Genomic DNA, 72,089 nt, shown 5'->3' with positions numbered 1-72,089 from the left:
TCCCAACATAATTACTTTCTTAAAAGCTGAAGCGGCACCACTTTCCGAATCTCGAGAGCCAGATCCCCGACGGGATTGCTTTTTTAAAAACCGAAGAGGCACAGCTCTCAGAACTTCGAGAGCCAGATTTCCTTAGATAAAGCTTGTCTGTAATCTTCACACGCAACATCAGCTTTCCAGATACCACATACCACTTTTTCAAAGTGCTCTGACAAAGTTAAAACACGTGAAGCTGGCAGCTCCCACTACATTACTGTGACCAAGAAGGGTAAAGGAATAGCATTACTACTTGCTATTGGGAAATTCCTATATATGTCGACATCCCTCCTCCACGGACAGGCAAACCTGCAAAAATGCTTAACCCTTTCTCGCATTCGAGAAGGCACCCTCAACATAACCTCTCGAAATACTCAGCTTTATTCCCCCCCCCCCCCCGATAATACCTCAGCAAATAAGCCACACCAAGAACAAGAGTATCTCATATCATCAAGGTCAAAAGCAAGAGTATCCCATATCATGCTTTCTCCCTATTCTTGTCTTTGTCCTTGTCCACACCTGCAGGACAAGGAGAAAGAGAGCAGTCAGTCGGAACCTGAAATCAAACATCCAATCTGGAACTGACTGTCTGGGACCTTTGCCTGGTTGCTTACTTAGCATTGCTCTCGAGTACTCATCCTCAATTGCTGTCAAGGTCATGAATTCTTCCGGTAAATACCTCATGACAGTTGATCAGATATTGGCTCTTTACACTGAAGCTGCCAAGCGTAGATGAGTCACTATGAAGGAATGTTCTGAAGGACCATTTAAATGCAAAGGTTGCACACCACTTCTGCCATGCAAAAGATTGAAGCAGAAGGTTCAACGATGAGCTGAAACAGATCACTACACCACGACACCTTTCCATACCACATTTACTATTCTGTCAACAGCAAGAGTATCCCATATCATCAGGGTTAATCATACTCTAGATTTGATGGACTTGTTTTGACCCTCAAATTCTTGAGTCGACTCACTAAGGCGTCGTGAACTGCACGTGTCGATTCACCACTCTTGAATCAAATCCTTAAAGATCAAGCCACCAACGGTCCTTGAAGATATCACAAACCCGATTAAAGATCAAGTGTCCACCACCCTGAATCAAATCCAGCCTAGTTCAAGAATAAGCCTGTGAAAAGTTACTTCTCCATTTGCTTCTCCTTATCCTTGGTGCTATTTACGACACAAGGAGAAGGAGAATAATCAACAGGAAGCCGAAATCGAACCTCTGATCTAGGTTACTTGCTTGGAAGTCTGATCGCTTACCTTGTCTGTTAACTCCTTCGACAAATCTCCTAGCACGGTGACTTGGGGGACTCCTACTATAGGGTTTGTATCGCACTTGACCAAGCCCGAAACTACAAGTAAGCTTCAAGTGAAATTGATACATTACCTTGTGCATCTTCATCGGTTAAAGATACCACCCCTGGATGGAGGAAAAGTACTTCCAGAGAAGATGCCACATCTACATATGAGACAAATAAGGCACGTGAAAATGATACCACACTTCGGTACTTAGAAGTTTCGTGATTACGCAGTGGCTTGGCTCTTGCAAGTCCCCAACCGAGGAGCTTCCCTCATTCGGGAACTTAAGGGAGCACTGTTTGTACCATACTTGACCAATCCCGAAACTACTGAGCACCGGTCAACGTTATACCGTCAAGGACCCAGAAGAGCTTCCCTTCAACCAGGAGGCCAATCACAATGCAACACGTGTCGACATCAGAAACCGATCACAGCGCGACATGTGTCAACATCAGTAGCCAATCACAACACGACACGTGTCAATGTCAGAACAAAACTAGAAACTCTCTTCTATAAATAGGGATCATTCTCCCACAATAATCTCTAATGTCATTTTGTACTAAACTATTCACTAGAACTCACAAAAGGAGAGCTTGAACCTATGTATTTGTGTAAACCCTTCACAATTAATGAGAACTCCTCTACTCCGTGGACGTAGCCAATCTGGGTGAACCACGTATATCTTGTGTTTGCTTCTCTGTCTCTATTCATTTACATACTTATCCTCACTAGTGACCGAAGTAACCAAGCAAAGGTCAGAAAACCTGACACTTTCTGTTGTACCAAAGTCCTCACTGATTTTGTGCATCAACAAAACTGAACATTGACTATTTCTTAAACTAAACAATGGTACTACCACTATTTCATAAACTAAACACATACTATTTCTATAACGATTTAGGTTCATGATACAAACAATAAATTCTAAAGTACAACGAAAAGGTGTCTTTAGTTTGCCTGTAAGCAATGTAGTTCGCCACTTCAATCAAAAGAGCAATTTTTGCTTACACGTATAAAGAGCATGGAAGATGCTTCGGGAATTAACATATTTGTCACTCATAATGCACCCTCAGCTAAATAATTAGGTATTATTTATGTACAAATATGAATAGTATTTAGAACAACACATATGCAATGAAATGTATAGTTTTATTTGCAATTTGAATGTTGGTTTAGTGTAATCAAAGAATCAATACCAGCATTTTATTTACTGGGATTTCAATTTTGTTCCATCTGCTCATAGTGCAATTGTTAATTCATAAAATGTGTTCAAATCTTCTGACTTTTATTTTCTAAAAATAATAGAGGAGATAGTATGCAACACTACATTACTATTAAGTTGGGTAGATACTATAGTTTAACTTATGCACTTTTTTTGTTTCCATTCAATGCTCCATTTGCGTTATTTATTACATACGGAAAACAGCAAGCTAAAGATGATTTTAGTCATGCAATTAAATTTGCCTCTTCTTTCCTAGAATTGGATTCTTCCCTTTCCCTTCGATCCACCCAAAGGAACAACTGAGAAATTGAATCGCATGCAAATTTGGAATATAATACAGATGAACTCTAAGCCAAACGAAAGAATTAAACTGTTTGAATATTTCAAGTCGAAACTCCAATGGATCGATGAACAATGACGATCAGTTTCGACGAAAATCGCCTCTCAAGGGCTTGATCTTAGCCATTCATCATCAATAGTCAATGTTTCGTTTAAGAAATAGTCAGTGTTTAGTTTACGAAACAGTGATAACACTAGTGTTCGTTTGATAAATAGTCAGTGTTTAGTTTACAAAACAGTGATAATATTAGTGTTCGTTTGATAAATAGTCAGTGTTTAGTTTACGAAACAGTGATAGTACTAGTGTTCCGTTTCAGAAATAGTCAGTGTTTAGTTTACGAAACAGTGATAGTACTAGTGTTCTGTTTAAGAAATAGTCAGTGCTTAGTTTACAAAACAGTGTTCCGTTTCAGAAATAGTCAGTGTTTAGTTTACGAAACAGTGATAGTACTAGTGTTCGTTTGATAAATAGTCAGTGCTTAGTTTACGAAACAGTGATAGTACTAGTGTTCCGTTTCAGAAATAGTCAGTGTTTAGTTTACGAAATAGTGATATTACTTGTGTTCGTTTGATAAATAGTCAGTGTTTAGTTTACGAAACAGTGATAGTACTAGTGTACGAAACAGTGATAATACTAGTGTTCCGTTTAAGAAATAGTCAGTGTTTAGTTTACAAAACAGTGATATTACTTGTATTCGTTTGATAAATAGTCAGTGTTTAGTTTACAAAACAATGATAGTACTAGTGTTCCGTTTAAGAAATAGTCAATGCTTAGTTTACGAAACAGTGATAGTACTAGTGTTCGTTTGATAAATAGTCAGTGTTTAGTTTACGAAACAGTGATAGTACTAGTGTTCCGTTTCAGAAATAGTCAGTGTTTAGTTTACGAAACAGTGATAGTACTTGTGTTCGTTTGATAAATAGTCAGTGTCTAGTTTACGAAACAGTGATAGTACTAGTGTTCTATTTAAGAAATAGTCAGTGCTTAGTTTACAAAACAGTGATAGTATTATTGTTCGTTTGATAAATAGTTAGTGTTTAGTTTACGAAACAGTGATAGTACTAGTGTTCCTTTTAAACAGCGACTTAGCACCCTCGTTTTTTATAATTTGCTTAAATGCATCCAGAGAGCTACTATATTTAACTACTGCTCCTTAGGTCATCATCATCTGTGGCGCACTGTGTCAATGGGGTAAGAAGCTAATCTAGCACCAATAGTAACTTCCCATCCCAACAAGAAAACAAGAAGCTAGCAAAGAAGCTATCATGCAAGTCACCAGTTAAAACCACAGGTTTTAGAGAATCGTACATTCCAAAGTAAAGTCCACGATACACGAAAATTCCAACACAACTAAACCATTAAATTGCCTTTCAACCACCCTTCTTGGCAGCCTTGGCATCACTTGCCAAACATGTTCTTGCATAGTCCCAAGAATATACAAAAAGAAGAGATGAAGCACTAGCAGCACCGCCTGATGCCAGGTTCCCGGCGAACCACTTCCAGTAGCCATTTTTATCCTTCTTGAAGTTATTATACACTACCTAACACACAAAAACAGTACCTGTGTCCAAACAACAAATGCTAATACCAAACTAAAAACCATAAGTCATCATTCCTAGAAAACAACTTTTATCTTATGCGGCAGGCCATGTTTCGGCTCGAGGACGAGTTCAAATCCTTGATCGAACGCGGCGGCGAGTCACGAAAACTCAATCGCGTGTTTCGTGGCGAGTCGAATGGCGTGTTGTCGTTTGACTTGGGAGATGATGAAGAAGAAGAAGAAGAGGATGAGGAGGTAATCGGGGATGGTGAGGAACAACAGATCCTTACTGCTCAGCCGATCGGCGACTATAACATCGTGATCAATGCGTTTCCTTCTGGAACCATCAACAACCTCCATGAGATTGCTAAGCGGATGGTGGCGGCGGGGTTCGGAAAGGAGTGCTCGCACGTGTACAGAAGATACCGGAGAGAGTTCCTAGAAGAGAGCATGTCGAGGCTAGGCTTGCAGCAGCTGAGCATCGAAGAGGTTTAGAAGACGCCATGGCAGGACCTCGAGGACGAAATCGAGCTTGCAGATATTAGACGAAGAGATCGAAATAGGGAGGGAGAGATAAAGCTTGCCGTCAGGGGCAAAATCGGAATGTTATTGCTTGGGCCATTCTTATTGGGCTGATTTAAAATGAAACTTTGTACTAACCATTAAATAAACTTGTAACATGGTTTTTGGTTAAAACTTAATGTTTTTAAGCCATTTTGGTTAGTTTTCCTTTTATTTAAACCCATTTAACCTCTCTCTACACCCAACTTAAACTTTAAATATGAAATGTTTTTATTATCCTATTGCGTAACTACCATCATGTACAAGATGAAATTAATTATAAAAGTAAAATTTATCAATAAGCCCCCTCCCACCCCCAAAATAATCAAACACTAATCATCACTAATCTTTCTTTGACATTCTATTGTGGAAAAAATCTTAAGACACATTCATAGAAATAAAAACCGATTTTTTTTAATGTATGAATGTGATTTTGAAGCTATGGATCCTCCAACTTTTTTATCATTATCATGACTACCACCACCACCACCCACTAACCCCACCACGACCATATCTCCAACACTACTCATCACCTGTAGGAAACCTACTTCTACTACTGCTGCCAAAACAGCAAGCAACAACTTATCAAGGTCAACCACAAGAAAAGGTGGAGCAGGAGGAGAAGAGAGTTGGCATATGCTTTCACTAGTACTGCTACCTCTTATATATGAGATCGAAACCCTACTTATTGTAAGAGTAGGGTTTCTCTGACAAAAGGGTGGCTCAAGGGGAATCAAGTGTGTCGGTCCGATAATTCGGTATTATTCCCAGTACTACAAGCCGGCCTGCAAAATATGCTTGCATTTGTTAAGCTAGTTAGGGTTTAGTTAATTTAGTTTGACTCTTAGAGTCTCATGGCACTGTGTTTAATTAGATTAATAGAGTTAATTAACATGGATCTTCATGAGACTAATTCAGGTAGCTTCTAATGTAAAAATAATAGGTGTAAAGATAAATTTGCATATTGAATTGGGTTTGCGATGGTAGTTTAGGTAGTAAATTTGGGTTTAAAGAGATACTTATAGTTTAATTAAAAATGATATGGATGTAGAGAGTAAGTTGGGTATAGAAATAGGTTATAGGGGTTCAAATAAAATTTCCCAAATAATTTTTAAGAAAATTAAATTACGCTAGGTGCTAGAAAATAATTTGCGGGAATTGAAAACTAATTTGAAATAGAAAACTAAGTAGGGCTTCATTTTGAATAGAAAAATAGGGTAAAAGTACACGCAGGGTGCAGAGAAATTAAAAATATAAGCAAATTTATTGATCGGGGAACTCTAACAATGACCAAGAGGGTCCTATTCATACTAGTTGAGAGCATTCATTCTCAATGAATGCCTTTTGATTGCCTCATGAGCCTTGATTCTTTTCCATTAAAAATTTGGAATATATTCCTCCCAATGACAATTATGATGTATTTGTCTTCAATTTTGAAAATCCGTAATCAACTTCATCATTGAATGTTATTTTGGGACCACGAATCCCTAGGCTACATGGCACTCAGGGTGGTTAGAATGACCGGAAAGTCCTTTGAGAGAGACCGGAGCTACGTGGGTATTCTAGATCGGATTACCATAGGCGAAGGTAAGAGAAGAGAGGAGAGAAAGAGAGGATTTGGCATAACAGTAGAGAGCAAGGAGAGAGAGAAGAGATCAGAAGAGAAGAGAGAGAAAAGAGAAGTGATAAGAGAAAGTAGAGAGAGAAGAGAGATAAGGTGCGGAAAAAGAGAGAAAGAGTGGAGGGCAGGTTAAGTTTGAAAACTCTAAAATTGACTTTTTTTTTGTTAATGTATAATTTATTTTTCAAGTTAGTTTTGAGTTTACTTTTTTGAAAATTGTCCTACCAAAACAAAGGTTCTTGACTTGAACTCAAAAAATGTATTTGAATTTAAAAAATAAATAAAAAATTGAATTCAAGTTGATTACCAAACATACCTTAAAAAGCTCAAGAATTTTTGAAATTCTTCTTGCTTCTTGTTTGTGCCATTGCCTACCAGTGAACGCCTATTCCCTTTGTACATAAACGGCATGGTCATGGCCTTGTTTGTGCCATTGCCTCCCAGGTTAGTATTTAATAGGCATCTGCCATGTTGATCATCATCTCTCTTGCATAAAGTGGATATTGAGATCATCTCTAGATCTCACATTCCGGACAATACAGACTAGGCAATTCGGAGATATTATTGAATTGAGCACCGAGAACAAATAATGTGTCTACTCCCTAGAATAGACAAAGGAGGAGGAGAGTGGGATTGTAGTGATAGTCGAAAAATGCAAGCAAAGATTTTTCAATTTGTAGTGTCTTTTCTTTTAAAATTTAATTTTTTAGATTTACGATATTTTTTATTGCCCAAACTTTCTTTTATGATTTTAAACTTTTTAGTGGGTGAAACACTTGTCACGTCATTGTTTAAGAGTGACTTAAAGGCTAGACTAACAGAAGTATGTATTTAAGCACAAATTGTAACTTTAGGTATGAAATTGAGACGAAAAAAAACTAAGGATAGCAAAGTGCAAATATCACAATACTTGAGGGTAACAAGTAAGAATTAATCTTTTTAATTATATTAGTATATAGAAGGCCTTTTAGTGAGCACCTATATAATGTTAAATACACCCCATACTAAATTCTAATATTAAATGACTTATATACTCTAAAATGCAATGACAATTTCGACATCATAAAATTTACAAAAGAATTCTAAATCACTTTTAACGTGTATATCTCAAGATTATTTATCTTCTTCAAGTCTCAAAACCACTATCACCCTCCATTATAGAACAAAACTCTAACTAATGAAACTACACATTTTGATTGAAAAAAATATATCTTTGTCCAATTAACATATCTGATTGGCTTCACATGTTGAGTCTTGAAAACTATTTTAGTAAACCCCTACTATAAACGGGGCGTTTGATACAAAATTTTGGTGTACTTAAACATGATCGCATACAAGTTGATGCCTCTACAGGGGACACTAATATTGCAACAAAGAGTGTGGTTGACTACAAAAGCGCATTTACAATTGATGAGGTAATTATTTTTAGTATATTGTTAAAAACCTTATAAATGGCCAAACTTTATTTGTTGTATGTACAAGTGTTCAAAAGTAAAAATGATTTTCTTGATTGGACTCCCACACAAGGAAAAAAGGATAACATAGTAATTGTCATCAAGAGGTCTGATGCAGGAGAGGTTGACTGAAGGAAGAAGAGATCTCAAATAGCATTTGCTTGTGAAAGACATGGAGAGTATCGATTCGTATTGGAGAAGTCTGATACGGATGACTAAAAGTCTGATGCAAATAATAAGTAGGAAAAAGAACCTAGGAATACTGGTATCAAAATGTGCAGATGCCCATTCCTATTGAAGGGATCCATTATTGGAGAAGGAGATGAATGAAAATTGGAGGTTGGGTGTGGGGTGCATAGCCATACTCATTTAATTAGAGTATTTCGACTTTTGTCGAACGATTAAGTAAAGAGAAATTGATCTTCTAGTTAACATGTCTACAAGTTTAGTGAAACTCAAAGTTATTTTGAACACTAGAAAGAAAATTGATCCACTTAATGCAACAACAATGAGGCCAATATACAATGCAAGGCACTATCATCGAACAAAAAAGAGAGCTAGGTGATCAGAAATATTGTTTTCCACTCCCAGAGATTGTAGAGATAACTTCAACTAATATTACATTTTTTTTGTTGCATTTGCTTTCATTGACCATGAGAAAGAAGACAATTACACACGGACATTGACAAGATTGAAGACTCTAATGAATGATTGAAACTTAGCACTTATGAATATCATTTGTAATGTTTTCTCTAGTACTCGACATTTATTATGTTGGTGGCACCTAAATTAAGCAATTGCATCCAATAGCAAGAAACACTTCACATTAGTGGAGGTTTGGAATATGTTTTTTAAAGATTGGCAACCTTGGTGAATTCATCAACATAAGAGAGTACTTAAATAATTGGTATGCCTTTGAATTTAAATTTAGTTCGTTTGATGAAGATATTGACTATTTGAAAACTACATGGCTGAAAGAGTACAAAAGTTTGTGGTTGCATGTACTGACACTTGTATGTATTTTGGTACAAAAACAAGTAACAAGTAAGTTTCTATCCTTGTTTTACTTAATATATAGCCCCACTTTTATTTTGTCTACTAACTTGTACTAATGAATAGGGCGGAAAGTGCACGTTCAAGGCTTTGACTGATGATTTGCTCTAGCCAGCTTAGTTTTGAAACTTTGTGAAATTATATTCACTCTGTTTGGGTTAAAAACTGAACTTTAGGCCCAAAGTTGGAGTCGGCCCAAAAGGAGGCCTAGAGGAAGAGAAGATCAAAGCCCAGCCGATACTTGGGAAGGGCCTTTTCTGACTTGATACAATTCACAAAGGCCACTTGCCTACCTACCCAAGGACCAAGTGGTATAGACTGATCAGACTGCACAGCCCATAAAGTACTTTATGGTGGCATTACATCTAATAAAACTGATGAATCATCACCCTCAGACCGCATTCGGGCAAAGCTGTTGCTACAGGAGCCGAACCGAGTAGTCTATAAAAAGAGGAAGAGAAGACAGGAATAAAGACACTCAATCAAACAAACAAAAGCACAAACTCTGCTCAAAAATCCAGATTTGCCTTCAAACGAAGCTGTAGTCAGCCCAAGCTTTCATCCCCCTCGGGATAATCTTTTCTCCTAAACTTTGTAATAGCTCTGCTACTTTGTTCAAACTTGTTGTAGTATCGATTCACCCTTTTGTATTCTCCTTTCCCCTCCCCACTTAAGCTTTCAGACCTTTGACAGAACCACAAAGATAGGGACCTGCAAGACGATCAGCCTTAATTGATAAGGTTTAATCTAGCCCGACCTGCTTTGTTCTGTCTTTGTCTTTTCTTTCTTTAAAGACTAGCGATATGTTGTATGTTTTTAGTTATATGCAAGTTGTTCCTAGCAAAATCACGATGACAAAGCTTTCTCAACACTTGGATCTGATTTAAATATATCTTCAATGCTTAAATTAGATCCAAGTCCTAAGCCCGCAGGCATGTAAATCTGATTAGTTTAAAAGTCTTTGGCCTCAAGGCATAAAAAAGAACTTTATGTGGACTTAACCCATCCACGACAATCCTTGATAAACGAGAAGTCCGAAGTTACTTGGGGCGCAAGTAATCGACCTACCTTCTAGTTTTCTTTCTATTATATCATGATTATCATAGAACGCTTAAGCATGGGATGGACTCTAATGGAAAGCCTCAAGGCCTACACCTAAGGCCCCACAAAGGCATCCATTTGGATTCATCCTGTTCAGCGATCTTAGGAGTCTAAGCATAAGAATGAACTCTGATGGGAAGCCTCAAGGCCTACACCTAAGGCCCCACAAAGGCACCCATTTGGGTTCGTTCTATTCCTTGGATTCGGGTAATCAGAAATATAATAGTTAGAAGACTCCGACAATCACAAGAATACATATGATGCGTTCGAGTACTGGTTTAGTTATGTATGGGAAGCCTCAAGGCCTACATTTAAGGCCCCACAAAGGCACCTGTTATAACTAAACACGGTTTTTTGGATACATATATATATATATACAATGAAAGAACGACAACCATTTTACATCTGCCATGCTAAAGATGGCAGTGGCACGCCTGAGCACCTAAATGTTAACCTTGATTGTGAGCCTCAAGGCCTATACCTAAGGCCCCACAAAGGCACCTCTCAAAGTTAACTCTATCCTTCTCTTTCAGCCTTGCCCGAAGAGCCTTGCCCGAAGAGTCTTGCCCGACGAGACTTGCCCGACAACGCCCAGAAACGAAGCAGAAGTCCGACAGCAGCCCTCAACCGGCGCCAACCTCCAGGGGAGCTGTGTGCTCGTCGGCCAGGAAACATCCCCAGCGGAAATTCCTGCCACGAACACACTCATTGTTAGAGTTGCAGCACACTCAAATACAGACCTCCTTTGAGAAGGGTCAGTGTTTTTGTCTACCATATGGTCTGAAGCATGAAGAGTTGAGAGAGTTACGAGGTTTTGTATCGATCAAAGTGTTAAACACAATTGTGTGTGAAGCAAAAAGGTAATTTGATGGATTTTCAAAAAAAAATTCCGTCAATGATAGATTCTCAAATCTCAATCTTCATTCTTTGAAAGGGAGAAGAAACAACATAGAAACCACCTTATAATTTGAAGATGTAAAGTGTGTGGGGTGTTAAAAATAAAAACATAAAATATTTATTTGAACTTAAGAAGTGAAGAGTGTGGGGTGTATTTAGAAAATGAAGGGCGTATCTATGTCAAGAGTGTGAAATGTGAGGTGTGAGGGTATTATGGAAAAGTATATGGGATGTAGTCAAACAAATTTGAATTGAAAAAGTAAATATGGGTGTATATTCAACAATAAGTGGAGTGTTATTTGTTTTGGTTGACCTTTCCATTAGTATCTAAACTAAAAATGTGATATTTTAGCTAGTTTTTTTTCTCGTAATTGGTAATTAAACTAAACTAAAGGATCCCTTTTTAAAATGTCATTGTTCTATACACACATTTTTCTCCCTTGAAGGACAAAGACACCGCCACCGCCTACCACTACCTAACACTACCACCACAATCACCACCACTCTTGTTGCCACCGCCACCACAACCGCCATTGTCGTTGCCACCACAACCACAACCACCACACCCCAGTATTCACACCACCACTATATGCTCCACCACTGTTGTTGCCACCGTCGTCGTCATTGCCCCCACCTGCACCATCTTGTCCATTGTTTTTATTATACACAGCTATAGAACTTTTTCATTAAAATTTATCAAAAGAATTTACACTATTTTTTCATACTCGTATCTTTTTAAAAAATACAGTTTATCAAATGTGCAATTACTTTACTTTTACAACTATTTAATCTTAAAGCACGACAGAAGGATTTTTTTTAAAAAGCATAGCAATCAATAACATTGAAACAGACAATGGAGATTACAAGAAATCATCACATATGCATTCAAGGGCAGCATCTCTCATTTAAGTATATTGATACACCAAGCACAAAATGTCCACATTAATTTCAAGGGGACAAACTTCTAATTGTATTTCCTTTTCTAAAGTTTGTATTAAAAGAAAATTGCATTCATGATATATTTAGTCACAACAGATGAACATGAAGAAATCAAACTCCTTCACTTCCCCCAAGCGAAAGAAGTTCGTAACTAAGAGTGAATACAAAATCAACCAGCTATTGCCTCTGCTAGGATAGCACAAAGTTTGCTACTTATCTCCATGTGATTTCAATGAAGGGGCAGCATATCTGGCCGAGAAACCACGTTTAGTAGAGTCCTCATCATTCATTTCGTCCCAACCTTCATCGAAGTTCTGTGCATAGCTCAAAGGATCGTACCGGAAACCGCCACCGGGATTTCCAACACTTCTCTGCCTTGTGGTTGTATGTCGTCTTAATCCTCTTATACATGGAAGCTTCAACGTTAGACGTCCCCAGCAAGAAAATACACCTTCGTTTTTGTCTCTAGGAGATGGAATATTCTCCATGACTTGGGGCTTTTGCAGTACGTGCAATTTCCCAGCTGCTTAATTTTAAGTGGTAAAAGCTTCCAACATCTCTCTCTCTCTCTCTCTCTCTCTCTCTCTCTTATATTTTAAGGATTGTTATTGTGTGGTAGGTAGAGAAGATGGTGAGAGATCAAATGGAATGAGGTCTTTGCGTTTTCAAGGGAAAAAGAAAGTGGTAGCAAAAATTAAATATTGAAGAGGAAATAAAAGTGGTGGGACGTGGGAAATCTGGCACTGACTCTCAGAATTTGTTCTCGCACATACAGTCTCTGTTGGCACGGTGACGGTTTGGCAATGTGGGCCTGTGATTCATATGCTTCAACCAAACAAACAAGAAGCAATTTGTCTTGCGGAAAGTAGATAGAAAAACAAAAATTATCTTGAAGTATGAGAGTTCTATTTATTTAGTTATCCCTAATCATAAAAAATAAAAAATAAAAAAATAAAAAATTGCTTACATCATTTTTCTTCTCCTACACACATCCATTTATTTATAGCTTTTGATTGAAGCAATCAAAGGAGAAATAGAAAATCAAGAATCATAAATAAATAGGGATGTGCAGAAGTAGAAAATGGTGTGGAAAAGTCATTTCTCAAAATTAAACATTCGTAACCATCGATATTTGAAGTCGATAGGTGGTCAAGTTTGTGAATAGAAAATTGATTGTTCTACTGACTCTTAAGTGTTGAACTAACTAATCTCAGAAGAATGATGGGTCTATAGAGGTGACATGTAATAGAATCGATCAATTTGACAATCAATGTTTAATTTTTTTCATCATTTTAACCAATGACCCTTGTTTTCATTAAATTTTTACCAATAATGGTTTCAAGAATTGATTCCTAAATGCTTATTATGCTAAATATTTCAGAGATTCTCTTATAAATCTCAAAGTTGGCATGCACAAGCATTGATGCTTGGAGTAATCCCGGCAAATCTCATAATTTTTATTTACAAAATAACCAATATAATGAGACCATAATTTTATTTAAATACTTACCAATAAAAAGAGTCAAAGCTTCGATGCTCATGCATGCTTTCTTTGAAGTCGTTGGATTGTCAAATACCATTGATTTTGTTTAAATCTCACCAATCTAACGGCTCCAAGCATCAAACCGCATAATGTCTAAATTTGCTCCTGCTTATAATAGTTGCCAATCTAAGAAGACTCATGATTTTTCGTCATTTATGAGATTCAAGCGTAAATCCTCTCACGAAAACCACTAAACTATAGTACTCATTGGCCACCATAGAGGACTTTAAAATTTTGAAAAATAAAAGAAAAAACGTTCAAAGCGGTGGATTATGTGTAATTATTTGATGGCGACCAAATGATGCAAGAGTTTTGGAAGTTTATTGAAAGAATATCCTATGGATATTATTAATTCCATTTAAATTAGTTCCGTGGATAAGCTAGTTAGCCATCTTCTTATCATGTACATACATCTGGTCCTCTCATTTCATTCTTGGTCTGGATTGTTTCAAGATGTGTGAGTCACACGAGGGTCCTAAACCAGCCCTTTACAGTTTTCAGGCCAGCCAATCAGCCTAATCTTGTCCTTCTTTTTTTTTCCTTTTTTTTTTTTTTTTGTAACAATACACGATCCAGAGCAAACTTATACGAAACCTATTTGATTATATCCATCGTTTTGGTTTGATATATTCAGTCTTATGATCGTTGACTACAATTTGGATCACCCATGCGACGTTGTAGATGCGCACCGGCGACACTTGGTGTAGTAAGTTCACCACAAAGTGAATGCATAAAATGATACCCTCACACATCGTGTATTCGCGACATTAGCGCACATCATGTATCTGCAATGTTGCAAGGGAAGAACAGAACCCTAGTGATGATCATGCATTATCCTCTATGATAACATGGCCTGGTGCAGACAGGACCACCCAATCAGATGTCAGTGAAGATGCATACCAACTCCCTATGAGAACATGGCCTAGTGCAGATAGAAGCCACCAAGTTCAGGTATATGTCAATGAAGATGCATGCCTATTCCCTACGATAAGTGCAGAGAGGAACCACCCCAATTCGGGTAGATGTCAACGACCAGATAACCCAAGTAGTCTAGTTGACAGACCCTTTAACTTCTACGTCTGAACTTATTCCATACGAGCTACTCCAACGCCTTTTAACTTTTATGTGTGAAATAAATTAGACACGGTACAAGCTACTTAGAACCATAGTTAGTCTTCAGTATAGAACATCTCAAGCTAAAACAATCGCGAACAATTATTTTAAGAAGCAAGAGTGAGAGAATATAACAAAAAAATCGCGAACATTATGGAGCAATGACGCAATTTTTAACAGCAACTCTGTAGTTAATCAGAGAACTATCATATTGATTACTAGTTAGCATAATGTGGAAAACTTGAATAAGTATAAATATTTTAGATAGTGGAAACTACAGGACGGACAAGCATGGATTCATCGGAAGCACAAGAATCAGATCAAACAAACTGAGGACTTACATGGATATCTAACAAAATTGATTTTGGATTTCGATCCTCAAGACAAAGAAAACGAATGAATTAATATGTTTGGACACCATGAAAATCATTGTCATGGGAAATGAGGCCGACGAAATCCAAAGGCATAATTAAACAATGACCTACCATCCGAGAGTAAAAGTTGAACTGCTTACATCTACATCTTGATTGCCACCTGTTCAGCAGAGCTTTTCTTCACAACCCCTCTATAGCAGAGTTCATTCAATAACTCCAAAGCCTCTTTTGCTAACCCTTCATAAGCTATGCCTTCAATGAGAATGGTGTATGTTGCTTCAGTAGGTTGACATCCTTTAGATACCATATAAGCGAGGAAATCAATTGCACGACCAGCTTGCTTAGCCTTGCAAAGACCCAACATGATGGAGTTAAAAGTGATAGCGTTGGGCTTGATGCCCGAATCTTCCAAATCATGGACAAACTTAATTGCTTCATCAACCTTTCCTTCTCTGCTAAGCCCTCCCACGACAGAAGAATAAGTAATTACATCAGGCTTTAAACCCTTTTTGCGCATCTCATGCAAAAGTTCTAAGGCACGTTCTGTTTTCCCCACCTTTGAGAGCCCATCAATCACTGTATTGTATGTGATTAGAACAGGAGAGCAACCCTTGCTACTTAGTTGATTAAGTATCTCAACTGCGCTATCAACCTTTCCATCTTTGCACAAAGCTGTAAGCAAAGTATTGTAAGTCACAATGTCTGGATAACAGCCCCGAGAAACCATTATATCCAAATACTCAATCGCCCTATCCATCTTCTTTTCCTTGCAAAATCCGTGAAGCAATGGGTTGTAACTCAAGGAATTTGGAGTACAGCCATGCTTAGGCATCTTCTCCAAAATGTCAATTGCTCTACCCAACAAGCCCTTCCGGCACAAGAAGTTAATCAAAATATTGAAAGTAACAACACTAGGAGAACAGCCTCTGTGAACCATTTCAGCTAATAGTTTTTCAGCATCCATCCACCTGCCAGTGCTGCACATGCTACGCAAAACAATATTGTGGGTAATGACATTTGGTTGGCAATCAGATGACGGCATGTCGTTCAAGAATTTGATTGCTTCATCCAACCTTCCTTCCTTGCATATCCCGTTGATAAGAACATTATAAGTGACCACATCAGGCTTGCATCCTTTGCTCCTCATCTCATCCAAAAGCTTCATCGCCTGCTCAACCCCACTTTCCTTGCAAGTTGCTTCAATCAGGATGGTATACGTAATCACATCTGGATAACACTCCCTTTGCAGCTGTCGATCAAGAACTTCCATCGCTTGCTTCAATTTCCCACTATCACATAAAGTACGCAAGATTGTATTGTACGTAACAACATCTGGAGAAACACTCATTCGGTCCAAAACCCTCAAAGCATTATCAATCTCACCAGCCTTGCAGTAGCCACTGATCAAGACATTGTAAGTTATAACATCAAGGATAGCCCCAGATTCTTCTAGAATGTTCATAATCCGCGTCGCCTTCCTTGTCTTTCCACTCTTACAAAACCCCCTGATTAAACTCGTACACGCAATAATATCCGGCATATCACCATGATAAAGCATGTTCTCTAGAAACTTAAACCCCTCTTCTAATTCCCCATTTCTAACCAGCCTACGAAGCTGATTATTACTCTCGAATTCCTCAAAACCATTGGAAGAGTCCATTCCATTCAAACCCCCATGTGGGGTATACTCAACATTCTGCAGCCTACCATTGGAACTAAAAGTTTCGACTTTTGACACAGCAAGTACACGCTTTCGCCTATGTTTCTGGTAACCGTCCTGTATCCCACACTGAATGCCATCGGAGAGAACAAGAAACTGCGCTCTGCTGCCCACAAAGAGCCTCCGATAATCGGGAGTGGTGAGACCAACCTTACCACAGACCCTAGCTCCAAAATTACCAGTCTTTCCTGTCCTCACCCTATCAACTCTGTGAAATGAGCAAAACCCATCAGGGGTTTGGTTCACAGGTACCATCAAATCCATAACTTCACCTATTACTTGTGTATAAAACCCACAACCCAATACTCAAAAAACCATGCTTAAACGGAAATACGGCAGAGAAACTGAATATAAACACAGATATAGCAGATATGGGTTGGGTTGGATTTTTTGTGATAAACAGAAATGAATTTAGAGCAGAAGAGATGAAGCTAGAGAGAGAGAGAGACTAGCCAGAGCAGAGTGAGCTACCTTCGTTTCCAAACAGAAGGAGTATTACATAAGAGAGGGTGCAGACGGCAGAGGCTTGAAAGAAGAAAGAGTGAAGAGGCGGTGGTGGGTGACCATGCGCCGCCGTTTTGCTTATCCGTTTTCTGTCGTTCCCTTGTTGCTTCTGCAGAATGCGGGGTAACGAAGAGGGCATCGTCGTCGTCGGAAAATTGGGAGGCAAATGAGGGGGTGGGCTGGTAGCAGGGCAGGCCTAACTGGCCCTCCTGATTATGTTTTTCGGCCCAGATGAAACTCGGTCCAAACATAAAGGTGTGATCTTTCTAATGTCTTTATTTACACCCACAAAAGTATTTGGAAAATTGGTTGAATAAAATATTCTACGGCATCCTAGTGTTGAACTAACTTATCTCAAAACATAATCTATCGCTACTATTATGAAGTGAGGGGCTCAGTTTGATGAAACAAGGCTTCTACAAAAATAATTGGACTAAAATGCCGCTCAAACAAAAAAATTCACAACTGCCAAAGAGATAAAAAAAAAAAAAAAAAAAAAACATGCTACTTCACATGAGAGAGGATGAATGTGGTGTAGTTTGAAACCGCTATGAGCAGTTGCGTTTGGTTTCTCTTTCTTCCTACATGCAAAAATTGAATCGTCTTAGTCTCTCAGGTATTTTTCATTATTGTTTTTCTTCTCTTTGGTTTTTTAGTGTTTGATTTCTTTCCCAATCATGTGTTTTAACTTTTAATTTTGATTCCAGGGATCTGATTTTCACATTGTTTTGTGTGCTTTTTCCGTACGAATTTTGAAACAGATACACAGCACATTGCAGGGAGCAAAGTGGATTAATAGAAGGATTAACGACACTTTAGAACTTCCTGTTTGCATTTTCTTTAAGAAAAGGAGGAGTTCATGGTTCATCTTTTAGTGGTTTATTTGTATTCAATATTAAGAAGTTGAATCTCTAGGTTTGCTTTTCTTTTTCCAGACTCTGTTTTGTCCATGAGCAAGGACCTGGTTGTGTACAAATTTTTGTGTTTATATGGCAGCCAACTAGTAGCACATTCAGAATTCAATTGTTTTTAATGTCATTTGTTTTCTTCTATTTTGTTGTCTAGGATGTTGGAAAAGACAGAAGAAACATTCTTGCTGTTTTTTTATTTTAGGCATTGACATATGTCTTTTCCTTTTGTTCAGTTAATTTTCTGATCAATTGTTATATATTGTGTGTTTGAAAATGTTTTGTCAAATCAATATCTCTCAAACTTTATTTTTTTATACCATTTATCACAACTGTACTTTTACTTTTTTAATGAAGTGGATATTTTAAAATAAAAAAACACAGTTTTTGGCATTTATAAATGGTTTAAATGTCAAAATGGTCATGTGTTATAGTCACATAGCAAATTTAGTTCCCGTGTTTTTTATTTGGCTAATTTAGTCCTTGTGTTTGTCTATGTTAGCCAATTAAGGACATTTCATTCAATCTTTTTAAAAAAATTCATAAGAACAATTATATTATATATTATTATCATTTCTCTTTACAAAAAAAATGTAAATCAATTAGAAATAACACATGTAAGAGATAAAACTTCCAATCTGAAAAATGATTACAGTTTTGACATAGAAAAGAGAGAGGGTAATGTTAGGGAGGAGGTTAGAAAATTGGAAGAAGAATAATTTTTCTTTTAATTTTTAGTTTTATTTCACTTTTAAATATTTTAAATCAAATAAATAAGTTTATCATAATTTATAAAAAAAAATTATCGAAATTAGATGGAAATGTCCTTAATTGGCTAACGAAGAAAAACACAAGGACCAACTTGGCCAAATTGAAAGCACATGGACTAAATTTACCTAATGACTAAAACACAGGGACCATTTTAACATTTAAGCTCTTATAAATCTTTAACCCTAAAAGTCTCTTACAAGTACAAATGAAATAGAATTTTGTACGTTGCGCCGTGATTAAAAAAAATTGTGTACGTAAAAATGTGTGCAGAAAGAATAGTACTTATGTAAAGTGAAAAGGCAAACAGAACTGATTAGTATTTGCTCATCATAAATGTATGCACGGTGTTTCCCTTATTTGTATTGTCCAAGCCAAGAATAGTTTTACGTGTATGTTTACATGCACCATTACGTTCACTTTGGATCTTGAGTAGGTGTTCAACCTGTTCCTAGATTACAATAGGCAACTAGGACCCGTATGTAAGCGCTTAGCGCCAACTCCATGTGATTATAGTTCTATAATGTAATTTACACACCCAGCTTGTTAATGTAGCTACTTTCTACATGACTTGTGTGCTGCTTGCATGATTTTGATGAACATTGCAGATACTATTATTAATGGGCACTCGTATCCTTGAGATTACTAATGAAATTTTGGGTACTTTGCTTTCTTATATACGAGTAGTATGAATTTTTGAAACATTACAGGTTTTACAGCAAAGGTTCCTATTTTTTGACCCGCTCACGTTTTCTATTTTGTACCCCTCCAAGACCTAGAGGCTGAGCTCTTATGTAGACTAGGAATAATTGGCAATTGTTAACCAATACTTCCGATAATTTAAGATGTTAATTTCTTTTTTTTTGGCATAAATATTCATCATTCTAGGATGTGAATATTCTTTACTTTATGATTCACTCGTATTTATGCTTTGACACGTAGCATTGTAATAAGGGTTACTATTTTAAGAAAAACCATGGTTTTGCATGCCTTGATTCAAGTGTTCAACTGAACATTCCGGGTTAGAGTGTGTCAAATTGGTATCAAAACCTAGGTTTTCAAAATTGGTCTTATGATTACTCTGATACCAGTTTGGTAACATAGCAAAGGTCCCAGAGTTCCTTGACTTTTGCAACTATGGTTTAATGTTGTATCTTCTGTTAGTTCTAGATTTCTTCCTTGAGTCTTGCCACCTCGACGATGTTGAAACGCTGTAATGGTCGACTTGCTTGAGGTCTGAAACAACTTACTGTTCTACAATTCAATTACAGTATAGAAAATTGTACTTACTTCGTGACGACCAGAAACTTTGGAACTCATTATCCAATTTTGTTTGGTGTATTTGTTGTGGAAATTTCTGGGAAGAAATTTTCTTAAGGGGGTATATTGTTACGACGAGAAATCGACCTTTTAAGCTTGTACCATTATGTAGCTACTTTATACACCAACCTATTGTCAATCCAAGAAATTGGTTGGTATATTGTATTTATACACCAACCTATTCATGTAGCTACTTTCTACATGACTTTTGTGCTTGCATGATTTTGATAAGCATTGCAGAAATTATTAGTATTGTTTTACCTGTATCCTTGAGATTATTACTGCTTTTTTGGGTACTTTGTTTCTTACATATGAGTAGTATGAATTTTAAAAACTATACAAGTTTTACAGCTAGAGGTTACTATTTTAAGAAAAACCACGGTTTTACAAAACTTTATTTTTTGGCCACTCACGTTTTATGTTTTACTCCTATTAAGGACCTAGAGGCTGAGCTCTTGTGGAGGTGAGGAATAATTGGTAATTGGTGACTAGCACATCCAATAAGGTAGGAAGTTAATATCCTTTTGTATAATTTAATATCCATCCTTCTAAGATGGGAATATTCTTTACTTTATGTTTCCCTCGTATTTATGCTCTGACACTTTGCATTATATAATGGTTCAACCTCGCTCACATGCGCACTCTTATTTCAATTACATAAAGTTTTAATTTACTCATACTTTTCCACATCACCATCATTTTATGGTTTCGTCACATTCCAGTGTCGGCTAGCATGCCAGGTGTGCAGGTGAACATTCCGGGTTAGAGTGTGTCAATGACGCTTCTATACACAATATCTAGTCGTCAAATTCGAATCAGTATGACCCACTATCACAAGAGAGAGAGAGAGAGAGAGAGAGAGAGAGAGAGAGAGAGAGAGAGAGAGAGGAGAGATGGGGGGGAGAGAAGGCAAAACCTAAGGAGAGCTTAAGAAAATGAAGGGCTTCTTGTTGGAAGCAAAGCATAGAGTATAAGAAGATGAAGTTGCAATATTGAAGCACCAGAAGCAGAGAGAGAAAGAGAAGTTGGTTAGGGTTTTAATTTTTGCGATTTGCTTTTATTTTTAATTTTAGTGGTATTTCACAAATAGTCCTTGAATTGACCCATCTCATCTAGATAGTTCTTGAAAATATAAAACGATTAATGTAATCCTTGAATATGGGTGCCCTAAATCAATGTTGTCTTCTAGTCAATTTTTGTTAAATATTCTATTAGTGTGCTGACATGGCACATGTGTGGTCCCACGTGTCTAATTAAGTAACGCCATATGGAATAAAAATAATAATTTTCTAAACTAACTCAAATTCTAAAAATAATAACAATGAATAAAAAAGAAAAATAATTTTTTTAATTTTTGTTTAATCTGCTCATAATTTTTTAATTAAAATTCTAGTAATCCTTATCAATGAAATTTTTTTCATGATATCAATGAAAAAGCTTGAGATCTCATAGTTGTTTGAAATTTTCCCTTTAGATCCCAGCTAGAGAAGGTTGTTGTGGGATTTGGACAAGAGTAGTTGTCGTGTGCGCCAACATATAGAGAAGTTGAGGTGCTCAAGTCGTGTTGCACATATAGAAGAGTCAAGCGGGCCGCCTCTTCTCGGATCTGTAGGAGGTCAGCCTACAAGTAACGAGTTCATGGTTTCATCGTAGGTCTTTTAGCTGTGAGTTTTATCTTCGCATGAAAGAAGTAGAAGACGACATGGCGCACCTAGGGGCAAATCCATTAAGAGACCCGAGAGCACCCAGAAGCCCGGATAAGTGGTGGGAGTGCCTCCGGAAATCGCCCAAATTTAGGCTTGTGGTGGAGGAGAAGAATGCAGCGATGGGCCGGCGGCTGCAAGTTCTGCAAATGATTAACGAATGAGAAGAAAATTATTCTGTTTTCTAAAGACTTGGCCAAAACAACATCATTTTAAGCTAAGTCATTTAAAAAAAATTAAGCAAGTCTTCTTATTAACCCATGTGAGGGATACACTTTTTAATTAAAAAAAAAAGTCTATTCTCTTTCTTCCTACTCGAGATCTCCACCTAGTCTCATTTTGCATTAACTTTCCATAATTGGGTAATTCTCAATTCTAATTCTTTTTTTCCTCTAACCCCACTCAACTGATCCCCAAGCAGCCACCAGCTGCTCTACGCCTCCACTTATCTCTTCTCCATGACCACCACATTTTTCATTTCTTTCCATATCTCTCAAGAAGAATTGAATTTCCATTTCAGTTCCTATCCATAGTTCCTATCCACAGTTCTATGTCTTAACAACTATGAATTGAAGAAGAATTGAGCTATGCTAATGAAGAAAGGAAACAAAAAATGTAGAAAGAAGTCGAAGAAGAAGATGAAATGAAGAGAAAGAAACTAAATATTCTTGTGTTTATTGCTTTGTAACGGTAATGAGCTATTACATATATGTTGTTGTATATAGCATTTATTACAATTGATGACTCAACACACACACACTCTCTATCTCTCTCATTCCAGCTCACTTAACTAATTCTTAATAACTCAACTAACTTGTAACAAACTATAGCTGACATGGCATGAAGGTACATACTAAGCTATCATACATCCTCAGTCATTATCCCCTCTCAATCTCAGCTAGGGTAACCTAGTTTGAGACTGTAGCAATGTCTGAGAAATGCTGGACCATGTAATCTTTTTGTCAAGATATCTGCAGCCTGGTCCTCAGTTGGTACATATTGAACTTGTAGATATTTTCTTTGAACATTTTCCCTTACAAAGTGGAAGTATGTATCCAGATGTTTAATTTGTGTATGAAACACATGATTAGAACATAATGCTAATGCAGAAAAATCGTCACAATGCAATAATGGTGGTTCTGAAATAAACTGATGTAGATTTTTTAACAACAACCGAATCCACACTAAATCAGCTGCACAGTGTGCTAATGCCTTGTATTCTGCCTCTGTAGAGCTTCTTAACACTGAAGCTTGCTTTTTGGATTGCCAAAATATATAATTTTGTCCCATAAACACAACAAAATCAGTGACAGACCTCCTTGTATTTGGATATGCAACCTAATCAGAATATGAAAATGCAGTTATTGAACTATCTTGAGATGCAGAATATGTAGGACCACACTTCACAGTTCCTTGAACATACCTTAAGATCATCTTTACTAAACCAAAGTGTATATCAGTGGGATTAGTCATATATTGACAAGCCACATTCACAGCAAATGACAAATCTGGTCTAGTGAAGGTTAAGTATTGCAGAGCACCAACTAGACTTCTATAGGTACTTGGATCTTCCAAAACATTACCTTCAATAACTAGGAGCCAAGTGTGAGGCTTACATAGGGCTGCAGTAGGTTTGCAACCATTAATTCCAGCTTTGTTTATAAAATCTCTTGCATACTTAGACTGATTTATGAAAATATCACCATTCTCTTTATACTCAATCTGTAATCCCAAAAAATAGGACAATATTCCCATATCATTCAATTCAAATACATCTCCAAGCTCTTGAATTACTTCCTGGACTTTAGCTTTGTTGGATCCTGTGAGAATTATGTCATCCACATATAATAACAATACAATAACATCTATTCCATCATGTTCGACAAAGAGACTTATATCAGATTGAAACATTTGGAACCCTATTGCAGGCAAATACCCTATGAATTGGGCATTCCAGGCCCTTGGTGCCTGTTTTAATCCATATAGAGATTTAACTAATTTGTAGACATACTCAGGATATCTTGAATCCATAAAGCCTTATGGATGCTTCATATAAACTTCTTCCTCCCACTCACCATGCAAGAATGCATTCTGGACATCAAGCTGTCTTAATTCCCCTTTAAACTAAGTTGCAATAGATATAATCAACCTGATAGTGGTGTGTCTCACAACAAGACTAAATTTTTCAAAGTAATCCAAGCCATGTTCTTGATTATATCCTTGTGCCACTAACCTAGCTTTATATCTTGAAATGGAACCATCAGGATTCTTTTTTCAACTTGTACACCCATTTACTTTAAATGATAGCTTATGTGTAGAGGAAAAATTACCTCTATTTGTGCAAGATTAAGGATAAGTAACATCAAAGCTGTGTTTGGAGGAGATGAGTGAGTTGTTTTATTAGATTGTGATGATGTTGTTGATTAACTGTTGTTGCTTGACCTAATTGCACTTCCATTTGATTCAATGTAGCTGCACTTGCTAAATTTATAGGACTTATATTCACATAATCATGAACTACATTTCCGTCTACTGAATTACCAGAATTATACTGCACTAGAAGTGTTACAATGATTGGAGTAGTTAGAGAATTCCCTATTTAAGATTCACCTTGAGATTGAGTCTTGGTTTCACAAACTTTAAACTTGTACGGAAATAAACTCTCATCATATATAACATGTTTGGATATAACTAATTTCTGAGACGGCACATGGTAACATAGAACCCCCATATAACTCTCTGCATAACCAACAAAAATACATTGAATAGCCCTTGGCTGCAACTTGTTTTCATTATATTGTCTAATATATCTTGACATTTTGCAACTGAGGATTAGTACCAAAAACCAACTGATAATGTGATTTATTCCTAAAGTTTTACTTGGCTTTCTATTTATTAGAAACACAGAGTGTGCACAAGCATGAAACCACAAATTATGAGGAAATGAGCAGTAGTCATTAAAGTGATTGCAGTCTCTATGATTTGTCTATGCTTCCTCGCAGCCATCAGGGAGTGTATCGACATGAAATCTTATGAATTACACTTTTAAGTTTCAAAAAATCATCAAATTGTTTACTCATGAACTCTCCACCTCCATCAATTTGCAAGCATTTTATTCCCACATTAAACTGATTAAGAACAAAATTGAAATTTTTTCGAAACACACCAAAGACTTCTGATTTATTTATCAAAGGAAATATCTAACACACCCCGATCCCGATATCCCTAAATACCATGATAGACACATGATGGCCGACATCCGGGGGTGACGAAGCCATTTTAAACATGTATACAAATAAAATACTTAATTAGAAAGAAACATGCCAGTGCGAAAACATGTTCAGAACATACAACTAATCAAGAAGGATGTGAAAGAATTATTATAAAATGATACGAAAAAAGGAATGGGTCCTACACAGAGAATACTCAAAGATACTTATGTAGAGCTATCCTGACGTCGAGATCAAATGCCTCGATTCTAACTCCTGAAGGGGGTCCCAAAACAAAAGGTGAGTAGACCAAAGTTTATAATACTAATACTAATAATAAGAAAACCATTTTCTTTCTAAACATACTAACCCCCTGTTTTGAAAACACATATAGTACTACATAGTAAGTTTTCTGAAAACTCTAACTTGCCATGAAAAACATTCGTAAAACATGTGCGTGTAAACCTGAGCTCAATAATGGTAATATAGCCACTCGAAGGCAAATTCGTAAAACATCCGTAAATCACATCAATGATGTACTCAACTAAGGGTATCATAGTAGTCCAAAGGCGGTACATGTCCATCACCTAAAGGTTAAGTTGTACGACACTAGGTTACTCCCGTGAAAACACATCGACACTAGCCATGGCTAGTGAAGCTGTCCGACACTGGTTTCGCTAGTGAAGATGGGGGTATGTCATAAATATCATCAACTGTGTCCTATGGCCATAGACGTCTATATAAATGTGTTGTGTGTATGTGATGCATGATAACCCACTAGATAAGCATCAAAAACATATCTCAAAAATCTCATATCAAATCCGGAGCTCAAAAACTCAAAGCCTCATCTCATAAATCCATGATAATTCATATTCGTAAATCCATATAATTTCATATATGAAAATACAATAATTCATATCCTTTTGTAAAACGTAAATTCGATAAATCATAAATATTTGTAAAAGCAATTTAAATAGGGATGTGTTATCCACACATTCATAATTTCTCCATAAACCATAAGTATAGAAGTTCGTAAAACATAATATAAAACATACTCAATTAGTGAAATATGAAATGCATGCAAGCCTAATATTTTATAAAAACATGCAATTTGAGAAGGGGTGTACTCACAGTATTCCATTGCCAGGGAGCCGCTCAAACTAGGGAGGACGGAGTCACTTCCAATCAACGCAATTATACACCAATAGAGGCCATTTAATAAAACTCTACTAAAACGATATAATTTGGAAAAACGGACATCGGATTCAGATTCGAATTCGGCATGTCAAAAAACCTAAGGAGGGACCTTGGGTTCCCCCACGTGCCGCCATAGGGTGGCGGCCCAGGAGGGTACATGCCGAGATAGGTCACCAGAAAAGTCACCGGCACTGCCACGGAGGCACTTGTGCACCACGCGCCGCAAGTACAAGCATACTCGCCTTCCTCGTGAGGCCAAGGATTGCAAATTTTCTTCCCAACTTTCAGAGCCAATTTCTAGTTCGATACTTAACCAAATTCAATGACTCGAAAGCCAAAGTAAAGTTAAGAATGTAGGGAACAAGACTATAATAATGGCCCGAGTTAGCCGGGAAAATGGTCTGAAAGTGGCCGAATGACCACGTTTTTAAATTCCAGAAAAATGCATCGTGCTCCCTCCTAAGATTTATCTGCATCCACACACGTGATTAACTCATAAACTACCCTAATCCAATACTAAACATGATCTACGGGGTCCCAGGGGTATACCTTGATCAAAGATTCAAAAAGTTGTTAGGTTCAAATAGTAGATAAAGGAACACAACAACTAAAAGATGGTCTCAACAAACTGATTCATATAGAGAGATCAAATGACAGGATTAGTTTTAAATAAAACTAGAGAGCTGATTTTCAACTTAGTTCCATATTAATAAATCAAAACGCTACGATAATAATAATTAAAGCCATGTCAATCGTCTCAAAGCCTTATACAATTTAGGGGTGGGCAACAACCAGACCAAAATTAGAGGGATATGACCGAACTAATTTGGAAATAAAACAGGGTGGGAGATGCAAACCCGATTGGTGTCCGGATCAAGGCATCGGTATCATTTAAATTGAGAGTTGCAACCTACAAAAACATATTCTTTGGTACGAGGTTCCAGTTTGTCAGTGGTATAAGCACCTAAGTGCGAGTCACACACAAATGTACGAAGGGAGGACAAATTGGGATGACGACCAAACAACCGAAAATAGGGACTAGACCAACCTAACACCGAGGAGGGGAGAAGATTAATTATAAAGACAATGGTAAGAGCGATTTCAACCCAAAGGGAGGGTGCGAGATTGGCAGTGTTTAGAAGGGGAGAAGTGACAGTGGAGATGTGTTGGTGTTTGTGTTCGGTTAGATCATTTTGTTCGGGAGTGTAGGACATGAGACACGGTGAACAATCCCAATGTTATACAAAAAGTTTTAAAGGAACTATTGATGTATTTTGTACCACCATCCATTTGTAAAAATCTAATCGATGAATTAAATATATTACATGCCATATTATATAGGGATTCCAAGTGCATGTAAACTTCCAATTTGGCCCACATATGGAAAATCCAAGAGTAAATGCTATAATGATCTGTAAATAAGACACAATAATGAAAACTGGAAATAGACGGAGTAGAGGACATCCAAATATCAGAATGAATCAAATAAAATGAAAGCAGTGCAACACTTTATTGGAATAAAAAGGTAATTTGTGCAATATAGAGAGTGCACATGGCTTACAAAACACCTTATTTAATTGAGACCTAGAACCTAAAGACGACTTAGATAAAGACAGATGACCAAGACCAAGGCGGGAGTGCCACAAGGAGGAAGAGACAACATGGAAAGCAGACAGACGGGATGGAGACACGGGATAAAGATGACCTTCACAACAACCTTGAAACAACAAAGAACTAGTGTAAAAGTCAGAGGTCACTTGACCAAAATGATGAATAGTAACTACAACAGAATTATCTTTAGTAAACTGAGAATGAGAGAAGATTTTCTTTAAGAGAAGAAACATATAAGACATTATTTAACTTGAACTAATGAGAACCTAAAGTAATAGAAAAAGACCCAGTGTGAGTGATAGGAAGAGAACCCTCGCCACCAACGAGAACATATTTGTTACCATTGTAGGAAAATGGGTCATTGAGAGCAGCTTCATTGTTGATCATGTGGTGAGTGGCGCCCATATCAAAGTACCAGGTAGGGTTATTAGCAACACCAGGGGAAGGCATGGTAGCCCGCAGAAGGACGAGCGGGGCAATGCAGGGAAGCAGAGATGTGATGGCCAGGAGATTTGCAAAAATTACACCACAAATCAAGATGTGCATTGAGAATACCAGATTCCCCATTGGTTAGTCAGCCAACCATCGCGACCACCACCACAACCTCCACAACAACTGCCTCGACCTCAGCCACATGGACACTGATTGAAACCATCGTGCCTTTGGTTCATGTGACGTGGTTGTTGCTGCAGCTGCAGAGCAGCCGCAGGTGATCAGGGTCGAGGGCTTGAAAGGCAACAGATTGCTATTGTCGTGGGGAAAGTGAGGCTCACTACTGCTGTCCACGTTGCATCCTTTGGGCCCTGGGCTGTTGGGCCTGAACTAGAGCCATGCTACTTGGAACAGTAGCTAGAAGAGCATGGGTCGCTGGCTCTACTTTTGTTTAGGCCTTAAATATCATGAGGCGAGAACACAAGTCGGGGAAGTCTGGCAAATAATGAGAATTAGTTACAGCAGCGACAAATATTGAGTAATCTGGACCAAGACCTTTAAAGACAAAGCTCACCAAATCATTATTAGAGACAGATTGATTAATAGTAGGAAGAGAGTCAGGGAGAAACTTAGCATGTTGAAGGTAGTCTGATATGGAATGGGAGCCCTTCATAAGTGATTGCAGTTGAAACCAGAGATTGATGGCATTAACAAGCAAAGCCTAAGAAAAATATGCATGGATACATTTACAGATGACCTAAGAGGAGTTTTTACCAATAGTGAGTGACAAAATAGGCTCAAAAAGGTTGGAAGCCAAATAGCTAACAACCGTTTGATCAGTTTGAAACCACGTAGCGAAAGTCGGATTTGGTGCAGTAGGCTCAGTGTCAGAGAAAAAAAGAGTGGCGGCAAGGGCCAAATTAGTGATATCCACGTAGCCAAATAAATTGTAACCAAGAAGAAACGACTTCATCTGACCAAACCAAATGAGGTAGTTGGGATTGGTTAGTTTCAAAAAGTGAGAAACATTAGGACTGGAGTGAAAGGGTCGAATGCTGGAAGAGGAGGAAGAAGCTTGAGTGGCCATAAGTGAAAGAAAGATGAGGGTTTATAACTAAAAGGGGAAATTTTTGGAAAAAAATAACTTGGGGGAGGGCTAGGGTTTGAGAAAGAAGGAGAATGGTAGGGTTTGACCAGGAAAGGGAAACCTAAACGAGTGATACCATGTAGAATTGTAATTGTATTGCTTATATTGATCTCACAAAAATAAAAATATATATAAGTTAAGTGACTTGGAGTACAAGTAAACCTAGACCTATAGGGATTTATAGAACCTAACCCATGAGAATCTTAATTAGATTCTCCTACACTAACAATTTTTTGTAGTTGACTTCGCATTAGGCTTGTTCCTTAAATCCATCTAGAGGAGCTCGTCCTCATCAGGTCATCGAGTAGGGAGAGACCTCAAGTTGAGAGGAGATTATGGTGCATGGTGGTCGGAGTAGGGAGAGAGACCTCGAGTTAAGAGAGAAAAGTGAGAGATGGAAACGGAGGAGGTAGCTCGATCGAGTTAGGAGAGAGAGAAAGGGATGAAATCACTGCAATGTGAGTCGCTAAGACTCAAAGAATGTGTAAATCTTGGATGAGAATCAAACGGTGGAGATTTATTCTCACTTAAGTAAGATTAAGTCAACGGATGTCACAATCCGTCCTGTCCTGTTGTGTCTTTAAATATTTGAACCCACCTCATATCCGTTTCAAACTGCTTGAATCTGCCTCAACCAGCAGATTCAGGACCCGTTTGCTTAACCTTGATGTAACTTTAGGGTGCGTTTGGTACGTGGGATGTGACGGAACAGAATGGGACGGATGCGTTTCGTCCTATGTTTAGTGCGCTAAAATTATGTGGAACGCGTGTCCCACGAAACGAAAATGGGTTAAATTTTGGTTCTCCTTCCCCCATTGGAACGGGTTTTTCCATCCCGTGAAACAAAAAAATCATAAAATTTAAGACAAAAATACCCCTTAGCTTTTTATTTACACCTAAATCATACAACAAACCCTATTATTCCTCTTCCTCTTCTTTTCCGCAAGTTCTACATCTTCCTCTTCTCTACCGCAAGTTCTATCATCTTCCTCTTCTTTGCCGCTGAAGTTCTTCATCCCTGCATCTCCCCTTCGCAACCTTCCTCCTCATCCTCTTCTGTGTGCCTCTTCGTAAACTTCTCTGCATCTCTGTTCCAAGTTCGATCCGCATTCAGAGGTATCTCTCTATCTGGATTCATTTTTTCAGTTCAAGTTTCGATTTTTATATGCTGAAATCTACAAATCTGATGTCTTTGGGTTTTGTTGGTTTGAATTATGTTTTGGATTTTCCTCTGTTGGATTGGGTTCTGTTGAATTTTTTTCTAACACACCCCATCCCGAAGGAGGGCATGCTGGTTACGTCACTCTCACGTGACGGCCAGCATGCCCTCCTTCGGGACGGGGTGTGTAGAGGTGGTTCCGACATGCCAGTTGTACAGACCATTAGAGGGGTTCCGACTGGTAGGTGACTTTAGATTATGTGCACAGATGATTGATGAGAGAAGCACTAGAGCGTATTATTTCACCATCTTAGTCGTACAGACTACTATAGGTAGTTCTGACTTATGTGCAGTGTAGTGCCGTACAAGTCACAGTTGGTGACTCCGGTAGGGCCGTACAGGTCACAGTTGGTGACTCCGGCTGGATGAGATATTGAGCTGTAGAATCAGCCGTACAGGACCACTATAGGGTCTCCGGTTGATTTATTATTTCACCTGATTTATATTGATGTATTCATATTATATTTTGGCATATGGCATGGCATGGCATATTCTTTCTGAAAAGCGTTGAAGGATTGTGATTTGAGCTTTTGATGATATATATATGTTTATATACCTTTTTTCTGGGAAAGTATACAGGTTTTATGGCGAGGGGTTAGAAATATTTTAAATGAAATGTTTTCAAAAAACTTTGTTTTACTGACCCACTCAATTTTGTTTTGCGCCCCTCCAGGTTCTAGATAGCAGAGCTTTGGTGGCCACGAGGAATCCAACGATGTTCTGACAGAATTCACAAAAGTAGGACTCACCCTCGGGTGTTTCATCTTAGTAATTGTATTTTTTAAAGCTTCCGAACTGTGTAAATGGTTACGTCACTCTCACGTGACAGCCAGCATGCCCTCCTTCGGGACGGGGTGTGTCATTTTCAGTGTTCAAGTTTCGATTTTTATGTGCTAAAATCTACAAATCTGATGTCTTTGGGTTCTGTTGGATTGGATTCTATTGGATCGATCATGAGTAGCTGAATAAGTGTGTATAGATATAAATGCTTAAGGAGGAAATAGAAGGAAAAATAAAAATTTAGGTTTGTGAAATTGTTAAGTTGGGGTTGGAAACGTGTCATGCAGTACAATTATGAAACTTTAGGTTTGTGAAATTGTTAATTTTTTAATCATTACATTTATGTGGGGATTTCAGCTCTAATGTATTAGAAATTTTCTGTTGTGGATATGAATTTTCAATGGGCTATTTGAGTGGGATTAATAAATTCATAACCTATTAAGTTATGGGTAAATTAGGGTTAATTCATTTAATTGTGAGATCTGCTAGTTAATGGTGTGAAGTACTAGTTACTACAGTTGTATTTGTTTGTAGTGATTTGGGTCCAACAAAGTTGACATTTAAACTTAAATCTTGAATGGGAGGTGTCAAACTGTTTTTATAGTGCCAGTTTTGTATCGCTTTAATGATGTTGGGCATAGCAGTAGTCAAGTGCTCTTCACAACCTTGAATCATGGGATGTGTTCATTACAGTTGCCTGAAGTTGGAATGATTCATAGTTTTGTTTGCAGTTTGAGATTTGTATATCTCAATGGCTGAAAATTGAATTAGAATGTGAGAAAGATCAAAAATGACTTGTAGAGAGGTGATGAATTCATTGTGCATCTTTTCCTTATCAACAATGAATTTGTTAATGTTCTCTGTTTAAGGTAGATAGTGTTGCCTGTTAAGCATTCATGATTCTACCCTTGTCTCTGTGTGTCTTGTATAATCGATGCATGTAGGGTGACCATGTGGTTTAATGTCTTATTTATGAGATATATTGCTTTTCTTTCATTTGTGACTTGATTAAGTAACTTGGGGATGCATATTTCTCTGTGCATCTCCACTTCCTGGAGCCTTAGCATTAAGTTGTTCTGTTTTAAAGCATGTTTGCTTATGGCAGGAAAGTTGGAGAAGGCCCAAGGGTATTGATTCACGTGTCAGGCGAAAGTTCAAGGGATGTGCATTGATACCCAACATTGGTTATGCGTCAGAATTTTGGGAGAAATTTTATTCAGGATGCTACTTTTGTTTTCGATTTGGTACTGTTGAATTTTATTCAAAATTTTACTAATCTAGTCATCTTAGACGACATGAAGTTCTACCAATTTGTTTGATTTTGCCATTTTACTGCAGTTCCTTGAGTAAATTTTCAGTTTTTATTACTTGTTTTCACTTTTACTATCTAGTGTCGCTTTTGAAGCAGCATATTCTGCCAAACGAAATGAATCCAATCGAATTATCTATGTTTTCCATTGCTGTATCCGTGATTTATGCTATAATTTGGAACATGATTAACTTGGTTGTTCACCTCTCTTGGGACTGCCTTTCTAGGAAGCAATTATGCGCATGAATGCTTCTACTATAACTGTAGAAATGCTTATCTCAATATAAGGTTAGTTCATGGGAGAAAAACAAATAATGAATAAGTATATATGTGTTCAAATATGAAAAAGTTAAAAAAATAAATAAAAATAAAAAATAAAAAATAAATGTCCCATCCCGTACCACACATAAATGTTGTACCAAACAATAGACGAAACATGAATAATTTTGTCATTTACCTTTTGGTTCTGTTCCGTCCATGCACTTACCAAACGCAGAACGGAACAACAATCTCGTTCCGTTCTGTGAATACCAAACATAACATGTAACATTTGTTCCTCCCCGTCCCTTTCCGTCCCGTCCCGTTCCGTACCAAACGGTACCTTATTCTTAGCGCGTGCGTAAACAAGATTAAGGCTTAATAATTTGAATAGTTGTCAGCTTTCTTTCAAAGTTTAGGTACGCCGTAATTCAACCAACAAACAAAACATGATAAGACCAACAGCAGATTACAATTTGCACCGCTCAAATACCTTTGTCCTTTTCACAATATTTTACTATCAGAATTCTGGACCGATACGTGTCCACGACAAGTGGGTGGGGCCCCCCAGTCTCATTCGTCCCTTTAATACGTTTTGTTTACAATCTTTATTCCGGATGCTTCGAAACACGAATAGAATAATACAGCATCATTAGTTTAATCGTGAGGTCTAGAAGGTGGGTACGTGTCCGCTATCGATTTGCCCACGCATGCATGTTATTAAATCATTTTTCGTGTGGTCGTAGGTGATGTGGTAGGGACTTGGATTGTCTGCCATCCCATTTCATACCCTTCTCTTACCATTTTATATAAGACAAAAAGTAATGGGAATATAAAATATTAATGTGGCTTAACCGTGACCGCAAAAATAAAAAAATATAAAAGGGGTATGAGGAGGGTATGAGATAAGGAGAACAGACAATCCAAGTCTAGATGCTATTGCTGTCCCAACGTGTATCTAGTCTCGAGACTCCGCACACTAGTCGGCTTGCCTCACCATCGACCGTGTGGGGTTTTTTTTTTTTTGTTTTTGAAATTTAACAAAATAATAGGATATACATATTTGAACCCAAAAAAAAAAAAATTGATATACATTAAATTTTTATTTAGAATATAAGAGGAGATCGCTTGTATTTTTTCTCCCACAAGCCTGTTTTCACAGTTTAGGTAGCTTTTATTTTGCACTCTGCTACTACGGGAATTGATTTTGCTTGATTTTCCTCTGGCTACTAAGATGTTTCAATTCATCAGATTGTCTATTTGCCTACCCATGTATTAAGCAACAGTTCGAAAGGTTAGCTTATTCGGGAATAATATCAATTGGGGGTTATTACTCATTTTTGTACTTGCTATTTTATTTTTCAATTATTTCTTTAATTAAAATAAAAAAGAATAGATAGTAGGAATTCTCTTATCCCTTTCGGAAGTTTATCATCTCATAATTATTTATGGTTGTTTATATCTCTAACATGATCACTTGATAAAATGTGGAGGAAAGTAGGACAAATAGTCGATACTACTGGAAGGATTCCTCTTTGGATAATAGGTACTATAGCTGGTTTTCTTGTGATTGGTTTAATCGTTATTTTCTTTTATGGTTCCTATTCCGGATTAGGTTCATCCCTCTAATAAACTGAGTTGTAGACATGAAAGCATAATCTTGAATTAGACCAGGAAAGAGGGATAAGTCCCGTTGATTCTTAATAATCATAATATTTTTCTTATAGGTTTATTTTATCATAACCCTTTTTTAGATTTGTTACGTAACATAGTGGTAGTGGACAAATAAATAGTCACTTTATTGAGCAATATAGACCTTTTTGAAACTAAATGTCATAATGATATTTCAAACGACTCACAAATGCTCAAGATGGAGCAATTTTCGGAACATCATCATGTACTGTTACGGTTTTACTTAAGGTGTTATTACTGACACTTCAAAAATTATATTGTACACTCCGTATGAATGTGTTTGTTTTCCAAGTATAGAAAACATAAAGTGCACTATCAAATTTTTAGAGTAACTCTATAAACTATAACATATATATTTGGTTTCTATACTATGATACTCTATAAGTGAGACATGTCATTCATGTCTTCCACACATATTAAAATATGTAGAATTGTACGTTTTACATGACAAGTGTTCTTGTTACATGTAAAAAATTCTTGTCTTGTTTTTACTTCTTTCTCCCCCCATAATGTCTCAAATATAAAATTAAAACTAAAACAAGACATTATCACTTGTATTACGATGTAGTGGTGTTTCTCCCTTTATTGTAAATGTGAGGTCTTAGGGTTGACTGTCACATCCCGACCCAGGCTCCCATCACATCCCTAGCTTGACTCTGCTGTAGCACGATATTGTTCACTTTGGGCCTCAACCATGCCCTCACGGTTTTGTTTATGGGAACTCACACGAGAACTTCCCAGTAGGTCACCCATCCTGAGATTGCTCTTGCACGAACTCGCTTAACTTTAGAGTTCCGATGGAAACCGAAACAGTGAGCTCCCAAAATGTCTCGTGCTAGGTAAAGATGAGAATATACATATAAGGCATAGATGATCCACTCCCTTAGGCGATGTGGGATGTTACAATACACCTCTCTTAGGGGCCTGACGTCCTAGTTGGCACACTTTCGGCTAGGGTTTGGCTCTGATACCAAATTGTCACATCCCAGCTTGAGCCCTTACCACATCTCGGGCTCAACTCCGTTGTAGCACGATATTATCCGCTTTGGGCCCTGACCACGCCCTCATGATTTTGTTTCTGGGAACTCACACGAGAACTTCCCAGTAGGTCACCCATCCTGGGATTGCTCTCGCACGAACTTGCTTAACTTTGGAGTTCCGATGGAACCCGAAGCCAGTGAGCTCCCAAAAGGCTTCGTGCTAGGTAAAGATAAGAATATACATATAAGGCTAGAGGATCCACTTCCCTGGACGATGTGAAATGTTACATTGACCCCGTTATATGATAAATTAGATACTAAATTATGACTCATCCATTGTGTGGGTTAGTTGTTGACCCTAATGTATATAATTGCGTTTTAAGTTAAAAGTTGGCATTGCTCATCCAAAATAAGTGGAAAATTTGTTGACTTCAAATAGAACAATGAAATTGAATACATAATTTGTTTTTTGTAAACTCTCAATCATAGAAATTGGTAAATGACACTTATTTACATAGAATTTAAACTTGGGAATTGGAGATCTCAAATTCCAAACTCTCAATCATAGAAATTGGGAAATGACACTTATTTACATAGAATTTAAACTTGAGAATTGGAGATCTCAAATTCTAAGTTTTTTTTTCATGCGGAAATTCTAAATTTCTATGTTTATCAATCCAAACAAGGGAATTAGTGCATGTCAATTTATAAATTCTGACTTTTATCCAAATTTCAAGTTTATTTCTCTCATCCAAACATAATATTAATGAATATTTTGAATTTATTTAATATAATCATTAATATTTAAAAATGACATTATTTGTTCAAAAAAGAAAAATAACAGTATTTATTCTTCTACATATATATTACCCATTGGATAACAAACTGACTACCACCGCCTTCCACTACAACCACTAACCTTATATACCACCACCGCTATTGCCACCACCGTCATCGCCAACCCCCAACCCCCACCACTTCCCACTACAACCACTAATCTTATACTAACAACCCCCCCTCCAAATTCCCCCTTCATGACATTATATTATTAAATCGAAATAGTCTAAAATATTCATAATATCCCGATATTTCCATCGAAATTTATGTGTTTTTGGACTACTGATATTTTCGATATCATCGATATTTTAGACCTTGCTAAGTCACTCATGTATCTTACAATGCAATGTATAAAGTGTAAAATATTGTACTAATTCATATTTTCTATACTCACAATGTTTGCTAGCTCGCTATATAATCAACTTAAATTAGTTATATCTATCATGCAATGCATTTCCTTCCAATTTTTTTGTGATAAACTAATAGATAATTGACTAAATAAACATCTTGCAAAGTTTTAATAAAAATTTCCAAGTTTTTCTTACAATTTCCGTGGTTTTTATTCAATTTTTATCGATATTGATAATATCCCGATATTTCCATAGAAATTTCTGTGTTTTTAGACTACCGATATTTCCGATATCATCGATATTTTATACCTTGGTCATGGTTCAACTTTATGAAAGTTGCTTCGAGTTCCCACTACAACCACTAATCTTATACCAACAACGGCCCCCACTTCCCCCTTCGTGACATTATATTATTAAACCGAAATAACATGTAGTCATGGTTCAACTTTACGAAAGTTGCTCCGAGTTCAAGGCTGGGTTGAGCCAATAGATTGTAGCTGCTGGTTTTGGTGAAGCGGAAACCGGTGAGTAATACACCTATGCCTCCAAAGGCTCCTCCGGTTTCAGAAAGCAGCTTGGGAGAATTCGAAACCCTAGATTTATCTAATAATATTTAACTAGAGAATCAGCAAATAAAAGAAGTAAATAAAAAAGAAAAGGGCATTACGTGTTAGATCGAGTGGGGGCATCATAGACCTCCATAGCCCCCACCAACACTCTCTTCCTCTCAGGGTCTCCCCCACCATCATTTCCCCTCTCTTTTTTTAATTCGTTTCCCTCTCAGATATTTTTCATCCAACTCTCTCCTCACACGACTCTCACCTTCTTCTTCTTCTTAGTCGTCAGGCATCCGCGCTCTTCCCCTTCCCCTCCATCGAAGCAGATCTCCTCCTCCTCCGTTCGTCCCCTTCCCTCCGTCCGATTCTCCAATGGATTCCACCGACTCGCGATTTCCTCAAATCACCGCGTTTCTCGGCCTGCATTCTCCTTCTTCTGCTCTATTCCATATCCTCCACCTCTTCCGAGCTGTAATTTTTCTGTTTCTTGACGAATATCCGTTCGTCTTCCACGGCGAACCGTCTGTTTGGCTGCCAAGAAAACTATGAGAAAATTCGAGAATAAGCTTAAATGGAACTGAGAAAGGAGTATCGCGTTATAATCAACTTATTGTAAGCCCTACGTCTTCAACTTTTAAGATGATTTATTTGTTACTGTGAATTGCGCATTGAGCTTCTTATATATAAATATGTATGTATGTATGTCTGTATATTGCAAAATTTGAGAAAATATATATGTTCACTGCCACTAGTTTGTAATCTATATTTATATCGGTTTATGCGTTGTTTAAATACTTGTATTTTTGCTTTGGAATGTTAATTTTCAGAAAATAAAATTATTATCGAGGAACAGTGGTTTTATTTTGGAGACAGATACACGCCTTCACTTCGCAATTGAGGTACAAGATTTTACTACTGTTCATTCTTTTATTTGGATCGGCCATCTTTGCTTTTTTATAGCTGCCGTAAATTGTACAGTGTTCACCACTAATTGCTTTTAATTTGGTTTAGTCACTGCTTTGATCACTTTTAACTTTAATTAAACTTTACCTTGTTCAATGCACCTGTATTTTTCGCTTCTCGAAATTATGTTAAATTCATGTGTGTTACACGTTTCGGTTTAGTTTCTAGCTTTTATTAGGCTGTCTGTGATCCATCATTTCTTGTAAGTGTTATCTTTATGATATATAGGGTCTATAGTTGACAAATCGAGGTAGTAGTTGCTACTGATTTTGTCGACTCGATCTCTGGTTCCGTTTCTTGGAACATATAGGCTTCCCAGTTTCTCTTTATTTCATGATATGCCGATGGGTAGCCATTACTGTATGCAATCTTGTACAAGTATACTATAGTAGTACCAATGCTTTATGGGTTAACCCTCGAACCAATTAAAACTCTTGCTATTATGATAACAATTCAAGATTTGTTCGGTTATGTGTGTTTATCAGAAAAACACTCCATTTGTTCGCATGTTTGTCTGGTGCAGTGCATCGAGTGCATGGTCTAAATTAGGAATGTCTGATGTTCAATCATAGCTTTAAAATACAACTTAATGTTCATCCTTCCTTATTAACAGTTGCAATGCATTAGGAACTTATATTAACGATCCATATTAGATGATAACTTTAAAACATTATGAATTTACGTTCTAAATGTGCATCCATTAGTTGAAGTTAGTAGAATACGCCTAAAAATAAGCCCTTTTCTAGCCTTCAGGAGCCATCTAGGCTTTCATATTTTCTTAATAAAGTTTGTCAGATAGTTATCATCAACCATCAGATGAACTAGGTACATGTGGCCAGCAGGCGGTAGTAGTACTGCTGGTGTCAACAATCGCAAGTGGTGATGTTTGTTTCAATTGAATCGTTGTGGTAATGGTGGCGGATTGTATAAGGTGGTGACATGATGATTTTAGTAGTACAATCGCATTAGTTCATTGGTGGAACCTACTAGTGCACTAGCGTCATTGCAGCGGTTATGTTAGTGTCCATACAGTTACAGTTGAGGTGGTGATAAAGTGATGATTTTATAGTTAGATGTACATGGTGCTAATGGCCGAAATGTGATGTTTTGTTAGGGCGATGGCATATATTGAGTTGATATCGTGAATAATTCAAAACATCTTCTTACTTAGAAATGGTTGACCTTGATCTTATATCTGTAAAAGGTCCTTGAGAATAAAAAAAAAAAATTGAATTTTAAATCTTGTAAAGAAACAATTACTGAAAGTAAAGGTTTCTCATGGGAAAAGACTGGTAATTACAGTGATGTGAAAATTTCATTTGTGTTTTGATTTTCTCCTTTTTCTCTTTACGTGTCTTCATTTGACAGATTGTGGATTTTAAGGATCCACAAGTTTCATCAGGGTGGTTATCACCATATGTAGATTAGCATGATAGTTTGTGCAAATGAACCTATAATTTGAATTGAGTTGAGCTTGATTCTGAAAGATATAGATTTGATTGTTATTTGCGCCTAAATTTTGAAGTTAAATACTCAAACTATTCTCATAACTTCAAAAAATTACTCAAGTCTTGCTTAGTATACATTGTTGGCTCATTTCCTATTGCCCTCCTTTCAAGTGTTTGCTGGGAAGTGATTATTTGATAACCACATATGGCCTATGATTCTTGTTCCAAGGCTCAGTTTGTGAAATAGTAGGACAAAATATTTGCTTAAAATTTCAATAATATTTAACCTTATAAAAAACCAAAATTTAAGGGGGAAAATATATTTTTAATCTATTATAAGGGCAGTTTAATCATAAGAAACACAATAAATGCATTTCCAAGACATGGGAAAAGCATATATTCAAGAGGCCCTAGAGTTTCAGTTTCTCCCTTTAATGGTTAGGGATGCCCATCTAAAACGCATCACATTCCCAAGGGTCTGCTTACTAAACATATAGGCTTCACAATCTCGCTTTATTTCATGATATGCTCATAAGTAGGCATTAGTGTATGCAATCTTGTACAAGTACCAAAGTAGCTTGTAAAGTATATTAGTACGGATATGCTTTATGCGTTAATCCTCAAACCAATTATAAACCTCTTGTTATTATGATAACGACTCAAGATACTTGTTAAGTGTGTTTGTCTGACGTAGTGCATCGAGTTCATGGTCTACATTAGGAATGTCTGATGTTCAATCATGGCTTTAAAATACGTTATGTAATGTTCATCCTTGTTAACAGTTGCTATGCATTATGAACTTACATTCATGATCTATGTTAGATGATAACTTTAGAACATTACGAGTGTACATTCTAAATGTGCATCCATTAATGAAAGTTAGTAGAATACGCCTATAATGAAGCCTTTTTCTAGCCTTCAAGAGGCATCTAGGCTTTCATATTTTCTTTATAACGTTTGTCAGATAGTTATATCAACAATCAGATAAACTAGGTACATGTGGTCTGGCAGGCGGTAGTAGGAGTGCTGCTGTCAATGATGGCACGTGTGATGCTTGTTTCAATTGCATGTTTTTGGTAATAGTGGTGGATTGTATAACCAAGAGGTGGTGGCATGTGATTTTAGTAGTACAATCACATTAGTTCATTGGTGGAACCTAGTATGTACTAGTGTTGTTGCAGTGGTTATGTTAGCGTCCTTACAGACTTATGAGGTGGTGATAAAAATGATGATTTTATAGTTAGATGAACATGGTGCTAATGGCTGAAATGAGGACGTTTTGTTATGGTGATGGCATATATTGAGTTGATATTGTGAAAATTGGAAACATCTTTTTACTTAAAATCGGTCCACCTTGATCTTATATTAAGTCCTTGAGAATAAAAACATTGATATTTTAAATCTTGTGAAGAACTAATTACTGAAAGTGTAGCTTTCACATGGGAGAAGACTCGTAATTTTCAGTGATGTGAAAATTTCTTTTTGTGTTTTGATTTGCTCCTTTTTCTCTTTATGTGTCTTCATTTGGCAGCTTGTGGAGTTTAAGGATCCAGAAGTTTTATCAGTTTCAATTAAACTTTATGTGGTGGGTGGTTATCACCATATGTAGATTAGCATGATAGTTTGTGTTAATGACCTTTAAATTGAATTGAGTTGAACTTGATTCTGAAAGATATAGATTTGATTGTTATTTGCGCCTAAATTTTGAAGTTATCTACTCAAACTATTCTCATAACTTAAAAAAAAAATTGCTTAAAAGTCTTGCTTAATATACATTGTTGGCTCATTTCCTGTTGCCCCTTTCAAGTGTTTGTTTGGAAGTGATAATTTGATAATCAAATAAGGCCTTTGATTCTTGTTCCAAGGCTCGATTTGTGAAATAGGACGACTAAATATTTGTTTAAATTTTCAATAATATTAATACCCTTATAAAAAAACCAAAAAATTTAAGGGGAAAAAAAGTATTTTTAATCTATTATAAGGGTAGTTTAATCATAAGAAACACAATAAATGCATTTCCAAGACACCTTAGAGGCCCAAGAGTTTCAGTTCTCCCCATAATGGTTATGGATACCCATGTAAGAGCAACTCCACTGTTGCTTATTGCCTTAGGGAAAGGCAACCCAATCCACTCTCTCCCCCTCCCCAAAACACTCCAGCCCACTTGGGCAATTGGACCCAAGGCGAGCCCAATGGAGAAGTCAGTCAATAATTGCCTATCCCAGCGCCCAGCCTATGTGACGTTATCATGACGTCAATCACAATTTAAATTATTAAAAAATTATAAAAATTAAGTATATATTATAAAAAAAACTAATTAAAAATATAAAAAATTATAGTTTTTTCTATAAATACCTAACCATGCTCTTCCACTTTACACTACATTTCAATATTTTCAAATACTTTTAACCAATCTTTTATTATTATTCCAAATTAAAAATGAAGTTATCTTTTATTATTTATAAAATAAAAAATACTAATATTTTAATACGAATTGCCTTGGCTATTTAGTTTAGGGGTAGAGATGTACTTGGGCAGTTACTTCATTAAGGGGTTTGAGTTGCCCATTGCCCAGTGGGGTCTTCCTACATGGAAGTTCTCTAAAAGGCCTCACATCCCCAAGTATCTGCTTACTAAACATGGGAATTGAATCCTATGCCCACTTTCAAGTCTTTAGTCCCCAAGCAAATGAGACCTATAATTATAAGCTTATGAAGTCTAGGGGTTTAGTGTATCCAAGAAGGTTATTTACTAAAAGAGAAACCGGACAAGCCAAATATGAGCATTCATGTTCAGTCTTGCCCGGGTTTGTGTAGATCGACTCTATGATGATCTTAGGTCTCCAATAATGCATACCACAAGTTGACATTTGGATTCATAGATCATGGTTCAGTATCATATACTTTCCATGTCATACATGAAGTACGATTCAAGATTACCTTCTCCCCAAAAGTTAGGCCTGTGTCCTCACTAAGATAGGAAGCATACACATAACATTTATAAGTGGACGAGCCTATCCGATGTGTGATGCCATTTCTTACCTGCTTACGGATCTCTGTCACCTTTGGTAAAAGGTACCATTTAAGGCCTTCTGAAGCTTAAGTTAACATTGGATTTCATAGGCTTTTCTTGAGTAACTTAGACCTCCTCAACGCATGCATGGCTGATGTAGGATTCAGAGTATCACAATACAAGCTTTCCTCCACGAATAGTTGTAGTTGTTCAAGTTGACATTTGAATTTCATTGCCTTATTTACGTATCCTAAGTCTTCTCAACACATTGCCAATATATGATTACAGATCATCATAATCTCCTCTCCTTAAGCCTTCATATTTTCACAAAGAAGTGGATCATATCATAGACAAGTCTTTTGGACCAGATTTTTGAAATTCAAAGGTCAACTTGAGTTAACAGTTTTAGCTTTGCACACTCTTTTCTTGATTTCTGAACCAATTTCAGTGATTGTGAGCATTGAAGAGTCCTTGGCTGACACTACAATGTTACCCTACCTCTGGTAATTTCATTCTTGTTCTATCTGCAGGGCATTGAACAGCTATTTCTTTTGTGGAAGATTTTAGCTTTCAAAGTCCTATTGACTCTTGCCAAATACAACAGCATATGCTTCAATTTTGTTGAATGCATTATTTTTTTCCTGCTAAAATACTGTCTTATCTTGGAATATTGTTTTGTCCTTCAAAGTACTATTATTGTTTCAGGAAGCAACATGAAATTATACCATTGACTGTTGTATTCTTAAACGTGCATTTTGCTTCTCTTGAAATAGCCATTGAGATATTTGACGCAAAAAAAAAAAACAAAAAATCCATTGGGATATAGTGGCAAATAAAACATATTGTCAGATGTTCGTGGTTCCTTTTTTTATATCTAATTTATTTATTTTTGTTGTTTTAAGAAATAGCATTGAGTTCTGGAGTTATGCTTGAAAATGCTCAAACTGTTATCATACTTTTCCTTTCTCTTTATAATCCATTGGTCTGACAGGAGTTGAATTGCATATTATTTTACAATAAAATGAAATGGCCCAGAATCATTTGAAGACCAAGAATTTTTATTTTAACATGTTTCTGATCCTTTCCTTGCAAGCTATGCTAGGCAGGCCTTAGTTGTTGATATACCTAATCTCATGAATTGTTATTTTTCCCTACTTTCCAAAAGTTGAATCTCAAATGTGGCATGATTATGCGGTCTTCCCTATCCAATAGGAAGTCTTTCATATGTCTTGGTAGTACTTTAGAATTCCACTATGGGATTTGCGTTGCGGTCCATAGATCTCTTGTAACTTTATCCATTTCTGTTGTTTATTATTTGGTGCATGAATCTGTAAACTTGGAAACATGGATCTGGCTATGGTTATTAAGAACTATGTCTATGAAAACAAATACCATAGAGTGGCATGGGATATTCTGAAGTCTTGAACCTGGGCATGTAAAGTCTACTAGTCCTAATTTGATATAAGATACTTTTTCATAGTCCTGGAGGCCTAATATTTGTGGATTGCACTGCATTGTACTCACCTGTTTTATGTTGTTTCACTCAGAAATGGTCCAGAATCTACATGTGATCATAACCAGCATTTTTATAATTTTACTTCGATTTGACTATGCATGATTTTCTTTCCAACTGGTTTGAATTTATTTAATTAGATGTCCTAGAGGTTTTTTTAATTATTGTATCAGAGAATTCTGTGTACATTTAATGATTGTTTCAGTGAATTTATATATGGCTTGATTTTGCTTACTGTGCTTAACTACCTATTACTTCCTTGCTGAACATTATATTGCAGTCAGGACGGCAAATCATTGTAGATGCCTTCTATGTAATATCAGACTGCGTGGACAAGAAGGTAAACACCGCATACACCATTTTTTGAAATTCAATACTTAAATGGACTGAACTTTAATGCAGTAAGTCGAATGGTTTTGCTTCTTTCCCTTTATATTTTCATCTTTTTTCAAACCAAGTGCTGGTGTTCACATGTTTTGTGTAAAAAAATTGATGACATGCATATAAACATTGCAATATTTTTCAGAGAAAGTTTGTTTCACAGATGCTGATAGACTTAGAGATTTCTAAAAGTTGAGCTGCACGGGAAGTGCAAGTCAATTATTCTTTATTATGTATTGATCTCATCTTTACATATGTAGCTGGTTTCATTGATTGTCACACACACATCAAATCATTGTTTTCAAATCAAGGTCCTTTTGCGGATTGTTCTGCAGCTCTTTTACCACTAGTGTGATAGAACATGAATTTGAATCCATCAGCCTTGTTCTTGAGAAATAAAATAACATTATCCTAATATGATGCATCTTCTTTGCTAGTGTAATTGTAGTCTGCTGTAGTCATCATAAAACAGTTTGATCAATAAATGGAAAATTGAAAGTGGTAATCATAATGGACAGTGTAGTTTTAGGAAGAAGGTATACCCCAGATTTGTTGCCCTTGCTGGTGGCTCGTAGCTTTGCTGCTGTGGCTGGCTAAGCTGGAGACGGACAGGTCCATTTGAGTCCTCTTCAATACCTTGACCATTTGTCAGAAGAGTGTTTCGATTTGCTTCGTTTACATTCCTTGTTCCATAAACCTGGGATGTGAAACTTCTGTTAAGGTGTTGCGGAAAAAATGTTGAAATTTTTTGTAGGTTGGATTATAGATTTTTATTACTCTTGGATAGTTGTGTAGAAACAGAAAACTTCAACAGTAAGTTTTCTTGATTGTATTTACTTGACTGAGAACTTTACACATTGTGTAGGAATATATATAGCCTTTGGCTATTTACATAGATACCCCTAACTACTTTATAACTATCTTAACTAATCACAACTAATACAATCAGTTAATTTACAGTAACAGAATTATTAACAGTAGCAGACTTGGATGACTTGTCATTCTCCCTAATAAGTTGAAGTTTATTTAGTTTCAAAACCAGTACCTTCTTAGATAACTCCATGTTTTCTTGACGAATTAGGTTTACCTTCTTATACAGTTCTATATTTTCTTGGTGAATGAGGGTCCCCTGCACACAGACTTTAACATTTAGCTCCTTAAGTAATAAAGAGGAAAAGACTGAAAAGTAGTACCAAAGTTTTGCAAGATTTTAACCTTTCGGTTTAGTTCTTCTATTTCATCCATTAAAAGTTGGTCCTACAGAAGTCAAAAGTGATTTAGCACCATGGAAGACCTTATGTAAATAGATGATTTTCAGAAATTGAGTGACTGCTCGTACCTTTTTTATTCGGACACTCCGAAGACTCATTTCCAATTGGTTCTCCAGATTCTGTAAGTCTTTCACATTTAGACCAGAAAGCTCTTCTCCCATCATTTGCCTTTAGTCATGACAAAAGCATTATTTAGGCCCTAAACATGGACTTTGGACATCTTAAATCCAATAGTGACATGGATTTATGAGATGCATAGCAATTCTGTTTGATGCCAAACATCCTTATCCTAGATAATCGCTTAATTTTCACCTATACCTAATCCATTATTTAAGCATCGGATTGTCCTCTTCCCGTAGGTTGCAGTGTAGACTATCTTGTATGAGTATAAACAATGTCACTTCCTAGGGAAAATTCTATAGCTTGTTATGAAGATTTCTCAAGCCCTCATAATCTAGCATCTGGTATAAAATCATGGAAAATGCCAATTGGTTCAACGCAGTGCATTCAATGTTAAGAAATGACTGCCGGAGTTCTATGACGACATAAGATCTTTCCTTTTTCCCTTTTGAGCTATTTCACGAGTTCCTTAAGTAACAAGATAGATTCTGTACTTGTTTGTCCTAGAATAAAATCATACGCATGGTTATGGTGCCTTTGTGTAGGCTCCAGTTTTGGAGGGGCCCCAATTTTATTTTTCTCATGTACTTGTATAATATATATCATAGCTTGCAGTAGAATAACAAACTATGCCCCTAGCTCCAGCTGTTTGTGACTAGCTTGTTTGTTTTCCTGTAGGGAGTAGGTCCGAGCCCGAGCTCTTGCGCTTTTACTTTTCGCATGTTCTGTTAAATACAGACTATATAGAAAAAGAGATTCAAAACAACAATTAGGAAGAGCAAAAGCCCTAGCCTCTGTGCTCCAATTCCCTTATTTTAATTTTCTCGTGGGGTTTCTATTTAAACTTAAAAAACAAAAGCAATACTTTCAGTTGCCAAAAATTCATTTTGGATTTTGCAAGGGTCTCAATCTAGGTTCGCCCTCTAAGTTTCCAACCAACCAAACTTTCAGGTTCTCATCACTTAAAACTTAACCCACTCTAGTTGGTCCGTCACTATCACCTTACTTAGTAAGTCATTTTTGTTAGGATTTGGTTCGTCTTTCGTTATAGTCCTATTTTGTTTAGGATTATAGGAAATCTAAGGTGCACCCATTCTTGTCCTACAAGGACTAGGAGAGAATAAGTTTTCTTGTACAATTAGGTTAGAATCCTAAAAGCAGAAACGAAATAGCAATGTAAGTGTGCTTTCCTATCCCAAATAGGTTAGGAGACCTAATCAGATAATAGGAGTGTAAAGCACACCTTATACTTAAAAATAGAGTGTGGCAAGGGTTGAAAAGCAAGCAGAAAACAGAGAGAGCCGAGAGAAGAGACGGATAATATATGTCATAGCTTGCAGTAGAATAACAAACTACGCCCCTAGCTCCGGCTGTTTGTGACTAGCTTGTTTGTTTTCCTGTAGGGAGTAGGTCCGAGCCCGAGCTCTTGCGCTTTTACTTTTCACATGTTCTGTTAAATACAGACTATATAGAAAAAGAGATTCAAAACAACAATTAGGAAGAGCAAAAGCCCTAGCCTCTGTGCTCCAATTCCCTTATTTTAATTTTCTCGTGGGGTTTCTATTTAAACTTAAAAACAAAAGCAATAATTTCTGTTGCCAAAAATTCATTTTGGATTTTGCAAGGGCTTCAATCTAGGTTCGCCCTCTAAGTTTCCAACCAACCAAACTTTCAGGTTCTCATCACTTAAAACTTAACCCACTCTAGTTGGTCAGTCACTATCACCTTACTTAGTAAGTCATTTTTGTTAGGATTTGGTTCGTCTTTCGTTATAGTCCTATTTTGTTTAGGATTATAGGAAATCTAAGGTGCACCCATTCTTGTCCTACAAGGATTAGGAGAGAATAAGTTTTCTTGTACAATTAGATTAGAATCCTAAAAGCAGAAACGAAACAAGAATGTAAGTGTGCTTTCCTATCCCAAATAGGTTAGGAGACCTAATCAGATTATAGGAGTGTAAAGCGCACCTTATACTTAAAATAGAGTGTGGCAAGGGTTGAAAAGCAAGCAGAAAATAGAGAGAGCCGAGAGAAGAGACGGATTAGTTTTAGGGTTTGCAACAGTACGGTATACTCTATTTTTAATCAAGGAAACTGCGGTTTCTCTACCTAGAGAAATCACAACTAGATGTAGGCAAAAGTTCTGCCGAACCAGTATAAATATTGTATGTTTCTAGTTATTCTCTTTTGCTAAGTTTACTCTATTGCGTTATACATCCAAGAACAAGTTCCATATTCAGAATAACAACAATTGGTATTAAGTGCTTGGTTCAAGGTGTTTTGCGATGGCAAGAGGAAAACGTTCGTGCTCCTAGGAAGCTTAAGGCATGCGTTAAAACATTTTGATGGCAAGGATAACTTCACAGACTGGCAAAGGATGAGAAGAGCATACTGATATAGCAGGAGTTGGATGATGCACTCCTTAGTAAGAAGCCTAAGACCATGACAAGCAACATGGACCAAGATTCTCAAGAAGGTCAAAAGTTCTATTGGGATTCAATCTCACGAAATCAGTTTGGTCCCACATCATAGAAATGATGACTACTAAAGCATGGGACATGTTGGAGAAGGTTTATATGGGCAAAACAGTGTCCAATAAACTGTTTCTCAAGGATGAACTATTCGGGCTTCGACTTGAAGAAGGTGTAATATTGAACATCATGTATGCAGGTTCCAAAATTGCATAGCCAATCTTCAGAAGGTCAAAGAAACCAACAAAGATGATGATATGGCCATCATCTTGCTAAGGTCTCTACCCTCGTCATTTAAGCACTTTCGAACAACTTTAATGTTTGGAAATAGTTCCTGCGGCTTGAGGACATAATTCAAGCACTTCAGTCATATGTTAAACTGGAGGATATAACTGAAGGCTCTTAAGATCTTTATGCCAAGGGCAAGGAGAAAGGTCGGGAAAAGACGAAGGCAGAGAAGAACAACAACATGAGTAGGTCGAAATCCAAGAAGAAAAAGGAAAAGAAGGATTTTCGAATGTGGTTCTACGAATCATTGGAAGAGGAATTGCAAGATTTGAGATTTGGAAGGACGAGAAAGCTAAAATGGAAGATAGCTCAAGCTTAGTTGGTACTGTCATTGAAGAAGAGAGTTAGGGGGGAGCTTCTTTGGGTAACATCAGGCTCTAAGGTGTTGGGATATGTTGATACCAACTATGCTGAGGACTTAGACAAGAGAAGGTGAACTTTTGGTTATCTCTTTACATGCGCATGAGGACCAATCAGTTGGAGGGCACTACTGCAACCTCTTACAATTTTGTTGACCACAAAAGTAGAATTCAAAAAGGAGGAAATTTGGCTTAGTGGCTTGGTAAGCCAACTGAGGATCACTCAATATTATGTGAAGCTGAAATGTGACAGTCAAAGCACCATTCACTTGTCAAAAAATCAAATTTTTCATAGAAGATCAAAGCACAATGAAGTGAGGTATCACAAAATCCGGTGTTGGGATATGTTGATGCTGACTATGCTGAGGACTTAGAAAAGAGAAGGTCAACTTCTAGTTATCTCTTTATAGGCGCAGGAGGACCAATTAGTTGGAGGGCACTACTACAACCTCTTACAGTTTTGTTGACACTAAAGTAGAGTTAAGAAAGGAGGCAATTTGGCTTAGTGGCTTGGAAAGCCATAATATTACCTGAAGCTGAAATGTGACAGTCAAAGCACCATTCACTTGTAACTGGTTTTTCATAGAAGATCAAAGTACAATGAAGTGAGGTATCATAGAATCCGGAATTAGGGGGAGTCCAAGGAGATTTGGGTTAAAAAAAGTTAACACGAATGACAATGCCACATATTCCATTACAAAGATAGTGTTGGCCAAGAAATTCAAACATTGCTTGAACTTGATCAATCTTGTTGATTGCTTGGGGTGGAGCACCTTCTCACTTGAGGTGCAATGAGGCAAGAAGAAGTTTGCCAAGGTGAAGGTTCTTGAAGATTTATAAAGTTGCTTAAAGAAGCTTCGAAGATACTCTGGGTTGCAATAGTCAAGACTTGGTTCGACTCACCAAGGTGGAGATTGTTAGGATTTGGTTTGTCTTTTGTTATACTCCTATTTTGATTAGGATTGTATTAGGAAAGCTAAGGTGCACAAATTCTTGTCTTACAAGGATTAAGGATTATGAAAGAATAAATGTTCTTGTACAATTAAATTAGGAATCCTAAAAGAAGAAGCGGAATAGGAATGAAGGGTGCTTTCCTATCCCAAGTAGATTTGGTGACCTAATCAGATTAATAGGAGTGTAAATTGCACCCTATACTTATAAATAAGGTGTAGCAAGGGTTGAAAAGCAAGCAGAAAACAGAGACAGCTTACAGAAGAGAGGGATTAGTTCTAGTGTTTGCAAAAGTACTCTATACTATTATTAATCAAAGAAGCCATGGTTTCTCTACCTAGAGAAATCACAACTGGAGGTAAACAAAAGTTATGCCGAACTAGTATAAATCTTGTATATTTCTAGCAATGTTTTAAAAGGTGCGCCCTAAGGCGTGCCTAGGCGTCCTCTGAGGCTGGGCGTGAGGGTTGCCACCTCTGTTTTGAGGGAGTGGGCGGAAGGCTTTGCCGGAGCCGCCTAGGCGTGCCTCAGGGTTTTTTTTTTTTTTTTTTTTCACTCCCAAACCCAAATTTTGGGTAGGGTTTTAATTGCCTCATACCTCTTCCTTGCACCATCGTCTCTCTGCCTTTTTTTTATTTTTTTATTTTTTTATTTTTTTTATATAATGGATATATGTGCTGTCTGCGTGCATTGTTATATGTGTGTTCATTGTGCTTTTCATCCTTTATTTTATATATATATATATATAATATGTATATATATGTGTGTATATATTTATAATATATGTGTGTGCCCAAGATGATTATTGATTAATAATCTTTTTTTTTTCAATATAATGTATGTGTACGCTCACTGTATATATTAAAAAATTTAGGTCCCGTGAGGCTTCGCCTCACTCCTCACGCCTAGGCCGGGCTATCCCTTGGATGCCTCACCCACGTCTCACAATTTTAATACATTGATTTCTAGTTCTTCTCTAGTTGCTAAGTTTAGTCTATTGTCGCATAGATTAAAGAACAAGTTCCATAAGGGAGTCAGAAAATGGTGTTTAGACACATGCACGTTAACTTCTCGTATCTAAGGGGCAAGGCCTTGTAGTTATAGTGTACATGGCACAAAATATCCTAATTGCATTGTGAAATTTTAACTTCTTATTTCACTTCTTATTTCTCGTGCATTGTCTTTTGCTAATGATAGTGTGTCTCCGTTATAATATGCTACAACGTTTTTATGATAGAAAGGAAAATCATAATACCTATGGCTTGCTTGCAAGTTTTGAAGTTGTTGCCTCAACATTGCTGCTTCCCTTTGCCATATCTAGGAAGTAAAAAGGGGACCATCTTTAGTCATAACTATTGGAATGAACAAATTTGAATTCGAAACTGAAAATTTCAGTACAATTAAAGCAATAATCTCATTTGTATAATATTACAGGTTGTAACTATCACAAACTTTTGTTCATGTACCTATGATAATGTGCAAGAAAAATTATGAGCTTATATTAACCTACAAGAATATTCTTACTCATAACATCTTTTGATTTCAACCAACAGCTAAAGTTTCTTATATGTAACTCCTATTTGGACGTTATGTTATGTAGTTCGGTGAAGTAACCATTTCAGATTTGCACTACCATTTTTCTTGTACGAGACTATTGAATGGATAATTGTGTCCATCTATTGACGTATAGCTTTTTTTATCTGTCTTTCATCTTCTGAGTCAGTTTTATCTTCTTTATTTTCCCCTTTCTTCACTCTTTGCATAATATAGAGAAAAAGTCCCATTGTAATGTTTACATGTATTAAGTGGTGCCGAACAAAGAAAAAGGACAATGTATTGAGAAATGACTACATGTAGACTTTCGGATACATTTCATGGTGAAAGGCAGTCTTTCTCAAATCTGGTAAATTAAGGACAAGTTACTTTCTACTCTGTTGGCTAACTAAGTGAAAATCTATTTTGCTAGTATGAAATGATGTTCGTTCGTGTTGTCACTTTGACATGCATTAGAAAAGTATTTGGATATTCCCTTCAAAATTTTAGAATTAAACGTAATTCTTACATAATGCAATGGATGATTAAATCATCAGTAGTAAAAAAGAATAATCACGTCTGGAGCTTGTTTGGGGTTTTAGCAATGTTCTGCAAGCCGATTGTAGTGTAATAAATATTTGAATTCTCATTATTCGTCATGTATACATATATGTGTGTGTGTCTCAAATCACCTTTCCAAATTTGAGTTCTTTGTTTTTTTGTTTTTTTTATTTATTTTTCAATCTTATATTCAAGCTCAAGCCTAAACTGGGGTTGTTTAAAAACTCATGAAGTAAAAAAGAGAGCTTGAACTTTGTCATTTCGGATGAGCTGAGATCCAGCATGAAGTGGGGGTCACTTATACGCTTGTCTGAGACCATATCAACTAGTCTTGACTCATTTGCACTCTTCTTGCATGCATCCTTTGTCCTAATGAGTCGAATACCTCGACAAAATAAAAGTTTGTTTCGTATAGGGTGTTTGTAACTGTGTATTGAGGTTTGCACTTCATATTTACTGTAGGTGTAGTAAGGTTTTAGGTGTGAAATTTCCCTTATCCCTCTTGGAACGATGGCTGGACATGTGACAATGTATTGTTTTTTACTTTCTGTAGCTCTGTCCCTCATGCCAAGTCAGGTGCATGATAACATCAACACGTTTGATAAATTCGGGTCGATTAACACTAGGCTGGGGGAGATATGAACTTTGACATTAAACATGTGTAATTTCCTGCACTACAGCTAGCAAATATTAGTTTTATTTGGTACTGAACATATATGAATCCTTATTTATTTGATTTTTTTTTTTAGAATGATAGTTGGAAGCTCAAGATTGCAATCCTACATCACATTGCTTTTTTCACTTTAGAAAATGTTGAGAACATGGACAAAAAGTCTCAAACCTTAATTTTATTGCCCACGGGTGTTGGAGGAGCAATATATCTGAGGTCTTAGGTATTTAGTGGGTATGCTTTGAGTTGGTTAGTGGAGAGACGGGAGAGCCAAGGTGGCTCATTTGGTGAGGGTCTTTCCCTCTGAACCTAAATCGAGAACAGGGATGAAAAGTCTCAAACCTTATATATTTTGGCCCTTGGGTGTTGGAGGAGTAATATTTGTGAGGTCTTATGTATTTAGTAGGTATGCTTTGAGTCGGTTAGTGCAGAGATGTGAGAGCCAAGGTGGCTCGTGGTGAGGGTCTTTCCCTCTTAACCCTAAACCGAGAGTAGGGATGAAAAGTCTCAAACCTGTAATTGTTTTGGCCCTTGGGTGTTGGAGGAGCATTTGTGATGTCTTAGGTATTTAGTGAGTATGCTTTGAGTCGGTTAGTTTAGAGATGAGAGAGCCAAGGTGGTTCATTTCGTGAGGGTCTTTTCCTCTGGACTGTAAACTGAGAACAGGAGCGCAAAGTCTCAAACCTTAAATATTTTGGCCGTTGGGTGCTGGAGGAGTATTTTGCAAGGTCTTAGGTGTTTAGCTGGTGTGCTTTGAGTCAGTTAGTGGAAAGACAAGAGAGCCAAGATGGCTCTTTTGGTCTCTGAACCCTAAATCGAGGACAAGGACGGAGAGTCCCAAACCTTAATATTTTAGCCCTTGGGTGTTGGAGGAGTATTTAAGAGGTCTTAGGTATTTAGTGGGTATGCTTTGAGTCGGCTAGTGGAGAGACAACGGAACCAAGCTGGCTTTTGGTAATGGTCTTTCCCTCTGAAGGTAAGACTGGTTTCTTTAGGGTTGCAACAATGACCAAGAAGTTGAAGAATTACTTTGTGGTAATATTGTTTGGTAGAAGGGAAGAAGAATCTTATTATAGGCTTGAGCCAAAGTGTAGTCCTTACAAATTCCTTTCACATAAGATTGGTTTGAGCAGACGTCCAAAGAGTTCTAGCATATTCCAACGGCCTTACTCAGTGTGGTGCCTATTATAACACAAACCTAGGAGCCTATTTGGAAAGTTGGGAACAGTTATGCAAAGGAGGAAATTTGGCTGATTCAGAAATGAAAGTTTTCACTACATGAATGTCTCTATCGACAGGATTAATCCGGGAATATGAGTCATTGATTGATTAGCATTTTGGCACATGCATGCACATATAATGCCTTTGTATGCACATTGAACTCGATTTATCTGATCAAGGGAAAAAGGGAGCCAGCAATACCTTAATGTTTTCTTGCCCTATATTCTTTCATTGATTTCACATACCTATATGCACTCATTTAAAGAGGAATTTTTGTAGGGAAAAGAAAAGTGGAACTGGAAAAATTCTCGGAGCAAGGTTTTTACTGCCTCTGGGATTAGCCTTACCAATAATTGCATTCGCCCTCGCTCAGAGCTCCATGATTGAATTGAAACACCCCAGAGTAAGAAGAGATGCCCTGTAGATCAGGAACAAATTTCTTATTACTGAAGCAACTTCACTCATATGGGAGCCAGCATATGTGATGCTTTGTCATATCAATAACCTCTTGTCCCATTGTTACTGAACTTGGGAGGTTAGCAATTCAGCCTTTGCTCCTTGGTTCCAATATTGTGTTTGGAATTATTAATGCCTGAGCTTCCAAGATTTTGCTACTTTCTTGCTATGATTTGTCAAGGATAACGAACTATCTTTTAATGGAATAATTTCTAAAGGTGTGCATCTATTGGAACTCCGTCCTTGTGATGCATCAGTTGGTTTCTTTGCCGGTTAATTTCCTCTGCAATTGCAAATGAAGAGCATCACGGCTTTGGCTGATGAAACAACATTAAGTTCTGAATTTTTTTTTTGAGAAGAAACAATTTTATTAAAGAATAGATAACAGCACAGAAGTGGATAAGAAGTCCACTAACTGTATAACAAGGAAAAACCATTAGGATTTGGCTACAACAGCCATTTCTAGACCTAGCTCACTTAACTGCTGCTAACAAATCCCATAGTATTTGAGATAGAGAAACATTATTGAACTCTTTAGTGACTGAGGCCCAAAGAGCTGCCCAATATTTTACTCTCCCCCAAAGTTCTTCTGCCCCCACTCCAGTATAATCTTCAAAAATCCTCTTGTTGCGTTCCAGCCATATATTCCAGAAAATTGCCGATACCAGACAACCCCACAAAACTTTGGATTTTTTCCTTTTTCCAAGTGCCTTAAAGTTTGTGCTTAGTAGCTCAAAACACCCTTTAGGAATGACCCAACTTGCTTTAACCTCCTGTAACAATTTCCACCATATTTGGATCGAGTAGGAGCAATGAAGAAAGATGTGATTTACACTCTCCTCCTTGGCTTTGCACAAGCTACACCGATGTGGTGATAAGCACATAAGAGGGTTTCTCCTTTGAATTCTGTCGCATGTGTTTAGTTTCCCATTGGCCACAAGCCATACAAGTATTTTAACCTTCGGAGGAACTTTTGATTTCCAGATCTGTGGGTAGGGTGGAAAATAGTGCACACTCCCATTGTTGCTCAGTAATGAACGATAAGATTTGCATGAGAACAAACCTGAAGCCTCCAGATTCCACCTTCTGATATCCATCTTTAATGGAGACAATCGAACCTCTTCCAGTTTCTGTAATAATGTGGCCACCTCTACTATCTCCATCTCATTCAAGTTTCTCCTAAAATCAAAGTTCCAACTCAAAGGATTTGATGAAACTTCCACGAAGCTTGAGATGTTTTGATTATGCTTCCTCGATAGTAGGAATAGTCTGGGGAATTGCTCCTTCAGCGGTCCCCCTGTTAACCACCCATCCTCCCAAAACCTCACCCTCTCTCCGTTGCCCACCTCAAACGTGCAGCAGCTGAGAAACTGATGAGAACCACTCGAAATGTCTTTCCATGGACTTCGACTTGAAACCCTCCTTTGTGGAAGTGCATCCCATCCATTAGCTTGTAGCCCATACTTACTTCTTATCACCTTGTGCCACAGAGACTGTGACTCCCTTGGGAGTCGCCACAACCACTTAGCCAATAATGCTTCGTTCTGATTCCTCAAGTTCCCCACCCCTAGACCTCCTTCCTCCTTGTTTTTAGTAACTAACTCCCACTTGGCCAAATGTGTTTTCTTACCCTCCTCCATGCCTTCCCATAGAAACTCCTTCATTAATTTTTCTAGACGTCCTCTTACCCCGCATGGAATTTTGAACAAGGACATATAGTAAATCGGCATGCTTCCCAGGACTGATTGAATTAGAATTAATTTACCCCCTCTGGATAGGAAAGCCTTCTTCCAACTTTGAAGTCTTCTTTCCATTGTTTCTACCACCGGATCCCAAAACTTTATTGCTCTTGGCCTTCCTCCAAGGGGAAGCCCCAAATACTTTATCGGCCAGCATCCTACCTCGCACCCCCAAGAAACTGCTAACCTATTTAGTTTCTCACTCTCTGAATTTATCCCAGCCAAAAAGCACTTAGCTTTGTTGATTTTCAATCCTGAGACCGAACAGAATAAATTAAGCACTTGGATTAGGTTGTTCCAGACTTCCTCGTCTTCCGTCAAGAAGAAAATGGTGTCGTCGGCAAATTGAAGATGAGATATCTCCACCTTTTCTTGGCCGATACACAAGCCTTTGATGAGATCAGTTTCTTGTGCCTTCTCCATTAACCTGCTCAAAACATCGACTACTAAGGTGAAAAGAAATGGTGACAGTGGATCGCCTTGTCTCAAACCTCTTGAAGCTTGAAATTTTCCCCTTGGCCTTCCATTGATCAAAACGGAGAAATTTGCAGAGCTTAAACATCCTTGCATCCATTTCCTCCATCTATTGCCAAAACCTTTTCTTTAAAGTACTTCTTCCAGAAATCTCCATTCAACATGATCATACGCTTTTTCAAAGTCGATCTTAAGCACCAATCCCTTCTCTTTTTTCTGCCTCACCTCTTCTACCACTTCATTTGCAATGAGGACAGCATCCATCTGAAGATTTTGAATTATCCTGTGATGACCTCCACAACCTATTCAAAGATTCAAATTTGGAAGCAATGACAACGTTGGAGGAGGCATCAAATCACGAGGAGAAGTCTGTTACTAAGGCAATAGGAAAAAACAAGGAAGTATTAAAGTACAGAAGAAGGAAAAAACTGGCAGACCAATTAGCCAACAGTGAGGCACAACATCTAAATTCCAAATTTTTGTCTAAAATGAAGATTTCCTTGTTTCCGTTGAAAAGGTCTATGTTACAAGAAGCGAAGAAAGGGAAAGTCAGAAGAGGCAAGAAAGAGGATGGTTTTAAGGGAGACAGTAAACTTCACAGGGGCAATACCAGTTTTAATGAAGATAATTAGCTGGAACGTTAGAGGATTGGGAAGTAGACGGAAGAGGCTAACTTTGAAAAAGCAATTCCAAACGGTTACAGCCCGATATCATCATACTACAAGAAACTAAGAAAGCTATGATTGACAGAAGCCTTGTGGCTAGTGTGTGGGGAAGCAGATATAAAGACTGGATTTATGCCCCTGCTCAAGGAAAATCAGGGGGCATAGCAGTAATCTGGAATACAAAACATATGTCAGTAACTGAATCTCTGATCGGTGTTTTCTCTGCATCAATAAAAATCATGGCTCCCAATGGGATGGAGTGGTGGCTATCTGGAGTCTATGGTCCATGTAAAAATAGAGACAGAAGGGAGTTTTGGGAAGAATTGGTGGGACTCTATGGTTTGTGTGGACCAAGATGGTGTGTAGGAGGAGATTTTAACGTGGTTAGATTTATAAATGAAAAATCAAACGGGGGGAGGTTGACTAAAAGCATGAGGGATTTTAATGATTTCATTAGAGAGACAGAACTCAAGGATTTGGAGATGCTCAATGCACAATTTACTTGGTCAAACCTCAGAGAAGAACCTGTGTGTCGGAGATTAGACAGATTCTTATGCTCTACAGGTTGCGAAGATATCTTCCCTGAGGCTAGACAAACGGCCTTGGCTAGGGTCATTTCTGATCATTGCCCAGTCCAGCTAGACACCAACAAAGTGAAATGGGGGCCATGTCCTTTCAGATTTGAAAACATGTGGCTCCAAGATCCAGAATTCAGGAATAAATTCAAGGAATGGTGGCAATCGGAGCAAGTGGAGGGGTGGGAGGGTTATAAATTTATGATCAAGTTAAAAGCCATGAAAAAAAAGGTGCAAAGCTGGAGTAAGGAGAGCTTCGGCGAGATCGAAAAAGTATTGACAGAAGTGGAAACAAACATAGAGGAGTTGGACAGGAGAGAGGGGTTGGAAGGCTTAGATTTTGAAGCTAGAAGTAAAAGGGAAGAACTCCAAACCCTTGTAGGAGACTTGGCTTTTAAAGAAGAAGTGAAATGGAGGCAGAGAAGCAAAGTGGAATGGGCAAAGGAAGGGGATGGTAATACAAAATTCTTCCATCGAGTTGCAAATGGGAGAAGGAAGAGAAACTATATTGAGAGGTTAGAGTCGGTTGGAGGGGGAATAATAGAGGATGCAAAAGAGATCGAAGAGCATATTGTCAATTTTTTCAGATCCTTATTCAGCAGTAACGACAAGGCATGTTGGGGTTTGGAAGGGATAAATTGGGCTCCAATAAGCGCCCTTCAGGCAAGTTGGCTTGAGAGGCCTTTTGAGGAAATAGAAGTTCAAAGAGCAGTTTTCGATTGTGGAAAGGATAAATCACCAGGACCAGATGGCTTCTCTATGCAAATGTTTCAACATTGTTGGGATATTTTGAAGAAGGATATAATGAAGATCATGGAGGAGTTCTTTGAGAAAGGGATAATAAATGCAGTGACGAACGAGACATTTATTTGCCTGATCCCGAAGAAATCAGATTCTTTGAAAGTGACGGACTATAGGCCCATAAGCTTAGTAACTGGATTGTATAAAATTATAGCAAAAACACTGGCTTCAAGATTGAAGGAGGTTTTGGATACCACTGTCTCTCCGAATCAGAGGGCGTTTGTTAAGTTCTGAATTAACTTTGGCAATCTAGTTCTTTCATAGTCTTCCTGCCATCTCCAATGTTTCTTTGACAAGAGTGAAGAAAAATAATCCTGTTCTTGATTGATCTCTACCTTTAAACGAAGACAAAGTCATTGGAGTTCTTCAAATCCATGAGCTTGACTTTTGGCTCGCGAAACAGACATGCACATTGAATTGGCAATTAGTTATGCAAGGAAGTCCTCTTCTATCACAGTTTTCTTTCTGTGACCAACCCTTAACCATGACTTCGTATGCAAACGAAGGTGGTGAAATTGAGTCGACAGTTTTGAAGGAGTAAGTAGTTTGAAGCTGTATGCTCGCCGTATGTTCTTTCTCGTGATAGCATAGAAGTAAAATCTGGATGTTTGTTTCTAAGGATCCAGAAACAGTGTTTGTTTTCTGTATAAAATGGCTTCTTGGATGAATACTTATTCATATCCTTGAAAGAACCTCAACATATCTATTGAGCAGAATAATTTATATTTTTTTCTTTTTTACTGGTACCTTGTATTTTTTTTTAATAGATTTTGGTACGTTTATACTCATCTGGACTCCCAATCACTTTACATCTCCGTTTTCTCATCTTTTATACTATATTATTAATTTAATGTTCAATGCAATGAAGCACTTGTATTGTGATTCAATTTCGGCATTTGTGATTGGAAATGTACTTCTGGATGCTTGAGATTTTGGATGCTTGTATATCAAGGAAGAATATGCAAGGAAGCCTTTTCTAGTATTCTACTAACAAATAAAAGGAATGGTGTTACCGAAACTTAAAGGGAATATGTTTCATTTTAACTAGTCGGACTCTGGACATCTTGGTAGGCTTCACATCATATGGTAAGGATTGGTCCTCTCATGCTATCTATTCTGATTAGAAAGCTGTTATAAATTACTTTTTTTATTCTTTTCTGTTTTGTCGTTCTTGAGATGGATGCAATTCAGTAAATACCTTGTCCCCTATTGTCTAGTTTCTTTGTCTTTGCTACAGAAATATTTGTTTTTCATCAAATAAACATTAATTATCTGCCGACCATATGTTTTTAGAATGTTTATTAATAATATAGGCCATTTATTTCTTAGGATGGGTGAGGGTGCAATCTCACTCGAGCGCATATACAATTTACCAGCAGAAGTTTGTATACCCAGTTTGGGGGGCTGATATGAAATTCAATACCACCAATGGGATGACTTGAACTATTTATATGGAGACTTTATTTCAGATGATTTGTTCCTACTTCTATCTTCCATGATACAACCACGAGTTTAGGTTGTGTATGAAGAATAGTTGTTTCTTCGTTTGCTTTCATTTTTGTGTTTTGTTCGATTGTAGAAAAGTCGACTAGCGTAAGTTACAGTTGTGAGTCATTCTGAAATGTGTTTTTCCTGAAAAGCAGCGTCATTGAGATGCTATGCTTTATGTTCGAGAATAAGCTAGAGCAACCATCATTTCCGGTACCCTTTGGCTGTCCTACAAATCTTTGAGGTGGCTGCTGTACTTCATTAAATTACTTAGCAATAGCTTTCTGATGCGTTTTAATCAGCATAGCACAAGAAGATTTATAGAACAAAGATATAGAGTTTAATTTCCATTTTATTCTCACATATTTTTTTAAAATCTAGTTAGTCATTAGATTTATAGAAGAAAGATATATGTCTACATACATATCTTGCCGTATGTTTTGATGAATATGGTTTATTAGAAAATGATCTATTTGTTATTTCTGAGCTGTCTGTTAAAAGAAATTCACATGTTAACAATGTTTTGAAGATAAGTTATCAATGAAACTGCTGCAGGACAGGGAACTGAAGAATACCTTAACCTCAGAAGCTGGATTCCCAAATTGGTAGTGCTCCTCTTTTGCTTTGTTGTATCGTTCGATTACTGATTTTATGCTGGTAAGAGGATACATTTACGTCAGATACTTTTTTGCTTTTTGCCAACTTAGCACAAGAAACATTTGGAATATGTTTTCAAGAATCTGTATACGGACAACAAAAGAAAATTGAAATATCATGGTAACATTTTAGACTAACTTTTTAATCCACTTCCCTGCAAGCAATATGTTTCGTAAGCTGTTGTTACTGATAAACATATGGTTTTCATATCTGCTTGCAGACAATGTTGTAGCAGGGAACTAGAGAGAAGTTTCCGATTCCTTTGCTAACTACTTGTTAGACAATTCACTTTGAGAAGTCTAATCTAAACTCTTAGTTCTATAGCTGGGATTGTTAAACGGCATTAGTCATTTCACGGCAACTGAAGACCACGACAACTAATTTTCTTGTAAGCTTGCTACTTTATAATTTCATCTTGCAAGTTACAGTCATTTCCATATTAAAAAAAACTGATATATATGGACAGGATTAAATGGACTGCATACTTTATAATGATGTGAGGTCTTCACACAGATGTACAATAGTTTTCCTTAGTATCTGAACTACGTTCTACAAGGAGCTTATATAGTTCCTCCAAAGTTAAACCGATAATCTGCATCGCTCTTGAGTAGAATGGGCACGGGAATAGGTCCACACTTTGAACTGTTGTGGTGCAGGGGTGGTTGCTTGTGAGGTGAACCTTTAGTACGATTGAACCAGTATATCTACGGAAGTACCTAGGACTTGATTTTAACTTCTTCTGGACAGGGCTAGGATACGATAATAGTGGTAATTGGTAAATGTCGTATATACTAACACTGTTGATGGAGGTCCATATTTTGTTTTTGCACCTGCGGGTATAAATGTTTCTGCAGTTTCTAATTTGATTCCATAGAAGCTCATCAGTTTTCAACTATGTCGCTTTTCTACGTGCTGCGGGTTCTACAAAATGGTAGTGAAGTTTAATCAGGTTAAAGTGTTTTGCTTCTATGTGTAAACGACATGTAATATTATTCCAGATAGGCAGCACATATTTTGGCATGAATTAACCTAATACATATGTAACATGTTGCTAAATGCTAGTGTTAGTCATCCATGCGTACACATAGGCTCAACCACACATGCACACATACAGACAGAAAGACAAGAAACTTCAGTTCTAATTTTATTTTCGAGATTGCCCTTACAAAGAAACCACCAAATAAAAAAGTATATCCATTAGACTGCAAGAATTGTCCATTTTAACTGAAGCATTGTGCATACAGTGAATATGTGGAAAAATTGTCCATTATAAAGCAATCCTAAAGACCAAATGAGGCACTAAGGTGAGGTTGAAGTGTCTAACATGTAACAGGTGGGATAAGATAAAGCCCTAATTTAATTCCTTGTCAAAGCACTCAAACAAAAATGCATACATTGGGAATGGATGCGTCCCGATAATGTAGACGTGCATTGTATATGTACGTAAACTACTGTGATGAAAGCCTCATGTGTTCAGTTAGGCCTCACACACCACTGTTAGGCATGATTTCAATTTTTTAGGAAAGAGTCTTACAGTGTATCAAACAACTTGAGTCTTATAGAAGTGATCTTGATTCTTGAGTTCAATAAATTATACTATGAATCTTGGTGGTGGAAGGAGGAGGTATAGGAAAAAGTTAAGGCTATGAAAGAATGTTGTAAAGCATTATACAAGGATATAACAGATGGAAACTGGGAGAGGTACAAATACCGAAGGAGGCGAAGAAAGCTATGAGAGAATAGAAGCTAGCAACTTTTGACGATATGTTTGAGCAATTACATACCAAAAAAGGAGAGTTGGCTGGAAAGGAAGACAAAAGACTTGAACCAAGTAAGGTGCATCAAGGATGAGGATGAAAATATTTTTGTTACGGAGAATGCGGTGAAAGATAGACGGAGAGTTTATTTTCATAATCTTTTCAATGAAGAACACGAAAAGAGAACTTTTTTGAGTGAGTTGAGTAACTTGAAAGAGTGTAGAAATTACTCCTACCGCCGAATCATGAAAGAGGAAATGGTTGTACCTTTGAAAAAGATGAAGCATAGAAAAGCAGGTGGGTATAACATGGCTCACAAACCTTTTAACAAGATTTTGGAAACGAAGAAGATGTCAAATGAGTGGCGAAGCAGCACTTTGGTGCCTATCTACAAGAATAAGGGCGACATAGAAAATTGCAGTATTTTGATAACCATAGAGTTACACCAAGGCGCAACTTTAAGTCTTTACCTTTTTGCATTGGTAATGACTGAGTTAATAAGACATATTCAAGATGATATCCCTTGGTGTATGCTTTTCGCATATGATATAGTGCTGATAGATGAAACACGAGATGCTGTAAATGTGAAGATCAACCTTTGGCGAGAAATGTTAGAATATCTTCGGCTAAGTAGGTCGAGGCAGGGTATATGGAATGCAAGTTCAGTGGGAATGGGGTCCTAAATGAGGTAGGGTGAAGATTAGAGGCCAGGAAGTACCAAAGAGTGAACACTTTTGTTATCTTGGATCTATCTTGCAGAAGAATGGAGAATTAGATGGAGATCTCAACCATAGAATACAAGATGGATGGATGAAGTGGAAGAGTGGATCGGGTGTGTTATGCGACCTTCTTATGCTACTAAGCTCAAGGAATTTTTTATAAGATGGCAATAATGGCAACAATGCTTTACGACACATAATTTTGGGCGTCAAGCATCAAAGCATGCAAAAAATGAGTGTGACGGAGATGAGAATGTTTAATTGGATATATGGGCACATGATCAAGGACATGGTTAAGAAAGAGAATATCCGTGGTAAAGTAGGAGTTGCCACATGAGAGAAAATCGACTAAGGTGATTTGGACATGTGAAACGAAGACTTACAGATGCTCTAGTTAGAAAATTTGAATTTGAGATAGAGGCCCATGGCAAAATGCGGTAGAGGTAAACCTAGGAAGACTTGGAAAGAGACTTTAAGAAAATACATGAAGTATTTGGAGTTAACAGAAGGCTTGGCGCAAAACCTAGCGAAATGACGTTTTAGGATTTATATTGTCGACTCCACTTAGTGGGATAAGACTTTGTTGTTGTATGAGTTTTATTTCCATATAATAAGGGACAATGCTCATCTCTTAGTTACGTCTAAGAAAGAAGTCGTATCTAATTCTTGCAAATTGCGTTTTAACATATATTCTTTCATAAATTACTCATAAAAATACACAATTTTCATTTTATGCACGCATATGTTAAATTGTGATTCTTATATTGTAAATGACTAACTATTTGAAAGAGAAATGAGAACAACAAAAAGCAAAGTGGAAAAACAAGTAGACGGCTCATTGAATTAATAGATAGAACACACCAACATAGCAACAATGTTATAGGAATCAAACATCAAACTTAAGGTATCTAATTCCTATATGTAAGAATCAAACTCACTTAAACCATCTGAAAGAAGCACTTCAAATGCATTTTTAGAATTCACATGCATTTTTACAAATGATTGGTTCTAAAACAACTTTAATAAAAAAACGTTTTTAGCTATTTTAAAAGAACTTCCAAACCTACTCTAATTTGAAATAAAAAGCACATCGGCGCTTTCGATCAACACTGGAAAGTAGATCAAATAAAATTGGGCAAATGAGATGAGTTATTATCCATAAAATTGTATATTATGTGGTAACTCTTTTTGGATTACACCGGGGTCCTTGTGGATAAACCCCACACGTTCAAGTTTTCATAACCTAGATCAACCATGTATTGAAATTGGTGGTTAAATTCGAGACAACATCTATATCATCTTCATGAGTAATGAAAAAGTAAAAAGAAAAGTGGATCCTAACACAACAATGAATCATTGATAAGTTTTTAGTATTTGTATAATGTAAAGCACTCTTCCTTCTATTTGGTATCCCTTTTTTGCGTACATATTTACCGGAGAACCTGTATACTGGAGCCTGGGCAACCGCTTATGTAACATCGAAATTGACCAATGTTTTTTAAGTCAGCATGCTTAAGAGACAACCTAAACCACTATTTAGTATTATTGTCTAGTGGTATTCTTGTTCACTTATAAGTGAGAGCTCATAAGTTCAATTCTCACTAAAAGCAAAATTGAACCAAATTATTATAGCTAACTTATTGTGATGCTTAACCCACTCCTTAATGTACATAATACCGTATGTATTAAAAAAATTGAACTGAACCTAGCTTACCACTTCAGTCCACAGTTTTTGTGTTAAAATATGTATGAACTGAGTCGAACGGGAGGGGTTTCATAGTCTTTATCTTGTAAGTGTGGTTGGTTCTACTAGAAGTTGAATACCCTGTCGCTTCTAAAACTCAAAAATATCAAAACCAAAATCCTTCTTTCATTAAAAAACTATTAATTGCCATTTTCTTTCTTCTACTCTCTCCTTTTGTTTCTCTTCCTTATCACTTTTCAACCTCCTTTTTCTCTTAATTGAATAATGTATCTTTTTGGGAGAGATTTTTCAGTGTAACCGGCACACGAGATGTGATGTACCACTCATTTTCCCGTCACAATGAAAATTTTCTCCTTTTTGGGCCCTGACCTCTGAAAGTAGCCTTGTGCCTACTCTCCCCGAAAATCTAGATTTGAAAGCCTCCTAGCCATCGCCCTTTGCTCCAACTTGGGGTTGGCAGCAGCCTGCCTCCCACCTTCTTCTGGCCCTCCTCCCTCTTCCCCTTCCATTTTCACCCTCTACATTTTCCTTCTTCCACCCATCCTTCCTTATGATTCCTTCATCCTTTTTCTCATTGCTTCCCTCTCCCTATCTCTCGCGCCGCTTGCGAGAAACATACTGAGAAAAGCTTCAGCCTGCTTCCCTCCCTCCATCTTTCCCATCCCTCCCTCTGCTTCCTTCCCATTCCCTCAAGCTTCCTTCTCTACTTTACTCCACATCTCTCTCTCAGTTTTCCCCTCCCTTTTCCCTTCTCCCGTCTTTCTCCTATTTCATTTCCCTATTTTCTGGCAGTATAGGTTGTTAGCCGCTTCTGGTTTTCGGGAAGTTGTGTCTGTTAATCCATCACCTACGCTTCTAGGGTTTCTTAACTAGCCACCCTTGGGCCTCTATGGAGGATTAAAGTTTGAATCGTTCAGATTTAGTCAAACATGAGTGTTCAAATCATTCTTATTCCTAACTTACTGCAAATTAAAGTTTGAATCATTCAGATTTTAGTAAAACATGAGTGTTCAAATTTTTCTTATCACTAACTTTCCTTGTGTTTACTAACATATATGGAAATAATGGAATCGACAAAAAAAGGGTGAGTTTTACTTTAAAATACGTAATTTAATACTTAAAAATCTGGAAATCGTATCATCTAATTTTATTTTTTATTTTTTATGAAACGATAGATGATCCCATTCATATTTCGTTCTCTTTCCGGGTTCGAGAGAAGAACGGCCTTTGCACTAGTTCTTTATAGAAGACAAATGACAAACTTCTATTTCTGCAGTCTCACACTAGACTCTCACACTAGACTCAATTTAATAATTCTTACAGCGGAACTAACTAGCTTTTTGTCTGACGGAATACTTCTCTTTAAAATATTGAAAGAGATTTTAATCCCGTCCAAATGAATCCGTCCAACCAATTGCAGCACCATGCATGGCGCATTGGTGATACAATTGGAGAAAATAAAGTTTTTGTGAAATCTAGGTGGACAAAAAAGGTCACTAGCAAATTGGTAGGCGGTCAAAGGTTAATGACTATTGCAAGTCGCGAGTCTAAAATAAAAAAAGTCAATGTTAAAATAAGGATCGATGAATTAGCCTCGATTGGCTAGTTCTCCTGAAATCATTCCTCCAGAAGACAGGATTTAATCTAAATTAGATATAAAACCAAGTCCGATTAAATTATATCAAATTCTCAACCAACAAAAGTATGAGAATTAAAGTCATAAAAAAAATAAGGCCTGATATAGGACCAATCTACGTTTAATTATGACTTTAATTCTCATACTTTTGTGGGATGAGAAATAGATAGTATTTAATCGGGCGACTGCTCTCACTACTTTGCAATTGTCCGGGTGCTTGGACTTGATCCTCTTCAAAGCGTGTCTGCCACATGGATGCCCAGCTTCGGGAATCTCTCGCTTTCTTGAAAAGCAAGGAATGCGTCACCAGACACGATGGCACCACAACAATCATGTGATGCACCGTAAATCCCAGCAGAGAACCACCAACCAAAAATTGTAGCTATTGTTAGCATCAAATAACCAATTCAATCTTGCTCCAGCTCAACAATATGATCGAGATTGCTCTTCCCCAGATGCCTATAAATAGTACCATATGCCTTCAAGCTCGAGACCTTCGTTGTCCATTTTCAATCTCTACGATTGTACAACCATCAACTAATTCTTCAATCAACCAAACTACTTTTAAGCACAAACCAATTGCTTTTCTGAAACTCTCTCAGCTCTTCATCTACAAACCCAAGCTTTCTTCAAAGAAAACGTTATCTACGATCACCTTGAGATCTAAAACATTTTTAATTCTGTCACCCCGTGGTATGATTCAATTGATGAACATTCCAACCAAACTTGATCACCTCTTTAAGGCAATGTTTTCCCTTCAGTCTAGTCTGACATGAACTCTTCTAGCATTATCTCGCCTTACATGATCTGAATCTTGCTAGAGTTTACTGCTTTCTTTACATTTTCAAGTTCATTTACTTTTCAAGTTATGTAGACCGGCTCATCAACCTACATTCACTTTTGTAAATGTTTGTATTTTTGACTATCATGAAATGATTACATCCAATTTCTCATCTATATTTCTATTTCACTTTTGTTTTTAATTTAGGCAAACACTTATTTCGCATTGGATTTCAAGTCCTCATTCACTTGAGGGATAAAAGAAAACCTAACTGAACCAATGTCCCACTCTATCCACAATCATTTGGTTGAGAAGCCAAATCTACTCGCAAACACAACACAACTATAAACACATACACTACTTTATGTTGGCAACCTCCAACAATGGCACGCCTATTCTCTCTTTCTCTCAAGTCATACTGTAGCATTGAGGCCAAAAGCAACACTCGGGACACATACTATTGAACCTAGTCAGGCTCTGTCCAATAACAGTTCCAGTTTGTTTTAGATCAAGCCTCAATAGCCTTAGGTTTGAGAGGTTGATAATGGCAAAAAGCCACAATTCTACATGGGTAAATTTTGAGGAAAGGCAAAAAGAATCACAATGACCTGCATGGTTTAACTGCTAATTTTTGAAAGTAATTTTGAGGCAATTCAAATGGTTTAAAAAGCTAAGTTTTAGAAAAACGACTTGCCACATTAATTAAATGGTATAATCAATTACCTCTTGTCTAATGGAGGCTAAATGTTACTTAATGCCAAGGCCTTTTTCACTTGCTGGTTTCTCATTAATAAGTATTTTTTTCGCAGTCAAATTTGAGTCTTTCTTAAAGAAATTGATGATTGTTTGGTCATTTTAAAGCGAAACATTATTAATTTTTGAAGTATGAAGTAAACGTACAAGGAAGGATCCTCAACCAATCCTATCCCAAAATAACTCAAATTATTATGAAATGTGTGTTGAAATAATTAAAGTATTAGTTACCCGTATTGTTTTAAATGGTACACATAGTTAATTAGGGGTGTTTTTAGGAAGAAAATAATGTCATAGATATCATGCATTAAACTTGGCTTCTTAAATATCATGCATGCATGCATTTTTAATGGCATACATAGTTAACTAGGAAATAGTTGTTCAACCATAGGTATTATGCATGCACTTTCCTCTAAGTCTTTGGTTATTTTAAACTTCCAAAAAAAAAAAAAAAAAGCAGAAGCTATTATCGTATAGTTTTATAAGTTTGTCACTTAATTTAAAATTGGCTTCTTACATTTCTTGTTAAAATGAATGCAAAGTCTACACAATAGGGTTAGTGAGAACTAAGTTCACTGGTTTTGTCTAAAAGTAAAGTTACTAACAAGCAATTAGAAATTTCCTTCACAGAGGCATAAAAAGATAAGGGGGAACAACATGAAACAAACCCTTGGTTAAGTAGTCATTAGAACTAATTTACCTTTTTTTTCAAAGAATGTATTAGTTCACCTTTAGTCAAAACAAAAACTCTCCTTAACATAAGGTGACTTTGCTAGTAGAACAGGGTGTAATCTTCGTTTGACCTAAGACTAAGCGGTGTCTTGGATTGACTATGTACTCCCTTAGTTAGAAGTCATATCTAATTTTTCTTACTTTTTTTCTTAGAAAATGATAAGAGATACCATTATGGTACACAAGAGGAAGTGATTATGAGATCTATGTTAATTTTTGTGCCAATAATCTTTGACGAGTAGAAAATTAGAAAAGGAATTTAAATTTAAAAAGACACTGCTCAGTTAGAGAACAATGAATTGCTAGTTCTAATATACTAATGAGTAGTCCTTGCATGTTATAATTTATGCGATTCCCAAGCTAATTGCAGTCAGAATCTGTTGGACATTTGTGAACAATGCAACACCACAAGGCATGCATTTTTACAGGCTAAATATCAACCATATTAACTTCATTTCCACATGGATCTCAAGCTATGAATGAATGCCATATCATCAAATACAATGTATAACAGATGCAATCAAGCTTAAATATTGTTAAATTAAAGTTGATAGAATTACTAAGACCTGGTGCTTGCAAAATCGTAGAGCTTGCCAGTGCTGGAGAAGATCATGACTCCAACCTCAGCATCGCACAAGATCGCCAGCTCCTTTGCCTTCTTCAACAGCCCGCTCCTCCGCTTTGAAAACGTCACTTGCCTGCTGGTCGAATTGTCGATCCTCCTTATCACAATCTTACCCCTCCCCATCGATGACCTACCAAATCTGGGTTAATTAATTAATTTATTCACTACTTCAAAAAGAATCATCTAACTCCAATAAATGTATATGCACAAGATGAAGAAGAACAATACAGATTAGCCGGCTATTTGAGGAACCTAATTCATTTTTCAATCAGTTCAAGATCGGACAGGTATGAAGTCAAAATGGTGGATTTTGAAACAAATTTTCCAGGAAATAGACAGAAAACAATGAAATAGAATAAAGGAAGCAATTGAGAAGTTTAAATTTATGGAAAAAATAGAAAATTAAAGGGAATAAAAGAAAGAAAAAAATGGACTTAAAACTTACCTGGTTCTCAAAGAAGGAGCTACAGCTTTTAAGGAATGGAGACAAACCGAGGTTTCGCCCAAAATAGCTTTGGCTGGACTGATGATTCACCTCAGCAGAAAGCTATATAAGGAAAGTGTACCTGAGGACAATGAAACCACTATCTTTTAGCGTACAAAACCACTAGTGGTTTTCATGTTCTGGGCACGTGGACCAATCGGCGCTAGGAGACCTTAAGCCACACATCGTGTAGATCGCTGACGCGTGTGTATACGCACATCCTATTTTTAGGAATTTTCCCTTTTTCAAATGACGGGAAACGTTGGACGAATAGACATTTAGCAGACAAAGTTGCCCAAGCAGAGTTTTGGAATGGCCGTGGTGTCCCCTATGGGAGTGCTCGCTAAACTTACATGTGGGTGCTGTCATGCCTGTCAATGTCAAATTATGCAGGCATTTCTAGATCTATGTAAATACATTTTTTCACTATCGTTAAGTGGTGATCACCCCTTATTGATTGTTGTCAAATGAGCATGATTTCGGAGTTTGGACAGTAATAAATTAAATCAAACTAAATTATCGGTAATTAATAAAGTGACGTACTTCACAACTAGTTTAGAATAGTGAGCAAAAATGCATTTTCAAAACAAAGATAATGGTTTTTTTAATACTTTCCTTCTCTGTCAACAATAAAGGAGGACTTGTATCTTATATATGCACATAAAATATCTCATTATTTGGTTACTTAGGATGGGTGCTATCCATAAAGAGATAGGGTGGGCAAAGTCTAAACCATTTTGGCATTTTTCAAAATAAATTAACACAAGTGGTACTTTTAGCACATAATAAAAATTGGCACACTTGCCTAATTGGGTCCAGAATAAAACTAAAAAATCATGCAAGTTTGCTAGAGGACAATGCTAACGTTGGGTAGGCAAATGCTTGACAAATTATCGTTAATAAATACAATTATACAACCATAATGGACTAAACAATATTTAAACATTTACAAAATTATACTCACATTTATGTCGTGCTTGCACAATATGCATCATTCTCAACCTCTTTTCTTTTCACTTATATTAACAAATCAAAGAACGAGAAATAAAAAGAAATTTTATGAGAAACTCTAATTCTTTTTAGGGGAAACTTGATATAAGTTCAATTTTTTTAGTCAATAGTAGGAATAATTCAATTTATTAAAATAAGTCAAATTCCTTAAATTTAATTATTTTATTATCAATAATTATCTCTTCAATGAAAAAATTTATTGTAAAAATCAAATTTCCTCCTAATTATCTCTTTGATTATTTCTTTTTATTTATTTTTTGTTATTTCTTGTTCTTCCTCTTGCTTTATCCTATTTATAGATTTTATTTTAATTTTTATAATCAACCTATATTACAGGTTAATTGTATTTATCTACCTATATGACATATTTTTTTCTTAGTCAACGTGTCACAGATTAATGTGTCTTACTTGTATTTATCTACAATGATATTCGGAAAAATATTCTAGATATTCGGTTACAAAGTAGGTCAAGTTATTATGCCCCTTAACATAATCACTTCACAATTTGAGCTTTTACCTCAAATAACCCCCGCAGAACGAGATTGCGCTATTACCAGCGTTGTCTCCAACAACCATATCACCTTTTGTATTTGGCTCAAAATTTTCAATTTGTTCTTCTAGGCCAACCAAATTTTCCATTTCAAACGAAAAAACAAGTGGTCTAACTTTT

At 36.9% G+C, this 72,089-nt stretch overlaps 2 protein-coding genes across 7 annotated transcripts; both read right to left on the bottom strand.

Moving 5' to 3' along the window:
* Window positions 1-14,958: 14,958 nt before the first annotated feature.
* Window positions 14,959-17,589, bottom strand: LOC126605518 (pentatricopeptide repeat-containing protein At1g09900-like). The gene is made up of 2 exons (XM_050272928.1): window positions 17,291-17,589; window positions 14,959-17,027 (listed from the first exon to the last, which is right to left on the bottom strand). Exons 1-2 carry the CDS (start codon window positions 17,572-17,574, stop codon window positions 15,242-15,244), a joined length of 2,070 nt encoding a protein of 689 aa, XP_050128885.1. The 5' UTR covers window positions 17,575-17,589; the 3' UTR covers window positions 14,959-15,241.
* A 27,510-nt stretch (window positions 17,590-45,099) lies between these two features.
* On the bottom strand, window positions 45,100-70,530 carry LOC126604536 (MADS-box transcription factor 23-like). Of its 6 annotated transcripts, none has more exons than XM_050271822.1 (9): window positions 70,370-70,530; window positions 69,866-70,054; window positions 61,135-61,213; window positions 51,632-51,693; window positions 46,257-46,356; window positions 46,133-46,174; window positions 46,005-46,046; window positions 45,460-45,614; window positions 45,100-45,369 (listed from the first exon to the last, which is right to left on the bottom strand). In XM_050271822.1, the coding sequence occupies exons 2-9, from the start codon at window positions 70,045-70,047 to the stop codon at window positions 45,351-45,353; spliced, it is 681 nt and encodes a 226-aa protein (XP_050127779.1). In that variant the 5' UTR covers window positions 70,048-70,054; window positions 70,370-70,530; the 3' UTR covers window positions 45,100-45,350. The 6 variants fall into 6 exon arrangements, with proteins under 6 accessions (XP_050127779.1, XP_050127777.1, XP_050127778.1 ...); XM_050271820.1 differs by having other exon boundaries at window positions 45,963-46,046; window positions 70,370-70,520; XM_050271821.1 differs by having other exon boundaries at window positions 45,100-45,366; window positions 45,963-46,046; window positions 70,370-70,519.
* Between the last annotated feature and the right edge of the window lie 1,559 nt (window positions 70,531-72,089).

The sequence above is a fragment of the Malus sylvestris genome, chromosome 15 (assembly GCF_916048215.2).
Source record: "Malus sylvestris chromosome 15, drMalSylv7.2, whole genome shotgun sequence".
NCBI lineage: Eukaryota > Viridiplantae > Streptophyta > Magnoliopsida > Rosales > Rosaceae > Malus > Malus sylvestris.
Note: the sequence above shows the minus strand (reverse complement) of the source record. Positions and strands in the feature narration are given on the sequence as shown.

What these genes read in the sequence shown, in the direction of transcription:
- LOC126605518 (XM_050272928.1), bottom strand. Translation starts at nt 17,574, where the DNA reads ATGTTTGGACCGAGTTTCATCTGGGCCGAAAAACATAATCAGGAGGGC. An exon ending in CCTTCTGTTTGGAAACGAAG is followed by an intron (nt 17,028 to 17,290) that starts GTAGCTCACTCT and finishes CTCATTTCACAG; the next exon opens with AGTTGATAGGGTGAGGACAG.
- LOC126604536 (XM_050271818.1), bottom strand. Translation starts at nt 70,047, where the DNA reads ATGGGGAGGGGTAAGATTGTGATAAGGAGGATCGACAATTCGACCAGC. An exon ending in AACTTGCAAGCAAGCCATAG is followed by an intron (nt 46,357 to 51,631) that starts GTATTATGATTT and finishes TCATGACTAAAG; the next exon opens with GCAAATGATGGGAGAAGAGC. An exon ending in ACATGGAGTTATCTAAGAAG is followed by an intron (nt 45,615 to 45,962) that starts GTACTGGTTTTG and finishes TTCACATCCCAG; the next exon opens with GTTTATGGAACAAGGAATGT.